General features: G+C 39.7%; 3 protein-coding genes across 4 annotated transcripts; 1 reads left to right on the top strand and 2 right to left on the bottom strand.

Annotated features, from left to right (window-relative positions):
• Positions 1-2168: 2168 nt before the first annotated feature.
• Positions 2169-13830, bottom strand: LOC103029772 (uncharacterized). Its single transcript, XM_007239025.4, has 4 exons — positions 13747-13830; positions 9243-9690; positions 8351-8749; positions 2169-7502 (listed from the first exon to the last, which is right to left on the bottom strand). Exons 2-4 carry the CDS (start codon positions 9687-9689, stop codon positions 3600-3602), a joined length of 4749 nt encoding a protein of 1582 aa, XP_007239087.3. The 5' UTR covers position 9690; positions 13747-13830; the 3' UTR covers positions 2169-3599.
• Positions 13831-15836: 2006 nt separating this feature from the next.
• On the top strand, positions 15837-30609 carry LOC103030721 (mitochondrial dynamics protein MID51). 2 transcript variants are annotated; one of them, XM_015602963.3, is made up of 6 exons: positions 15837-15950; positions 19289-19606; positions 19721-19878; positions 20632-20812; positions 22071-22330; positions 24424-30609. In XM_015602963.3, exons 3-6 carry the CDS (start codon positions 19732-19734, stop codon positions 25240-25242), a joined length of 1407 nt encoding a protein of 468 aa, XP_015458449.3. In that variant the 5' UTR covers positions 15837-15950; positions 19289-19606; positions 19721-19731; the 3' UTR covers positions 25243-30609. The 2 variants fall into 2 exon arrangements, with proteins under 2 accessions (XP_015458449.3, XP_015458450.3); XM_015602964.3 differs by having other exon boundaries at positions 15850-15950; positions 19276-19606.
• A 4538-nt stretch (positions 30610-35147) lies between these two features.
• Positions 35148-45768, bottom strand: LOC125799422 (cathepsin D-like). Its single transcript, XM_049476094.1, has 9 exons — positions 45564-45768; positions 44886-45093; positions 43587-43710; positions 42107-42225; positions 41268-41467; positions 38676-38798; positions 37249-37393; positions 35962-36060; positions 35148-35824 (listed from the first exon to the last, which is right to left on the bottom strand). Exons 1-9 carry the CDS (start codon positions 45629-45631, stop codon positions 35663-35665), a joined length of 1248 nt encoding a protein of 415 aa, XP_049332051.1. The 5' UTR covers positions 45632-45768; the 3' UTR covers positions 35148-35662.
• Positions 45769-61964: the final 16196 nt, after the last annotated feature.

Below are 61964 nucleotides of genomic sequence, written 5' to 3' on the forward strand. Positions count from 1 at the left end.
GTTCTGGTTGTTCATTGCACAAAAAAAGATTTATTATTTTAAAAAACACGAGAAATAATTAAAACCTTAGTGACGGGTCGGTCGCGAACGATCCGGTTCTAAGAGCCGGCTCTTTATCTACACCGAGAAATAGCGACATCGAAAGGGAAGTGTTTTTTTTTTAGCACTGGATAAACATCGTTTATTAGTTACAGTTAGGTGAATCTCGATCAGTTATGAAGTGTAATTACATATAAAGTGTATTTATCGGTTATCATGCTGTCAACCTTTTTTTTTTACATATATATATTTAAAGTTTCAAGATGATACATATAAACCACAATAAAAGACAGCATAAAATATACATTAAGGAATAAAAAAGTGATAAAAATATAGAATTATTAGGCCAGTGAGGGCTCATCATAGATTTTTAGAGTTTTTAGAAATGTCGTATTCTTAGGAATTCTAAAGTATTTCAAAAGTGAAGTAAAGTTGATGTTGTTCGGTGATGTTTGTTTCACTGTATATAGTTGCAAATTGACAAATAATATACACATTTTGAGAATGGACCTGTTTGTTTACTTGCAATGGGCCACAATCAATGTTTAAATAAATATTTTTTTAAATAAATTATTTTTTTTTAAATAAATATAAATATGAATAATCCATATTTCATATAACGTATGTTTTTAGACTAGTAATTCATTTTACACATAAATAAATTCATTTAGGCAACCAAAAAAATCTAAGGAGCCACTTGGGAGCCGAAAGAGCCGGCTCTTCTTAGTGAGCCTAGCCAGGAGAACTAGGCCAGAACCAGAAAGAATTCCCTTCACTATTAGGAAGCACGTATCCATGGGTAGCATAACTCGACGGAACACCGGCCAATAGCGTCCCACTGCTATAGAAACGCCCCCAAAATTAGCGCAGCCAATAGGAGTGTTTTCTGGTGGTTTTAGAAAAAAGGAATAAAAATTGTTCTTGTGTCTGTTTTTTTTAACGTTTTCCTACTTGTTAGAACTAACTTATTCAATTAATGTAATTGTTCAGTAGGTATGTAACAATGACATTTTTTTGCCCCTGAGTCTCTGTCATTTGATTTTTAGTATCTGCTAATACCTGATCTGATCCAATATTTTGGCAATGCACAAAAAATCAAAACACATTAAATTTTTTTTTTTAGTTTTTTAAATAAAAACATTTTTATTTTTAGCACATAATAAACAAGTACTAAATAGCCATATAATTTATTTCCATTTAAATATAAATCTTTTCTTAAATAAATTATCTCAAAACACAAAGTGGAGGCAATTGGGCACGAAAGCAACTCTCTCTGTCAGCGTAAACTAACAGAGCAGGCTCAGCGGATGCTAAAGAGCATAGTGCACAGAGGTCATCAAATTTCAGCAGAGTCAATCATTACAGACAGAGGCATCTTCAATACAGGATATGGCTGTATTTGTGTTGTAGTCTATAAGATGAGAAGTTTTCAAAATGTGGACTAACTGACTAGAGCTGGGAACTCGTCTGAACTGAAAACCTTACTGACACCAGAAGAACCTGTAATCACACTAGATTTGACAGTGGTTGTGGTTCTAAAAGCTGGATTCACTAAAAGGCTATACCTATTACTGAAATGTCCCAATGTTTCCAGGGTCCTATATTGTGAGAAGTGTTATGTTTTTATGATCATTCATTTGTTTATTGAAATGTTAAGAAAACAGCATTATATTTTTAGAGCTTTAAAGTTTTAGGGTGTTTTGTATTTAAGTCATCTATTTAAAGATTTAAAGCAGTGTAGGTTAGCATTGTAGCACACCAAATTTATAAAACAATATATATAGTCATGGCCAAAAGTGTTTTTTGTTTTTTTTTGCTTTTTCTGAAATCTCTCCCACAAAGGTTTATTTAAACAACACAAAAACAAAGAAAAAAAAATATTGATCCAAAATATGCGCCTCATAATCCAGTGAAACTTATGTATGAAAATAGACCTGTAAATTGACGTTTATTAATAGTGCGCCTTAAAAACCAGTGCACCTTATAGTGTGAAAAATACCATAGATAAAAGTAGAGCCACTGTACAATAACAGTAAAATGCTGGTGACACTGCTGACAGTAGATTATTTTATTTCTACAGGACAATTTGTACAGTCTATACAACATTTTCACCTTAATAATGGAGTTGTATAGACAGGCATGAACATTCCTGAACATTGCCTTGATGCTATTGCAGGCCGATGCAGCTCTGGAGCTGAAGCACAGTGATAAAGAGAGTCTGTTTTCTCAACAGCCTCCTCCCAATCTGCGGTAATTTAGAGCTCAAGCATTGTCACAAGGTTTCATTCTGTGGTAGAGTGAGTGTCCTGGTCACAGGAACATCATTAGGCTGACTTGGTTCTCTGTGTTTGCGTTATCTATCTGTTATATTAAACACAGACCTCAATAACTGATGTGGAATGATGAATCATGTGCTTTGTGCCTGTCGTTGAATGTAATGTGGTGGAATTTAGAGATTAGATTGAATTAGTTTATATTAGTATTCTAGTTTTATACAGTCTGAAAGATACAGTGCAGCAAATATGACAGTTGTCTAGCTGTAGCATCGTGTCGTTTTTCCCTCTCTGCCATTCCAGTGGTGATTAATGTAATAATAAAACATGTTACTGTGCAGTAAAAACATCTAATGTACTAAATATTACTAATACATTGTCTCCACACTGTTTAAAATGCTTCTTATGAATGTCATCCTGTGCTTGGTTGGATGAGAAGTCACTACTTTGAATGAATTTGATTAAAGACACCCCATATACCAGCTACCAACTGAGACAAGCTGCTCTCAACTGAGGAAAGAGGCATTTTTATGGTTATAATGTGTATTCTTTATTGATATTTTCTGGAAAGAAAATGTAAAATGTATAGGATATATATATATATATATATATATATATAAACAAACATGTTCTTACACCTGTGAGCCAGTTAACCTGGGCTAAACCCAGACTACAAACAATGCCACATTATTTCAGATTTAATCATGATGTGCTCACAACAACATAATGTGACAAACATAAAATGCAATACATACTGTATATTAAGATTGAATAAAAAAAAAGAATACCTGCTTCATGATTTCTCTGACAACTACAATATATGAAGTCAAATCATTTTCACTTTCACTCTAAATGTTAAGCTATAGATTTTTAAAATTAAAACTACACCAAGAGGTGTAAGAGTATTCTGGACATGTATTGAGCTAGAATTGGACTGAATTGCATTGCCAGCTAACAGACCACATTTTACGAATGTTTGTCAACGTTTTCAAAAGGTAGCAAAAAGAGTAACCTGTAACAGTATAGAAATAATGTTTCAGAAACTTTCTGAAAACATGTGACATAATAAAGTTGAAAGTACATCCAGAAAACTGGATGGAAAAAGAAGATTGAGCATTCTAAGATGGTAAACCGTGACATTTTACTAACCAAAAAATTTAAGCTGGCGTTGCATTGGAAATTCTATTTAATCAAGAATCATTCTTAGCCTGGCCTGGGAAACCAGCCCAGAATGTTTCATGTTCTTCGTAATGTTTTGTTTTGTTCAAAGAGAGAAAAGTCTTTGCTTTAAGGCATGTATTTCTTTGCCTTCATCCTGGGAATGATCTGCATGTCTCTGACATCACCATGCTGTAGCAGCCAACAGAGGAACCTTTCTGTGCCCATGCCCCATCCACTTGTAGTCAAAGGTATGACCTGTCTCATGTTCATGTACCATTTATACGATTCCTCTGGTACAGCATGGTGTCGTAGGGCCTCTTGCACCATTTCAGGGTTGGGGTGTCTTTCCCCCAGCCCCACTGTCTCCCCCAACCCAAAGAGGAGATCAGCAGCCTTTGCTTTGGTTCTGCCAGAGCCTTCAACATACGCTTGGTAGAAGGGCACACTGAGGTGATCCATTTCTGTCAACCAAACAGCACCACCATACTGTTCTATCAGGGTTCTTTCTCCTTTGCGAGTTAACTTTCTACCAAACTGTGGCTGCCCCTCCTGTACCCATTCAAGACAGTCAGGAGAGGGCAACATCGTAATAGCTTGGTCCAGGGTCACTCTTGGAAGGGGATCCTCCAGTCGCTTAATCATATCTTGTACATGGGACAGTGTTCCTGCTGTGCTCAGGATGATCTTAGAGTGATTCTTTAACATTGTGTGAGTCAGGTGGGCCACAAAGCCTTCTGCTATACTAATAGCCTCATCCATGTCACCAAGTAGCTCACACTCAATATGGTAGAACTGGTTGAGATGGGTTGCATCAGGATCCTCGCCTCGGAAACTGGGAGACACATAATATGCCCCAGGAAGTCCATCCTGGAACCGCAGGAAGTATTCGAGCACAAACTGCATGGAGTCAGCCAAGTACACGTCCTGGCCTAGCATGTTGACGAACACAGGCTCTGAGTCTGACCCCAGACCCATTGGTGAGGAAATCGTGTCAGTTGTGATGGGCGTCAGAGCATAAGCGTACTTGCATTTGTTGTTGAAATACTCCACTGTGCTGTGGAACAGAGTGTTTTGAATCTGAAAGAGGTTGCGGTACCACTGGCTCTTTATCGCTAGTGTGGAGTGGCTTTGGGGATGTTCCCAAGAGCGAGGAGCAATGGTCTTTGTGATGTTGGTGTGGATGTCATTAAGAACCTCTGCAGATGCTGGAGGACCATCTGCTGAAGTAACATATCCAGGGTAGGTTGGGCAGAACTGAGGAGAAGGCATTGACGGGGGCGCTTCCCCAGGCTTTGTGACAAGTGGGATCAACTTGGCATGTGCATAGTCAATTTCAAATCCCTCAAATATTAAAGCCACTCCTCGAGCACCCATCCCTTCTTGCAGAAGTTGAGCCACCTTCCGTGTGGCCAAGATGAGGGCTGTGTAGTCACTCTTTTTCAGACGGAAGATGTCACTTGTAAGTGGTTTTCTTGGCACGAGAACTGTTAAGCCAGGTGTGTTGGGGAATGGTGTCAAAAAGGCTACATGTTCGTTGTCCTCCCAGACTCGCCACTGCTGCTCCTCTCCTCTCACAATGCGTGAAAAAAGACCATCATGGGAAGGATCTCCATGGAAGTCATAGCAGGAAGGAGCATTGGCAGTTGGAAGGCAAGCCCGGATCTTTGCCTGGACCTGGTCTAGGTGAGCATCTTCACAACGTGGGCCACTCTTGGAACTGCAATAACCAGGGTCATGTATGTGGAAGTCCTCTTCAAGGGCAAGATGAGGCTCCCAGTTGGGTTTGAGTCCATGAATAGGCAAGATTTTGATGTGAGCAGGTTTGTCTTGCTGGGGCATGAACACCAAGGCACAACGGTACACATCAAGTTTCTCACAAAGTAAATTAGCAACTGTTTGTGCCCCAAGCAACATTGCCACAAATTCAGGCACAGTTAACTGAAAGATGCTACATGGCCCATTTAAGGCCTTTCGAGTGAGAATTGTGGTTCCTGGAGTCCAGGGTTCAGGGTGCAAATAGGCTACAAATTCGTCAGTTTCCCAGACCACATTTGCAAAGCTAATCATGGGTCTGAAGACTTCAGCTCGAGCAACTCCATTCACCATGGAACCAACAAACATCACTCCAGCGTTAGTTTCAACCACAGCTTTGCCTTTGTGGTCAATTGCGATGATTCCAGCACATTTTCCGCCTAGATCCTCATAAATCACTTCCCGACAAGCCTGTGCCAAGCTGTAGCCTTTGAGGTTGTAGAGACTAGCCACTTTATGAGCAACTGTCTCGCGTAAGAATGCATCACCATCTCCTGAGCATGTCACAGCAAGTTTTGAATCAGCATATATTCCTGCTCCAACAATTGCAGTGTCACCAACTCTACCTTTCCACTTGCCTACTAACCCCCCAGTAGATGTGGCTGCTGCAAGTTTGCCCCAGCAATCCAGAGCAACTGCTCCTACTGTTTGAGGATGATTGTTCTTTCTGCCACTAAGCTTCAGGGCCAGCTCCTTGTATCTGACATCAGTGTGAAAGTACTCTGCATCCATTGGTTTCTCCTTATCTTGGAGACTGTCTAGGAACTCCTCAGCTCCATCTCCTGTCAGTAGTGAGTGTACACTTTTTTCCATCACTTGCCGGGCAGCTTTCACTGGATTTTTTGCGCTACGCATGCAAGCCACGGATCCAGAATTTTTGCTGTGTCCATCCACAATGGTAGCCTCCATCTCATGGTGGCCATTGTGATTGTATACAGAGCCTTTACCCGCATTGAATAAGAAACAGTCTTCTAAAGCAGCCACACTTCGCTGCACTGCATCCAAACTGCTGCCTCCATGGCTTAACACTTGTGCACCCAATGTCAGCGCTGTCTGTAGGGCAAATTCAACAACCTCAACCACCTTATGGCTCAGCATCATTTCTTCCCCAGCTCCACCATGAATGACAATGGTGTAGGCTGGCTTTTCTACATGGGCAGAGCCTGTGGGTCCTTTCTGCTTGACTTTCTTTCCTTCTTTTGGAGCTACAACTTGGCTGAAATCTTCTGCTGCAGTGCCATTTACTGACCCTTCCTCTTTTTGCAGTAGGCACTCAATGGCTCCCATCTGCCCAGCTATCGCGTACCTTACTGCCAGGAGCATTACAAGCTTTAGGTTTAGTTCCAGACACTGTTTAAGTTTTCCTAAAATGCTGGCAAAGGTGCCCTTTCCGTTTAGCACCAGACGGACTTTGTCCTTCTTTCCCAGGTAAGTGACAGCAAGCTGGTCAGTAGCATATACATTGCCCACAGCACATTCCACACCTTCCATTAAATCTGAGCCAGTGAGGTAGATGGATGGGCATCCAAAAAGATCTAGGTATTTCTTGAGAGGGTTGTCTTGAGACATACCCCTGCGCAAGACAGCTAAATGAGGCCCTACACCATGACCATTCTTTGTTGCTTTGATAAGATTTTTGTGCTCTAAGAATGCCAGATGGAACTGTCGAAAGAGCTCTGTAGTGTAGCGAGGAACGTTGTCTGGCCCAATGCAGGATCCCAGCGCTGTAACAAGTTTGTGAGACTGCATTGTGATTGAGTATGTTGGATCACAGCGGCCATGTTTGTAGTGCCTCATATGAGTAGGAGTCACCATGATGTTGCGAGCAGCTGATTCCCCAAGGGCTTGCTTCAGGGAGAGCTGCAATGTGAAATTGATCCATGCATCATATAGACCTCTATGACCTCTTAGAGTTGTGAAAACATCTGGATAGGATGAAACCTCAAATGTGATGACAGGGTTACTTGCTTGTGGCTGGCTACTAAGACGAGGACTTAGGTTCTTCACACCTTCCAGTGTAAATTTCAGAGCTTTTGGGTGTGAGGAAGCAACATCTGACCCGTTTATCAGTGTCTGGGTCTTCATATGCTCTACGTTTTGAGACTCTGAAAGGCGCCACACACTTTCAACAACCAGACCAGCCACCATCCCATCCAGGGCACAGTGTTCAAACACCATGCCTGCCGTGCTGTCTTTGAACACCACCATGTTTACCACCTGTGGAGGATATGTAGTATAAGTTTTTATCATGGCATTTAAAATAGTCATTTTCAGTGTTGTATTAAATTTTTTTGTATTTTGGCAACAACAAGAAGTGATACACATATAGTGAAATATATACAGCTCAGATGCATCTAAACAAAGTAGACTATCATTGAAAAGTTCTTTAAAAATGAAGTATATAGATTTATTACACACAGAATGATCTATTTCAAATGTTTATTACTTTTAACATTGATGATTTTGGCCTACAACCAACAAAACCCAAAAGTCAGTCTCTCAGAGACAGACGCATGGTTTCCCAAAGCATCATTGACCATCTGTAAATTTTACATTTCATTTAGAAATCAAGTTCCCTGAGTCAGGATGAAGACACACAGTCCAAGCTGCTTGAGGTCTAGTGTGAAGTCTCCATAATCAGTGATGGTTTGGGGAGCCATGTGATTTGTTGGTGTTGGTCCACTATGTTATATCAAGTCCAGCATCATTAGTACAGCATTTACCAGGAAATTTGAGAGCACTTCATGCTTCCCTCTGCTTTATATAGATGTTCCAGCAGGACTTGGCACCTGCCTACCCTGCCAAAAGTACTAATTGGTACAATTGGTAATGTAAACATTTTCTGAGATACTGACTTTTTGGGTTTTCATTGGCTGTAAGCCATAATCATCAACATTTAAAGAACCTTGAAATAGATCACTCTGTGTCTAATCAATCTATATCATTTTTGAGTTTCACCTTTTGAAATGAGTTACTGAAATAAACTCACTTTTTTGGTGATATTCGCACCTGTAAGTATCTACTCATGTGAATTTCTGTTATCTTCGCCCACATTTTCCACATACCTTGTCATAATACCTCAGGCACTGTCCATCAGCTCCTCCCAAACGGACAGCATTGAGGATATCAGCCAGATCGGCTGGTGCAGGGCAGTCTTCCAGTGACAGTCCCAGAATAGCACCCTCCATCACCCCGATTGATTCTGCTGCCTCACCACCACCCTTCAGAATCTCCTCCCTGATAGAGTGCCAGGTCTGGCGATGAAGAGCAGATAGTCCACAGATGTTGGATGGGTCTTGTGCAGGCTGTGCAGCCGGCAGACTCATCACATGGGCCAACTGAGCGTAGATGTCATGAAGAGGCAATGGTGAGACAGTGCCTCCTGCACTTGGGTTCCTCAAAATTTGAATGGGAAACACACCCCCTCTGCAGGTCACAATGGCATGGAGGCTGTCAGGATACACCTACAAATAAACAGACAAGCTAAATGAATAATCAAACACAAAATATGTCATAAAATGATTTAAATTTACAGAGAAAATGGAACTTCTAACAACTACCTGCATGGCCTAATGGACTACCGAACATTTTCATCTTTCAGGGGAGGCTAAAAAATTCCACTCAATTCAACTCCACCGTCTTGTTTCAGACCAAAATATATGTGCAAATGTTTGTGTCCAATTTTCCACTATGACATGATGATAACTCAATGATGTGGGTTTAAAAGAATGTGGAGCTGATTTAGAGGCTCTAACTGAAAAGGGAAACACAGAATCTGCCAATGGATTGACCATCCCAACATTCAGACCTCAACATCATTAAATGTGTATTGATGTCTTATAGTAAAACTGAACTGGAGGTGCGGGACAATCTCTCTTCAGATTTAAAAACACCTTCACCACCATGTTTAAGTGTCATAGTGTTAATGGAAGCGGTAATAAGGGTAAACTGACTTACTTTTATCTGATCTTGGCTCTTGCCTGGTAAGCGACTGGCAGCAAAGACCTCAGACTGTTGTGTGCGCTCTGTTGGCACATCACCCTCGATTAGCCCAGGCTCACTGTACAGCTTGGCTGCAGCCCATAGCAGAGTGGAGGCCCTTTCCAGCTGTGCATACTCTCCCTTAGCCTTGGATGGAGGTAGGACTGAGGGAATAGCCGTAGAGGTGGGCAGGGGGTCATAACAGGATAGCAAGCGCTTCTTGAATTGATCGGTCACCCAGTTCTCTTGGCCAGAGGCGATGGACTTCAGCCGTTCCTGGGTCTCCTGAAGAGCCTCGGTCTGCTGGGAGAGTGCATTCCTGTAGTGGACATACTCCTCGGGGCTCAGAATGAGCTGAAGAACACGGCTCGCTTCTTTTAGAGTGACGTCCAACTCTGGAACTGGATAATTGAGTAGGGCCATCCTGAAGAAGAGAACCAGGTTAATGCTTAAGAACACTGTAAAAATTGCTCTTGTGTAGGATCCTGCAGGTAAGAAATGACATAAAGCATATGTGAAAATAGGGTAGGTTGATAAAGTGGTTGACTGGCATTGGTTTAACATCTGAGTCACTGAAATAAACCACAGAAATATATCACAAAATTAAAATGCACTTAATGCACATAACTTAAGAAATATCTTATTTGTTTGTTAAAGACTATATTCATGTTAATATTTGTACATATGATGACTTTTAATTAATATTTTTAATTACCTAAACTTTATTAATGACAGAGTGTCTGTACTATAAATGTATTTACAATAGGTATTTTGTCATTTGATATGCACAACGGCAATTCAAATTTAAATACATATTTCCTACTATTGAATGATCTTCTTTTAATCACAATATTCAGTATTTATGGTACTAATTTTGTTATGCTAATATATGACTGGGATTATAGACACCATGCCTGCAGTGCTGTCTTTGAACTACGTGTGTAAGATATGTACTATAAGTTTTTAACATGGCATTTAAATTGTTATTTTCAGTGATTTATTTACTTTTTTAAGTATATTACCAAAGTATTTGTTCTCCCAGCCAAATTATAGAGCTCAGGTGTTCCAGTCACTTCCACGGTCTAAGGTGTATAAAACCAAGTAGCTAGTCTCTCAGGTGATCACTACACTCCAGTGTGGTACTGTGATAGAATGCAGCAGCTGTGCAACAAGTCCAGTCGAGAAATTTACTCACTACTAAATAATCCACAGCCAACTCTCAGTGATATTAAAACAAAGTGGAAGCAGTTGGGAATGAAAGAAACTCGCTCAGTGTAAAATAACAGAGTGGGGTCATTCACTACAGACCTACAGACTTCATAGCTTCAGATTAGCTCAAGAACAGAGAGTTCAAGAGAGAGTATAGAGAGCTCCATGGAATGGGTTTCATGTCAAAATTTCAAGTCAATTTACTGCACTAGAGTTTTGAATTTAGAGGCCAACTAAAAACTTAAGTTTTTAAAATGAAGAAAACCACCACCAGTTGTGCCAACTAGAAATCTTTAGTTCAGATCATTCAAAAACGTAAAAATGTACTTTATGTTTTTAGTTTGCCTAATTTTACGTTCTATGAAGTGTGTATTGTAAGTTCTGCTGAGTATCCCTTGAAAATCAACAAAAAAACAAAAACTGTTTTAATGACATGTTAAAATTAATCAAACTCATATAGTGAGTGCAACACTATATTTATTCTTAATTTTAGTAAGCATCTGGGAACTAGGAATTTATGACTGTTACATATCTATCTTATTCTCAGTCACATAAGCTTGCAGCAAGGAAAATGTGACTAGCTGGACCCAGCCATCATATAGTCATATAGACTGAGCAAAACAAAACCGAGTAACTTGCTCTTCAACACTAAGACCAGACAGTTACCTATTACATAACACTTATATATATCCCAAGAGAAGGCAGCAGGCTGTGGAGAATAATTATACACTGATGGTGAGAGAGGTGGGAGGAAACGCCCAATATGCAAATATAATGAAGGTTTAATATACTGTATGGATGAAAATGTAACTAAATTATTGACCTTGACTGAATGATTACGTCCAGCTTGTTATTTTTAGGATGCACGTGTCCTTCATTGTTCATGAGGCTGTAATTCAATCAGTTCATTACAGTCTCCAAAGAGAAGGCCTTGTTTTCAGCACAAAAGGCTCCTTTTGAGTAAAGAATGCACCTTGAATTTCAGAAAATGGGATTTGACAGTAGTACAATATGGTGAAGACACTCCGTGACTGTTCTCCTCACACGAGACTAAGAGCAGGATCTCAATTACTGTTTTTTTCTCCATTTTATCAAAATGAGTATAACATGGTGTTTGTGTTGCTGGTTGTTATGGGAGCAGGTCTCATGCTGCGTGACCCATGTGGTATAATATAATTAGGTCTGATTGAGTGTAGCAGGCCTCTCCATAATTCTCCTTCCTTGGCTTCTTTTCTCCTCAGTAAAGCTGCTCATTCAGAAGTTCAAATGCCAGTTCACTCCAGGTTATGACTGCGATCAGGTGATGTTATTGTACAACACCTTCATTGTGGTCTCAGTAACACCTTAACACATTTCTCAGGAGAAGGCATCATAAGAACTGCATTCAAACTCCAAATTCCAAAAACAGTAATCTATAGCTATTGAACTCAAGAAACTAAAGAACTGAAACTCTATTAATCTCTCAAAGTGGGGAGACAACTCAACTTTACTGATTTTATCTGATTCAGGATACATCAATGTATTTAATTATTTACCACTTAAATAATATTACTATTAAAATTACCGTTATAAAGAGGTTAGGTTGTACATGCCTTATGTTTTGTTGTATGCCATATAGTGAACTATGATTAATAGAGAACATCAATTTAGAATGTTAATGTATACCACATTATCATTACTGGTTTAATATTTAAACTTAGTAGTTAAATGGTTAAACTTATGTAGAATTATGTTATATGACAGGATTTAATGTGATTAATGCAAAAGATAATGTAAAAATATCTAATGTTTGACAATATGAAGTAATGTGGGTTCACTTTTTGGCAAATGACAGCTGAATGTGTTGTAACTATCCAATAATGGTCTTTACGCTATTTTCGACCTTAATTAGTACCATTAATAAACTACTTTATAAACCATTTATAAATGATTTATGAAGTTAATCTAATTTTAAAGTGATCACTTATGTCCAACTTACATACATAATACTGAATGAAGAAGCCAACTTACAGTAACAATAGATACTTTTCATTTTAAGCACCACCTAAAATATGCTGTAAATAACACATTGCACACATACATCACATTCGTATATACAAACAGGCTGTTTAGCTGTTTAAAAAGAGGAACACATTTTCTAACCATATAAAAGAAAGGTTATAGATTATAGAAAAGAACCATTTACTCAGCCAGAGGAACATTTCAGATAGCACCATTGACATAACTGACCTTAGTCTTTTTAAAAGGAGTACTATTCACAAGTTGACTGTTTTATATTCGTTAATAACTAAAATAATTGGAATCAGTTGTTGAACATGTTGAACACATAACAGTAGTTTTGTATTTAATTTTTTTTGCACACAATAAGAAATTATTAATTATAACTAATAAAAGGTAGACATCTATTTATATATTTTTATTTTTTTTTCTATTTCTGCTCTTGAGATCTGAAAATAAGTTTAAATAATTTTGTATATTATGGCTGTCACACCCTTTCCCTTACACTGTGTCAAAATGTTTCAATGAATGGACCAATAGAAATTCTTCAAAGTCACCTAAAAGAAACTTTTTACATAGATTTCCACTGAAAGTTAAAGTTTTTTGACAAACAGAGATAATAATTATTGATTATTCATCTATTTATCTATTCATCTAATCTATTTAGAGTCATCTGCAAATTTTAATTATTGTGGACTAAAAATATATTTTCCATTGTAACTTTAGTCTCATTAGACAGTAATTTACAAACAAGTTCAATATCGGCGCTGTCCAATGAAAAACTCTTATCTCCATTTTTGTCGATTTTTAGTTTACTACGTAATTTGAACAGACAACCTCTCTCTTACCCTGTGCCAAAATTTCTTGGTGAACGTATCAATAGAAACTCTTCAAAATGACCTGAAATAAACTCTTTTTTCAAGGTTTTTTCTCTCTCCTCTAAAGTTGCTTTTTTGGAGATAAGTGTTTTTCATTGGACAGAGACGATATGTACTCTCATGTACTATCATGGCTGTCACATAATCACACATAAAGTCATCATGAAACATCTCAAACATGGAAATCAATCAATTCTCACCAAAAACAGACACGTTTCATTAAGAGTGAAACCATCCAAAAACGTATACCTCTGACCTGTATATTTACAAACTACAAATTAACTCTAGAACTATTACAACAGATTAACAACTATAACCCACATTGTAATCATCATGTTCAGCAGTAAGGTATAAAAATGTCCAGATATCAGTAAAAAAGGTGAATTTAGACTCACCTCAGAGCAGGAGCGACTCGCTGAAACGTACCGTGTGCTGAAAGAAACTCAGTGAACAGTAAATTTTGTCACAGCAAACAAACAAGAAGAGGGCGGTAATAAGGACCCAGTGATTCCAATTAAGGAATTCAATTTCCTGATAAAGGCTGACTGTGTCACTGGCCAGACCATCACACTGGCATTCTTCTCTGCTAACAGAAAGCACCGTAGAGAATATATCTGCAGTTGAGTAAAGTTGTAGTGACTAAAATTCACAATTCTGTATATATGCTTTTCTTTATCAATAATATCAATTGATATATATCCATTGGGTTCTATTCTAAACTATTATTATTATTAGATTATTATTATTTCATAATAAATTAAGGAGATTAAAGATCTAGTAGTTTTTCATGAAAACGCTCGCTAAGCAACTAATCTGTTGATAATCTGTTGATCTGTTGATCTGTTGACTTTCTTTTTCCTAACATTCAGCAATTATTTGGTGTCCAAATGGTTATGGTTAAAATGGTGTCCAAATAGTTATGAACTGTATATCCAGTAGAGTTGTAAGAACATACCAATATATCCAAGTATCAAGGTATTTTGTATAGCAATATTATATCAATAATCAAAAACACAGTAATGGTTTTTATTTATTTGTTTTCGTATAAAGATTGGTGTAATTTTGTGTAAATAGTTACTTCTTTCTAGTATGACAGTTTTTCTAAAATTTGCTTGCTTAGAGTATTATATATACAGTAAATATATTCTGATATATTGAATCATAATAACTATATTGTACTACTGTATCATCAAGTTCTTGCCAATACACAGCCCTAATATTCAGGTTATACAATTTTATACTTCATGTGGTTCAGTGGCCATAAATGAGCCATCACTGTACTATTGCAGCCTTTAATTATACATTATATGTATTCTTTTCACAGTAGAGTAGAAGATATTACAGCAGTAAGCTAGGAAACGAAATCTCATTATTTGCAGCGTTGGTGACCTTCTGGTTTTAGCCTAACAGTTTAATGTGATATAGGCTCTCTGCTGTTAGTGGTACACTCTGTAATCAGGTTTCCGGTAAAGTTCACTTGAATATCATTATTCCACTCAAACATGTCAGCTGTTCGAAGCTGAAATAACCCCATGTGACTGACTGCAGGCCTGCTGCTCTACTATTTTACGGTCATCATGTGATCCAGTGCCTGGGAACTCACTACAGTTTGCAATTACACACAGAGCCTGTGTTCTTGCATCTTTAATTGTAGCAATTAGTTACTTATAACAATAGTAGAGCTCTCTGGTGATATTTAGACCTGTGTGTAGGGTATTTAAATTCCCTGCCTGGGTAGGCCGCACAAGTAGGCTAGGCTAGGTGACTAACTTTGCTACAGGCTGCTCAGTGTAGTATTTGTTTTCATTTAAGTTTAATTATAATTAAGTGTCTTTTAATTAGATTTATGCCATGCCTCACAAGAGACTCTAAAATATTGCCATAATCTATCCCTTCAGTATGGCGCTAAACACATATAATCATACCTTTTTTGTCACCTGTCCATGTTTAGGAATTATATTGAGAGACAAGAAAATTTAATTCATAATCACTATTATTATTATTATTATTATTATTATTATTATTATTATTATTATTATTATTATTATTATTATTATTATTATTATTGGTATAATCATTTTAAAGTGGTGTCTTAAGTTTTTAGGAAAACTGAAAAAGAAATTTACCATACACATATATATATATATATGGTAGTTGTATGCATTAAACCGATTGTCGTTCCACCTTAAAAAGTACCGTGTTCACATTGAGGAGTCCGTATGCGCCAGACTGTTGCAGCGACATTATTTAAGGTGGAACGAAAAAAAATTGAAAGAGGGAAAGTCAGTTTTTTTTTTTGGTTAAAAAAAATCTTGATACAATTTAGAATATACATATTATACATTAATATTAGTCGTGTGTGTATTTATTAGCCGTTCATGGTGATTAATATAATAGAATAGGTTATGGGGGCTGTTGTTGGGGGGACTTTACGGGCTGATGTGTAGCGGATGTAGTTAAATGTCTCGGGTTCCGAGGGGAAGGCGGTCGCTGGGCGCTGTGTGAGTGTGTGAGTGTGTGAGTGAGTGAGTGTAACTGAGTGTGAGCGGCCCCGCGGCTAAAGCGGAGAAACTCTCAGCTATAAAACAGATTATCAGCCGTAAGTGTTCACTATGAGGTTGTTAAAGCGTGTGTTTTTCCCGCATGTCCGCTGTGAGTGCGGGTTACTGCGGGTCCGGGTTTCTGCAGGCAGTAAAGGTCATCTGAACGCGCTGCTAACTGATTAGCCGGGCGGCTATCTACAGCGGTTTACTACAGCAGCGCGTGCTCAGAAACTCAGCTTAACGTTTAAATAGCTCCATATAACGTCTGTTTAAATGTTGAACGGAGAGCTGCTCCTCTCGCACAGGTTTAATGTGTTAGTTTGTAGGCTTTAGTATAAACGTGCTGTGATGTTAGTAAGCGTTTCAATGTTCGTTGCATTACATCATTTAGCTAACGTTAAACATTTGAACTAACGTTACTGTTATTCAACATTGCCTCGTAGGCATTGGTTAGTTACTAAAATTATGACATTGAATCAACGTTCATTATGCTATCTCGGTGCTTTAAATGGTTGGGCTGAGCTTTTCTACACTCAATTAATGCTGCAAAATGTGCTTTGCACTAATAATAATAAGTATTATTGTTGTTTAAACGTTTCTCTTTCTACACTGCAAAAACACAGTACATAATATGAGCATAGAATACAAACAATATATGCACTGTGCCACACCTTAAATCAGTGGGTTTTCATTATTAAAATTGTTTTACATTGTAGATTAATAAGGACGTCAACGATCCTGACCATATGAAAAACGTGTGGAATTATTTAGTGAACAAAAAAGATGTTAAACAAACCAGAATATGTTTTATAATTTAGATTCTTTAAAGTAGCATCTCTTGCTAAGATGACAGCTTTGCAGACATTAGCCTTTCTTTCAGTCAGCTTTATGAGTGAGAGTAGGGGTGGACGATATGGCTCTGAAATAATATCACGATATTTCAGGGTATTTTTGTGATAACGATATAATTGGCGATATAGGAAAACAGAAAAATAATTAATTAATTTCAGGAATATAGTATAAGAGTATAACAGCATAATCATAATGTGGCAAAATAAATAATATAGCATAAAATAATATAATGCAGCAAATAATATTGCAGAATATTTAGTGCATGCATATAAACTGCAAACAATAATGCAATAAATACAACTAAAGCTTCACAGTAAATAAAAGACTACTTTTAAGACAGAACAGCCCTATTATCACGATATGGATTTTTAAAATCATGATATTTCTGTGTCACGATATATTGTATACGATATAATATTGCCCACCCCTAAGTGAGAGTCTCCTGGAGTAGCTTTCAGTTAACTTGTCAAGAGATAATTACTTGAATTTCTTGCTCTTAATGTGTTTGAGAGCTTCAGTTGTAAAGTTGTGAAGAGATAGAGTTGGTATGATATAACTCTATTTGGGTAATGCTCTTATCCATATTATGGCAAGAACTATTCAACTACCTTAAGAAAAAAAAAGAAAAAGAAATGAAGGTCAGCCAGTATTCCTAAGTGCAGTTGCAAAGACCAAAACATAATAATGAATCTGGCTCTCATCAAGGCCTCCTCAGGATATGAAGACCAAGAGTTACTCAGCATCTCAGCACCTAAGTTCATCAACCGCAAGTTAGCACCCCAGAAAAGAGCACCTAAATGCTTTAGAGTATTTTAGTTTAACCATTTTTTAAGATAATACATGGTTCATTATGTGTTCCTTCATAGTCATTTATATATGACTTCATTATTAATTTAAAATGTAGGGGGGAAAATAATACATTGAATAAGAGGGTGAGTCCAAACTGGTACTGTACAGTAATAATATCAGTGAAGTTTAATGAAAGCTGCATATATAAAACCATAATGTTAAATCAATGTAAAATCCAAGTGTGCCAGTAAATCAATTCTGACATCAGAGATTATCATTTCAGTAAACTAAATAACAATAATGGTTGGTTCAATGTGCGTTTGCTCTTTGGGTTAATGCATTATTTGAGTAAGCTAGCTAGCTATATATTATCCCTACTGAAAGCTAAAGATCAGCTTTTTCTAGTAACTGGTGTCAGAAGGTCTGAACTGGTGTTTGATAGTCAAGGTCATCCAAGTTAAAAAGTACAGCTGGTTAGCCAGTGGGTTGAGCTTTGTTCTGGACTAGCAATGTGTCTTTATTTGAGTCTTTATTTATTTGCTTATTTGAGTTTGATAACTACTTTATCTGATATTTTAGCACAACCACCTTGGCCATGCTGGTCAATCAGCTTAGCCAGACTGTATATGCTGGACAACCTGGATGATTCCTGTGGTTAGGCTGGTCATAGTGATCTTTTTGGACAAATAGCTTAGACTTTCTGGTTGACTTACTTGGTTGTCTACACACTGGTAAGCCCCCTAAATCGTCAGCTAAAACTAATACATACCCAAAACCTAAACGACTCAAATGCTAAACTGATGAACCAGCTTGTTTCTTTTTAGCAAAGTTCATAGAGCAGGAAATCAAAACCCATGCAGTCCTTTGTTGAACACATGTAGTATGTGGTATTCCAGGTATTTATGGTGTAGTAAATGATCTGTATTTTATGACCACTGGACTGTTTAACAGCACAATGTTTACATGCTACCTCACTCCACTTCCACGTTTTTGTGTCATGAGCTCTTTTAATAGGGGTGGGAATATAATATAATATCATATTTTTTTAATTTGTATTTATGTGTTTATTTTATTGTATTAATATTGTTTATTCAGTGTTTATTTTTCTCAACCTTACATGCAGCTTTTAGACTAAACACAGGCAAAGGATCCTTGTAATATGAAATATGAAAATCACTGCTACAAAAAAGTTTTTTTTTTTCTTATAGAAACAAATGTCTGTCTTCTGAGATTGCCTCTGCAGCTTTTATACGTAAAGAGTATTTCATTTTTAACATTACATTAAAACGAATGAGATGCCCACCCCTACACTTTAATATGTACACTAATTTTTACTGTGCATATTGCAAGTTAATATCTATATGAATAGGTAATCCTTTTGTTATTTGACATTTTTTCTTTAGCTTTATTATTTCCTGTGATTGAAGCATTTAACTAGTAGTTGTACCATTTATTTTATTTATTTTATATTTCTCCTGTCTCCCTCCCAATTTATCTGGCCAATTTTCCCACCAATTCAGCTGTTATCCAGTTGTATGCCTTAACAGAAGGAGGGTGAAAACTGGCTTCACACATGTCGTCGGAAGTGTGTGCTTATCACCATCTCGCTGGACCACACAGAGCCCCGTTGTGCTGTTTATGACTATGTAGCTGACAAATAAACTTTTGAGTTACTACCTTTTGAAATTACACAGCAGCTACACTACATTCCCATGTTCTACCTGGTCTTCTGATCCACAGTGTATTTCTGCAGGTGTGTGTGTGAGACGCTCGTCTCTGCCCGTTGTGAACTCTCCCTGATGGGCGGCTGGTCTCGCACTGCCGTGCTGGAGCTGTACAGAGCGCTGCTCCGAGCAGGGCGCCACCTTCAGTACACCGACCGCAACTACTACCGACGCGCTGTGACCCGGGAGTTCAGGCGCTGCCAGGCCCTTAGCGCGCCGGGAGAGAAGGAGGACGCCCTGAAGAGAGGCCAGTTCTTCCTCACCAGCCGCCTGGGGGGGCTGGTCTAGTGTTCACCACCTGAAGTTAAACACCATCACTGCCATACAGCCGGCCTGAACAGCAGCAGGTAGGCTCTGATGGTTTACACTAAACCAGACGTGCCAAATTTTTGCCAGAATAAAAATAGGGCAAGCTTTAAAAGTTTTTGTATGTTAATCATTTGGATAATTTAAAATTGTAGGTAAGGACAGAATGGCAGGAGTAAATGGAGATAGAAAAGGAAAAAAAGATGACAACGGTATCGGCACTGCCATCGACTTTGTGCTGTCCAATGCCAAGCTGGTGCTGGGAGTGGGAGGAGCTGCCATGCTGGGCATCGCCACACTGGCAGTTAAAAGGGTGAGTTCAAACTAGCTACAGTGGCTTGCAAAAGTATTTATACCCCTTGAACCTATTCACATTTTGTCAAATAACAACCTTAAACATGTGTAAGGTTGTATTTTTTTTTGTTGAGACTTTAAGTGATAGACCAACACAAAGTAGAACATAATTTTTAAGTGGAACAAAAATTATACATAGTTTTAAAAATTTTAATCAAATGAAAATCTGAATCTGCTACTTTTTTCATTTTTGGATGATGGATTGAACATTCCTTTTTGGGATACGTGTAAGATTATTTTGATTTTAGAGATAATGATCTTAATAATTTTAATTCTTTTTTTCTCCTTTTTAAGACATCTGACTCAAAATAAGCATAAAAGTTCACTTGTCAAGTTTCTTGTGTCCAGATTGAAACTATAAAAAACGTTGATTTTTGCTTGATTTAAACTAATATTTCACTCATTTTGAGACTTGATATTCCTTTTGTTTTAGCAAATCTTACTAAGAAAAAAATGTTTACCCCATTGCCAGATATTTGCCAAACGATTTTTTTGCAGTGTATAGCTGCATTTTATTAGTAAAGTGTTGATACTTTTGATATTGTTAAATACATATTAATTAGTTTAAGGCATCTGCGCTTGTAATTTACAACTACAGTATTAAATAATAAAAATATGGACTTGAGTTTGTGGCTAAGGATTACTGTTCCATGTGTTTACTCTTCTGTCTGAATTCTCTTAATCTAGTTACCTATTTTGTCATTTCTCACAGATGTACGATCGTGCCCTCAGTGCTCCTTCCAGCCCAACTAAAGCAAACCAGTCTGGCAAAAGGAGCTGGGAGGAGCCAAGCTGGCTGGGGTCATCTCCACGCACTCTGAGCCGCGACATGAAACAGAACGTCAGTCGCTCCCTCCAAACCCTTCCCACCTCCTCTAATTCCTTCAAGCCAGGTATTTTCTATCTCAGTGAGACCTTTTAAACAAGCCCAGAGCTGTTATTTGTTGTACAAATCATCAGATCTTTCTGCCTTAGGGGGTTTCATTCATGTGGCTAAGCAATCTGTGTCTTTTGCAGTCTGTTTTGAGATATCTGCTCTGAAAATCACATCCAATCAATAATGTGACTTAACCACACACATCATTAACATCAAATTACGGCTGAACTAACAAAACTATGGATTCTACTCTCAGATAGTACACTCTGCTGTGTCCCGTTCACAGAAATGTACGTGCCCTAATGCATATATAGCTCTTTGTTAAATGTATTTGTATTCATTTTTTTGTTTGGGTTTGTGAATGCATGCCTTCATCAAGATAAAAACTAAAGTACGTCAGAGTACAGTTTTTAAAAATATCCTACAACAAAAGGTCTTATTCAAAAAGATCAGTTTTGTGTGTTTACGGAGCTCTGAAAATATCAGAGATGGATCAGGTTAAGGCAAGAAAATTGGAATTTTGCCACTTCAGCCTGGTTATGTTCAACTGATTTTTTTGCATAAATGCTGTAAGTGTTAATTCAATAATTCACACTTTCTGGTGTTTATTTTTACAAAAGTGACTTTTCTAATGTTAGGACTTTTATTAAGGCTGGGCCACAATTCACGCTGTGAGTGTTTAAAAATAGATAATGATGCATCATCGAGTTGCTGAATGTGGATTCTTCTAATAACTGTCTATATTTACTTTGCTGCTAGGTTTAAACACAGTGGAGCTGCTATTCTTCATTTATAGTGGGTATTTAAAACCCATGTGTTTGTTGAATAGCTGTCTGTAGCTTCCTCAGATTAGTGAGTTTTTTTTTTTGTTAAGTGTTATAATGGTGTTTTTGTGTGTTGTTAAAGAATTTTTTAAAACTATATTTTATATTAGTGTTTAGGTGTGTAGTAAATAGCTTGAGCAAGACCACCCTCTCTTCATTCTGTAGTTCTGTGTGTCCTGTGTGTGCTGTGTATACTATGGGACATTTATATAGATAGAGATTTAGCCTAGTCTTGTACTATACAGCATTGAAATGAAAATATAGTGTATGTATTATACCCCTCCAGCCCACACTCTACTTTAAACACATTTGGCCTAAGACTTGTGTGAATTTACTTATTAGGATGAGTGTTTTCAGAGTAGTTTAGTTTTGGAAATGAGAAGCACCAAGAAGGTTCTTAAGTTGTGACCTTTATGTAATTTTAACGTCATGCTGTGTTTTTTGTCGTAGATTATCTGCGCCGGGCTGTGGGTCGTGATGGCAGCACTAGTAAAGCTGACCTGCAGAGGGCGCGCCTGCGCCTGTCTCTACAGGAGCACCTCTGGGCCTTTTTTCACGAGCGGGTGACCATCCCCGCCGAGGAGCAGGCAGTGGCCAAACGCGCCGCCCTGGACATCTGCGCCGAGCTACGGGTTTTCCTTCATGCCAAACTGCCTGACATGCCCCTGAGGGAGATGTACCTCAGCGGCAGCTTGTATGATGACCTACAGGTGAGGAAAGAGAAGAGTTGTCAGTAGTAGTTTCTTTATAAGTATTATAATAATAATGAAATGCTATAGAAAGAAATATGCAGAAAAAGAAAAATGTGGTCTGCATTGGACAGTGTAATGTTTGTTAGTTATTATTTTTTGAAAATCATCAATGCCAACTTTTTTATTTCTTCCCCTCAAGATTTTAACTTGAGGGAAAATGAATTTGTACAAACAGATTTTCTATTTTGCATCTTTTACCAATAGGACTACAAATAGAGTTGGGCTGTATACACTTTTTTTATATTGTGTCAAAACATTACCATAGTGTACATATTACCAGCGGCCTTGGTTTAACATGGCTTTGTTTACAGACCAAGTGAACACTGCACACACAATTAAGTTAACATTTAGATGAGAATGTTATTAATAAAATAGTTATGTTTTATTATAGCTGGTTAGCTATCTTGTGTAAGTAACTATAAGGTACCGTATTTTTCACACTATAAGGCGCAACGTATTATAAGGCTCACTATCTATGAATGTCTATTTTCATACATACGGCGAACTGGATTATAAGGCACATTTTAAGAGACACTATAAGGAACTTCAAATTCAGGAGGTCTCGCTGCTAGAGAATGGTGGGGGTTAGCTAACTAAGTTAAGCTAAGTAAAGCTAAGCTAAGTAAACAAAATTGTACTAAAAAAAATATTTTCTTTTAAAGTCTAACGAGCGCTGGTGTAAATCTACACAGTGAGTAAAGCGCTTCTGTTTATTTACAGTAAGCTTAGATTACAGAATTTCTCCAGTACTAAGAGCTGGAGCATTAGCATTTGCGTCTAACTGCTCCAGCAGTGCTAGCTTGGGTTAGGAGCAGGCTACAGTCTGATAATACTTACCTCTGAATGGGGAAATGGCAAACACAGTTAGCAGGTAATGCTAATGCTACTCCAGCAGTGCTAGCCCGAGTTCATGAGCAGGCTACAGTCCGATAATACTCACCTCTGAACGGGGAAATAGCGACTAATGCTAATGCTACTCCAGCCCCGGTGCTGGAGAACTAAACTATAGAACTAAACCATAACGTTGTACTTCAGCAGAGTGGCTTTACTGCTTCTTACAGCCTGACTGGTAAAATTCATACATAAGACGCACTGAATTTAAAAGGCACACTGACGTTTTTTGTAAAAATTTTAGGTGCGACTTGTAGTGTGAAAAATACGGTAGACAACACTTGCCGGATTTCACTTTTTACCGAGTCCTGTGGTGTTGGGTTCTAACGTTCACTTGCTAAGCTAACCTCTATTACAGATATACAGAATTTAACAGAACTCAGTACAGCTGTTTTTAACTAACAAACCTAAGTACTGGTTATAAAAACTGATTAAGGGAAGTCTTTGTTAGTTAGCGTTAGATGACGTTCAGTAACAGACTAATTGCTAACACTACATCATAGACGAGTAGATATCTAACAAGCTAACAGGCTAAACACTTACAGCACAGCACAGACCATGTTCTTGTTAAATGAGGCTCAAATCCCACACCTATAGAAGATAAAACCACACCTGCACACACAGTTTAATGAACGTTCTCCAGAGACGATAGGGCCAACTAGTGCAGTCATGTGTTTTGTTTCCTTTCCCACCAACTTCTTTCCAAAGAGCAAAGAACAATTCAGACAGTGGCCGTCTTAAATGCACATGAAAGAATGAGCTGTTTTGGCCTGTAGTAACAAGACACAAATTTGGCAAGATATGAAATACCGTCCTCATTTGAAAATACTGTTAAAACATTTTAATACTGCTGTATGCTGTTTTACCATCATACCAATGAAACCTCACTACACAATCAGAATTTTGTTAAATGCAGAACGTCTGAATATCTAGAAAAGATTGATTTTGCATTTTTTCCTGTTGTCCTGTTTGTGAAAGGCACAAATGACAATGTTCTTAACTATATGGAAAAAAGGTCTATAATAAGATTTACACTCTGTTTGTTATTTTAGCACCAAGTCATCAGTAAATTGAACTGATAAACATTACACAGACCTGCATTATATTGTGTATTATTTATAGTAGATTAGCCTCTGTTTAATCAGTTTGCTCTGTTGTAGGTGGTAACAGCAGATCATGCTCAGCTCATGGTTCCTATGATCCTGGAGAAGAACCTGTGGTCGCCTATCCCCGGTGAAGACACGATCATGAACCTTCCTGGTTTCTGGCTCGTCCGCCGAGAAAACCTGGAGTATTTCCCCCGGGGCAGCAGCTACTGGGATCGCTGTATGGTGGGTGGGTACCTTTCTCCCAGAAGTGTTCTGGAGGTGTTTGAGAAGCTGGTTGCAGGTTCCATTAATTGGCCTGCGATTGGAAGCGTTTTAGATTACGTTATTCGACCTGTGGTACCTTCGGAAACTCTTACGCTGGAGGTGCAGTACGAGACGGACCGGCGGCTATATGTGGACTTTCTTCCATTGCTGGTTATGGAGGACGGAGTTTCGCTGATAGCCAAACCGCACCGGTTGGCTGCTGAGAGATACGAGAACCTGTGGCGTCAGAGTTTTCGGGTGACGGAAACGTCCAAGCTTCGCGCTCTGGATCAGGAGGATGGCGGTTGCCGCTGTGTGTGTCTGAGAGTAGTTAAAGCTGTCTGCAAGCTAAACCCTGCGCTGGCACGGCTGAACGCCAGTCAGCTCACTAATGCCATCCTTCTCCTCAGTGAACGAGAGGGCGACTGGACTCAGGAGGCGCTGGCCGATCGCTTCACACAGCTGCTGCGTACACTAGTGGGACACCTGGAGGCTGGAAGGCTGCCGTCTGCCCTTAACCAAAAAGTGAACCTGTTCTGTGAGCTCACCCCACAGGAAGTAGATGAACTCGGATACACACTTTACTGTGCTCTTTCAGACCCAGAGAGCCTTTTGAGAACTGCCTAGCACACACACACGCACGCACACACACATTTACACACGCATACATGCTACTTTAGCTTTTCTTTGCTAAAGTACGATGCTGCTTGCCTCCTCAGTGTTGAACATTAGTGTTTGTCATGTTTGTGTATACTTTATAATTTTTCACAAAACACAAATAAACATAGCCCAAAAAAGTAATGAAATGTGTTTGGTAGATTATTTCTTTCTTGTAACCATATATTTTGGCAATTAATCTTCTACTGTTGGAAAGCCTGTACATTTTTCTTTTAAATTGAACCAGATTTGAAAGGAAGATGCATTTGTGGGATGTGCATCAGAGCTGAGTATGGGGGTTGCACCCATTAAAAAAACTTGCCAAATCCTACTAGCTAATGCCAAACAGTTTATTCTACCATTGACTCGTTTGGTGTTTGAAGATCTTCTTTGGGTTTCGTTTTAATGGAAAGCCCACTTCTTGGCCTGTCTCTGACATCCACCATTATGTGTAACTTGTCCTTCAATTTGGGGATGGTACCAGGGCTCACTCCAAATAATGCTTCAAATAATAACTTGATTTTGTGGAACCCCAGTTTGAAGTTCCCCTATCGCACATGCTCTATTCAGATCAGTCAAACATGGCATGATGCCGATTCTTGGTGCAAAAACACCTACTGACCACTGTAACCAGGGACCATGTTCACAGGTGCATCACCTGGGGGAACCAAAAGCTAAAAACAAGTGTCTGTAGCAACAGCAGAATAAGCTGTTCAGTATTGGCAGAAAAGATTTGGCTTTTTTTTTTCATAGGTGCAACCCACATATTCAGTTCTGCTGCTCATCCCACAAATTCATGTTCCATACAATTGTGTCTCCATTTAAAAGGGAAATTAACAGGCTTTCCAACAATGTGAGATTTAATGTAAAGAAGCATTGTTACAACAAAGAAATCCTCTACCAAACTTACTTGTTGTGCTATGTTTGGTTTCAAATTTCCAGTTTGAGTCTGGAAAACCTGACTGCAGCACAGTTATAACCTGTGATAACCTGTACAGGTTAGGTTAGGTCTGTTAGAAGGGCCCATACAAGAACAAATCAATACGTTTTTATCTTATTTAAAAGTAGGAGTTTGTTCTGGTACGAAACACTGTTAAAGCTTAATTATCCCCCAGTGAGAATGTGTAGACCCAACCCCCTTTCACCACTTGGCCCTATCATGGGAGATGGTGCAGAAATTATTTATTATTGTCCATTAGTTAATTTCTCTGTGAAGGAGAGCTAAATTAGCCTTGATCCTTTCCAGCTTGAATGCTGCAGCCCCTGCCGTCTGTTGCACCATTTAAGGTGGAACGAGAAAGTTAGCTAGCTACTGAGACAAACTACTAGCAATCTTTTTTATGCTTGGTATGAAGAATTTGGCCATAAAACATTGAAACTACACATTAAACCATGGTATTATAGTGCTAAATGTCACTTTTAACTAGGAAAATATTTACATTTGTGGGTTTCTTACCAGTGATTTTCATACCCCTTCGTTTGAAGTGTACCTCTGGAAAAATCTCAGTTTGAAGGGCTAACAAGCCCTAATCCCTTTCCCCTACCCCTTTAGTATAACGAGAATCGGGACCCCTACCCCTTGGCGTGCATGCGCAAAACAGAGGGGTATGGTTAAGGGGTAGGAACAAGAGGTGAAGTGGAATTGGGCCTTAATCGGCAGAAAGACAGCCTGCATGTAATTGATCTATTACTTCAGCCAACTGCAGTGTAGCCACGCCCACTGTCACTGAAATTTTAAGGAGTGTTTTAAGCATGGGCTGCTTTTTGTAAATTTCTAATTACAAACCAGTGTAACCAATCAGAAAATGGTTGTCTATAAAAACATTATTAATTGAATTTTAGAAAGTGGAAAGCTTCACAATACAATAATAAAACAAATAACTGTACATTTAAATATGTAGGATATTGTATGTGTATCGAGGGTGTTGGTTCTTTTAACCCTTTAAAGGATCACTCCTACCTAATTTCTGTCCACAGCATCTGTGGCAAATGCTCAGTTACTACAGACAGATTTGCTGCACTTTACTTGTAATTTGTGAACCCTATTATGGACAGTAGAGTCCAATATATTTTAAGCGTCAACAGTGTGAAGTGTGTTCTGAGTCAGCAGGTTTCCTGTTCCTGTACTGAGCGTAACCGTGCCCAGAAATGATTGGCTGTGTTGATGCACCATACGTTAGAACTGTGAAAGATGATGACCATTAGAGTATTAGACCAGACTACACCGATTGGAGAATATAACTCTATAAGCCTCAAGGCTCAGTCAGGTCCCTTTCCAGCCCTGCCTCCACTCTTTCATTTCCCTTCATTACTCACACACTCTGCTCCCATGCCTGTCAGAGCCGTTAGCTTTCAGCAGATCTTCAGTGAAGTTCATCGTATCAAACTGTGGGTAGAGCTTCCCTTTCAAATAGCTGTGGTTTCAGTGTTTAGAGGATGTGGTCTTTGTGTCTGAAGTATTTATTCTTATTGTCTGAGAGACTTTAGTCCACGGAAGATCTCAGGAGAAGCTTTGAGCCTTTCTGTTGATTAATTTTTTCATAGCTTTATTTATTTTCAGCTGTGAGCAGATGTAGCAGGAAGAAGCAGCTGCTTCAGATGCGTTAGCTGTTGCTCGTGGGGAGGAAAGAATAGCAAATGGCCTTAGTTTCTAGAAGAACTGAGAATGGAACCCAGAACGCTGCCTGATTGAGTGTTGTAGCACAACAGTCATCATTATGCAAAATTTCACTTGAAATATTCTGCCCATCACAGAAACAACTGCCATTTATGATGGTCTTGGATTGGAGAGAATGGGTTTTGGAATATTTAGCCAGTATAGGTTGATCTGTTTGTTGCCAAAAATGTCTTTAATGAATACAAAAAAAAAACAATCACACTCTTTTTTTTGAGGAAACATCTCATTGTCACTGTGTGTATATGAAGATATTACAGAGCTGTGTGTGTATAGTTTTTGTATATGTGTGTAATAGTGTGCTGTCAGTTCAGATGAAGCTATTTATGAAATGATTAAAGAATCTAAACTTGGAGAAGCTTATGAGAATGTTTTTATGAAAGTGTTTTTGAGATAATGAGCGCACACGGATGTCCTTACTCTGGCATCAAACCCATAGAGTATCTCGGAGTAATGGTAACTTTTTCCTTACTTAAGATCGGTGAGCATGGCTCGAATATTTGACCTAGAGATGACAAATGTAAATGTCCAGAATTTTTGTACCTGTCTAAAGACTTTACCTAGTGGATGTACCTGAAATCAAACTAATATTTTGTGGTACTTGGATAATGTTTATCGGCTTTACATTTGGTTTTCAGTCACACAGTTTTATTGAATGGTTAACCTATTGTCATGTTGCTGTTAAACCTGTTATTTACACAGTGGAAACATCCAGAACTTCATTCCCTGTAAATCCTCTGCACTAAAATGGCTAATATGGGATCTATGTGTCCTTTAGAAAAACATTGTGATCATTGTGATGATAATGATCATTTTGCTGGAAAAATCCAGGGTGAAACTAAACCTTTAAACTAAATTGATCCAGCATGTATTACCAGTGGCCTAAAACCTTAAATCTCCCTTTTTGACATTGTAAATCAGCTGGCTTTTTTACATTGTATGCCAATTTCATGATGCATGAGCCAGTCAAATGATCCAATATGACTTCCATTTAAAGTAAAAAAAAGGGAGTGTTTTGGAGATACAGGGTTTTTGCATGACAGTAATGATATACAGGTAGAGCTGGGCAGTTAGTCAAAATCAAAACTGTCATCCAGATTGTAATATTTTTAAGATCAAATAATGTTTTTCTAGATTTTGAATGTCAAAGTCAAAATTTTAAATTTGTGTTGCGGGTCGCTCGCTTGTTGTAATAACAGAAAAATCTAATAAAGATTTTGAAATTAAGGCTATGTTCACACAGCAGGTGAAAGTTGCACAAATCTCAAATCACAATTTTCTCATGTCTGTTTTAGGGTTTTATCATTCATTTATCATTCATCTCCATTTTCCCTTTGCACAGCCTTTCTTTAATGTAAAAACAGTATGAATTCTGCTTTGGCTGTTCAGACAGTGTTAAATTGCTTGATATGTAATAAATTTCTATAGCATATATTTAAGTGGCCCAGATCAGAATTGAAAATGTCAAACTCCTACACAAACAACACATACACTATATTGCCGAAAACATTTGCTCACCCATCTACATCATTAAACTCAGGTTCCAATCACTTCCAAGGCCAAAGGTGCATAAAAGCAGACACCAAGGTATGCAGACTGCTTCTACAAACATTAGTGAAAGAATAGGTCGCTCTCAGGAGCTCAGTGAACTCCAGCACTGTGGTACTGTGATAGGATGCAGCACCTGTACAACAAGTCCAGTCGTGACATTTCCTCACTACTAAATATTCCACAGCCAACTGTCAGTGATATTATAACACAGTGGAAAAGACTGGGAACAACAACTAACCCGGTCAGTGAAAAATAACTGAGCGGGGTCAGCGGATGCTGTGGAACCAACTTTCTGCAGTCACTACAGATCTCCAAACTTTATGTACCTTCAGATTAGCTCAAGAACAGTACAGCATAGATCACTAAACGCAATGCAGACGAGCGGATATTTTTGGCAACATTGTTGATCATGTAAAATATCAGATTGGACCACATTTACTTGCTGTGTGAACATAGCTTAAGAAGTATCCTAAACACAGATCTGCCAAAATCGAAATTATAATTGAGCAGCAGCTTGTTTTTGAGGAAATGTTGGTTGTTTCTAATCTTTCAATCCTTATAAGTATACCTCATAGGTACTGGCTCACAGTTTATCTGACCACTAAATCAGGCCTGTTCTAATTGGGTTAATGTTTCTCTTTTTGTATTTTCACCCTCTCCAAGAAAGTTTCCTTTTTAATGTTGAAAAGCAGAGTATGAAAGGAAGGTTGGTTGCAAGGTGCCTGCCTGTTTTCCCTTTAGGTTTTGTGATGAGGAACAGCTCAATAAAGAAATCCTGCAGCTTTAAATCAGAGCTGTTTTATGTAGTGTATGAAACCAAACAATCCTGCAGTGTGCCCCTGAACACTGCCTTAGTTTTCCACATGTTTAGCATGGATGGAATGGTACATGTGGTTAAAAATCAACATAATATCCTAAGAAAAAAATATGTAAAAAGAGAAAAATGTAAAAGTTTTTAGTATTTTTATATGTACATGTACAGATGTAACCAAAACAAGGCAATATTTCTCTGTACTGTTATTGTATCAAACCGTCTGTGACTGAAGTGTGTGGAAATTCCACCAATTTCTTCCATTTTCTGCTTCATTAAATGAATAAGATATGTGAATTAAGAGTTTGATTGTTTGGTGTGGGTCAGAATTGTGAAAAGTGGTGGTGATCTCTTACAGAAAGTTAACAAACAAAATGCTTATGAATAGCCTGCGTAATGCCTTAGTTTTACAGTAGTTTTGAGTAGGGCTGTGTACTGGCAAAAATATTTGGCAAAACGATTCTTCTTATGGTACATAATACATATGGTATGTATTGTGCTACTGCAATCGTAGTGTTAATCACAATATTCTATTTCAAACTCATAAGAGCCCAGACCCATTTCTGATTATTGATACTAATTTCACAATTTAATCAGATGAATTCAGTCAGCAGCTCACATATATATTGGTTTCTTATTGTGGGAACATGGCTGTAAATATTTTAAGTTTACAATTCTGATGTAACACATTGTAACACATATGATGACAACAACATTTCCCTATCTATTATTGACATGTTGTTTTAAAAATCAGTTCTATGTTCTAGAAATTGGTTCTAACTAGTTCTGTGAAACATAAAACTTTAATTTAAGCATTTTGATTGGTTAAATGGTTTGAATGATTATTTCATTTACACACTATTTTACTTGACTTACTATCTTTATCTTTGACAGTGTTGTGTAAACTAAGATTTTTCAAATTGATGTTTAATTTCATGATGTCTCTTAATATAAAACTCCTTAATTACGGCAACTTTTAGACTCTTTGGCCCGTTTTTCTGCGCTAGAAATGCGCAGCCTCTCCGCTTTTAGACTCTTTGGCCCGTTTTTCTGCGCTAGAAATGCGCACTCTCTCCGCTTTAGACTCTTTGGCCCTGTTTTTCTGCGCTAGAAATGCACACCCTCTCCGACTCTTTGGCCCGTTTCTGACACCTAGCGTTCAAACTTTAAATCTCACATTATAAAACCTGCTTAACAGCGGGCCAACTTTCATTCTATTTCTAAAATACCTTGCGGGCCGCTACAAAAAAGGAAACGGGCCGCAAATGGTCCGCGGGCCGTAGTTTGGACACCCCTGCTTTAGAGTTAAAGTAAAGGACAGAATTCTGTAAGGGACAAAACACAGTTTTTATAGGGTCCATGACACACATACATCACCATAGGCGTCTTTTGGGATAAAATCTGTGTGTTTTTTATAGAGAGGAGTATGATTTGGCAGGCTTTAAACACAACACAATATGAAACACTGACTGCCGCTATTCCTAACATATGAGCTAATTAAAACTCAATACTGTTTTTTTTTTTATCAATACAGTAAGGCAATTCAAAATATTGTGATGTGATGGAATATTGATATTATCTTACACCCGTAGTTTTGAAAAGCTTTTGGGTCTTGAAATGTTCTACAAAATGAATTCAGGATGGAGGGATACATGAAAATAGTCAACAAATAAAACTTATTTTAAAAATATTTTGTAGTGTTGTGCTGATACTGGCACTTAAACACAGTATCAGTATCGCCAATAGAAGGCCCTGATACAATGCAGCCATTACAGACATGCAGGCATGCCACTAGACGATTCTTGACAGCAGCCAGCAGCATGTCCAGGGTCTGGGGTTATTATACTTTCCTACTACATCTGGTGGGTTTGTATAGTAAATAAAATGGCAATATTTGTGTTTAGTCATGGTTAATGATGCCTGCTTCCATTCATCACCACTGAAAAGAGAATCAGATTCTGTAAGTTTCTCTATAATGAAGCATTTTATCAGTGGAGCACACTGAACCCGACTTTGAGTTTACGTCTCAGTGACTAATCACACAGAAATTGGTGGAATTTCCCTGAAGGAGAAAATAATACAATTGAGTCCTCTGCAGACAGGGCCATTTCTGAGTGTTTGGTCTCTTACTTATCTCAGTATTCAGTATGCAGAATTGGAAAAAAAAACATTTATTTTATCGAAAAATGTTAAAATAAAAGCTGAAAAAAAAAAAAAGTAAATTCCCCAGAGGGCTTAGGCCCTAAGTGACAACCCCCCTTTAAGACATTGCCCTGTCTGCAGGAGTATCACTGTTTTTTTTTTTCTTTTATAACTTGGTCCATCCTGAGCACCGCTGTCCACGCAAGCTGTGCTTCCATTGATCACAAACACGATCAATCAAAGACTACCTCCACCCTGCACACCTCCAGCTTTGCATGCAGTGTCTCCATTTATTTTCTTTATTCATTTATTTTTTTGTTTGTTTTGTTTGTTTGTTTGGTTTGGTTCTTGATATGAATGGTACACAATGCACTTTGTATAATCCAGTCTGTGTGGTGGAGATGTTTTCCAGTGAGCCACTGTGGATGAAAATAAAAAAAAATAAAAAGCTCCAGTGTCGACCCCTGTGTGATTTATAATTGATTGTGTATGTGTATGGCAAGCCTGCATATAAATTAGTATATCATGATTACTCAATTAAAAACTCAAAAAATCAAAAACATTTCAAAATAGAGCTGGGGAATATGATGATACATTATTGTATTGTGATACATTTGAATTTTTATAAATACAATTGGAAACACTAGGGTATAATTCTTATCACATGTGCACTTCAACTGTGAGAGACAGAATCTTAAAAAAAATTACATTGTATAATTTTAATTAATTAATGTCTCTCTAATTTCATAAAGTATTTTATCGCCTACTAACCAGCAAGAAATCTCTCACAGACCTGTGTTTCTTTAAGAAGCTACTCCTAAAACGGCACTTATTATCTGTATCATCTGCACCCATTTTAACTCGTTAACTGTATGAGACACCTGTCCACACAATCAATCCATCACACTCCAACCTCTGCACCATGGCCAAGACCGAAGAGCTGTCTAGGAACACCAGGGAGAAAACTGTAGACCTGCACGTGGCTGTTGGCACAATTATTTAAAAAAAAATAGAAGAAACAAAAGATGACTGTTCATCTTCATTGATCTGGGGCTGTAGGTACACTTTAATGGTGAGAGACGGAATAAAAAAAATGTAATGATTGTAATAGGTGATTAACTCAGGAATACGTTTAATAGTGAAAGTAAGAGCATTTCCACATGCTCATTGCAAAGTGAACTCAAGTAATTGGGACTAAAGGCTAGCTACATATCACCACATATCAGTGAGGCTGACCAGCAAAAACGACTTTAGTTTGTCAGGGAGCATAAAGATTGGACACTTAAACAATGGTAGAAGGTCATGTGAGTCTGATGAGTCCAGATTTACCCTGAATGAGGTCAGCTGACTACCTGAATATACTGAATATAGACCAGGTTATTCCATCAATGGATTTTTTTTCTTCACTGATGACACGAACATATTTCAAGATGACAGTGACAGGACTCATGGGGCTGGAATTGTGAAAGAGTGATTCAGGGAGCATGAGATCATCATTTTCACACATGGATTGGCCACCTGAACCCCATTGAGAATCTTTGGGATGTGATGGAGAAGACTTTGCTCAGTACTCCAAATCTTCCATCATCAATACTCAAGATCTTGGAGAAAAAATAATTCAACAGAAATAAAAACTTGCTTGCGGAAACGATACCACAGTGAATGTGTTCTGTAATCAAAGCTACAGGCGGCCGACCAAATAATAAAAGGCCAAATTTTTTGACCAGTGTGTGCTAAGTAATTTTTTCCTTAGATATATTGAAACTTTTTTTTTTTATCATATTGCTCAGCCCTATCTTAAAATTAGATGAATTAGCTAAGTATTTCATTCACAATGAATAGTTATATGAATGCCTTTAACACTGCAGTGGAATTTCATGGCCATGATATACTCTTAAAAAGTAGGTTCAGTAATGATTTAAAAAGCATCCTGTAGAATCTGAAAGCTTTTCACTGTTTCAGTTCATCCCATTTTTATTGTTTAGAATTAAAACAAAAATGTATTAAATTAACTTCATCACTTTAATAAGCTATAGTTGTTGCTGTATTATTGTGGGTTATTGTGTTTGTATTTAACACTAAAGTCCCCCAACAGGATATTGGGAAGCCTAAGTTTAGCATTACTGTTAATCATTTATCTCTGCAGCCTTCTGAAGTAAAGTTCACAAATCATCTCAGGTTTACTGAGGTCTGAATTACTCAGCTATGGAATTTCCCACTGATGGACACAATCATGTGGTAAGGTTTCGATTTATAGCACTTAAGCAAATATTGAATTAAATATTAAATGCTATATTAATCTTACACAGAAATGAGTTGCAAATGAACTCCAATTCCCAACTTTATTCTTGTTCTGCTGTGTTTTTGACTGTGCTGAGCTACAGCCTGAAGAGAGCCATGTGTCTCTGAGAAACCTCCCCTCACTTACAGTCAAATTGAATTAGCGTCACTCATTAAGATCATGCTGGATGTCATGTGATAGACTTTGTGTCTCAGAGTAGACTGAAGTAATTGGGAGGAAATGAAAAACGTGATTGGATGGAGCATGTGAGGGGGTTCAAAAGGCCATCGCTTTACCATCCCACCATTGGATACATATTTTTACCATATCGCCCGGTCCTACCAGGCTGTACAAAGGCTCTAGTACACATGTATTCACTCATTTGGATTTATTGAAGCTTTTTAATTCACAAACTCTTTCAAAACCTCATGTCTTTATTTAAATCCCACACATAGAAGCTTTTACAGTGCAAATCTTTGTAAAGGTAAAACAGGTTTAAATGGTAATACAAAAGCTGCAGGAAAACTACAGGAGTCAATTATTTTGCATAGTTTATCAAACAAACAGCAAATCAGTGCAATAATAAGAGGAACCAACAGAGCACGCTAATTTAAAGGTTTCCAACATCAAACCGCTTCATTTTAGACCTGAGAGCAGAGTCTTTCAGTTAATCAATCAACTTAAGCCCAAAGATAAGGATTTTCTATCTGAAAAACCTTAAGTTATTTCACTAAACTGAGAAATTCTGCTTTTTGAAACTAAATCTAATTTATAATAACAATTAAAATAATCAATAAAGAATAGCTTAATATAAAACTGCTTATTTTAAGAAAAAGCTTTAGTAAAGATGAAGATCACAGATCCTCTTTTTCTCCATTTTGGTTCTTTGGTTCTTCAGTGTAACAATTCTCAAATCTCAGAACTCTTCTGTTTACTTGGTGGGAGCGAATCCCACTCGGTCGTTGTCTCTGTCGAAGACGGTGTAGTATCGACCAATGAAAACGTCCCCTAGGATCCAGAGGGGGCCAGCAGGGGGCGGCACGTCCATCCCCATGAAGCCAGACAGGCAGATACTCACACCCATCTGGGTCTCCTGAAAGAGAGAGAGTGTGTAATAGTGTGTGTAATTTTGTGTTTTTCCCCCTACAACCCTTGTCAATGTTCACAGAACTAAGAAACTGGACGAGGTTTAGAGAAATGCCCAGAGGAGAGCCACTAACGGTGCGTTACCTGCACAACGTAGTCTTTGCCTGTCAGGTTGAACATCTTTCCCCCCAGACTGATGGAGACCGTGGGGAGGGAGGGAATTTTCTTGCAGTCAATGAAGTACTAGAGAAAGGAAGCAGAGGTAAACATTATTACTCCTGTGACTATAACATCCAGTAACTGCTTATGATCATCACTTATTATTTAAATAGCATAAGCTTGCTGGTGGTGTTTTATACTGTAAGACTGGTAAAGACAATCCATATTTACACTCAGTCTCTCTGTATTATTTGATTAGGCCAAAAATACTGTACAATATACCACTTGGTTCTGCTAAAGAGGATAATTCTTAGTATTTAGAAGAAAGGATAATGAAAAGTCAGATATAGGAGATCAGGGATTTGCTGTATCGACGGATGGCCAAACCGATCTAAATGATTTATGTAGAACACATACAGAACTAATCTGGATAGCTTGTGTTAACATTAATGAAACATCCCACATAAAACTTTTCACTTTATAGTATCCATCCATTCACTCCTCCTTCTGCTTCCTGTATGAATTCACTCAGTAGCTGGAGCCTGCTGTGGACCTTATATATCTGCTCAGCTTTCACATTCAAGGAATGAATTCTACAGTTAGATCTAAATGGTTTAATGCAGCTTCTGTGATGTTTTTAGAAAGTGTTTTGGGATATGAACCACGCCTCAATTTCCCGAGCTCCTCCCCCTGGTCCTATATATACACCTCGCACCTGCCTTCACCCAATCACCACCCTCATCTTCATCACTCACCTAGCTGCGAGGTGGAGACCTGGGTTGAGAACATGCAACATAATCACAGTTCCTCTCCTCGCATCGTGTAGGCGGGGTTCATTATAGCAAATTACCATGTGATGTTTACAGAATATTGTTTGTGTTTAGTTTGTGTGAGTCAGAAGAGGCCTGTGCTAAATGAAATATCATGTTCATTTGATTTGTATTTGGAAGAGTGAATGATGAAGCACTAAACAGTAGTTGGTATTATTTAAAATAAAAAATTTAAATGCCAGCTGATAGTCCTGGTGTTTGTGGGTCTCGGACAAGTGCACAGACAAGCAGTATGTGGTTTTGTTCTTAGGGGAATAAGTAGAACAAAAGCTAAACCAGTGGTGAAATATTGCTATATATCTCATAATTATATATATTTGGAAAAGACACGGTTTTCTTTATCCCTAAACTCGGGAAAAAAAGTTACATTCTATTGAGTACAGAACTGTTTTATATTATATATGAAAATAAATAAAGTATAAAATGTGTTTGGGTTTCTTACCTCCCCCATCAGCAGAGGGATGGCTCCGATGGCTTTGTTCAGAGCTCTGATCTCCTGAACCGGCCCCACGATCATGGAGGTTCCGGTGTCAGCGATCGCCTGACAGCCGCCCTTGCAGATGGTGAGGGTGCTCCCGACCTGAACCCTGCAGACCAATCAGAACACTCAGTGTGGCAGTGTGGATCATCAACACTGTCTGTAAGCTCCATAGATGACACAACAATTTCATAACTTGTATTTTTAACATTTTGTACTATTTCTAGATACTAGTTTTAGTTCCACGAAATGAAAAACATTTAATTAAATCATTTGAGTTGTTAGTCTGGTTGGAGCAGACCAGTAAAATCACAAAATACATGTTAAAATCAGCTACATTTATCTCCAGCATTAACCCAGCTTTCATATATTCTGTAAATAATGTGATATAAACGAACACACATTCACACTGTTCTGTAGTGATGCTCTCAGAATGTTCAGTATGTGTCATTTAGGGACTTTATAAATAATTAAAGTGAAGGACAGAAACTGTTAGAAACTTTACACAGCTTTTTAGAGGGGTAGAAGAGATTTATACATAATTATAAAGTCCTGGAAGATCACAGCACTGCAGCAATCTGCTGCATTAATGATTTTTAATTATTTACTAAAAGCTTAATAATTAGTTCCTGAAATGATGCACAAATCTGTGCCCAACATTGTGCAGGAACATATTCATTTAGAACTTTTCTACATTCAAACCATATTATTATAATCTAGTTGTTGTTGGGAAAAATTACAAAATAAATACGAAATGAACTTTCATTCACCACCACTGTTAAGAGCTGTAGCACTATTATCACCCTGTATATCAGGGGTGTCCAAACTACGGCACGCGGGCCATTTGCGGCCCGTTTCCTTTTTTGGAGCGGCCTGCGAGGTATTTTTGAAACAGAATGAAAGTTGGCCCGCTGTTAAGCAGATTTTTATAATGTGAGATTCAAAGTTTGAACGCTAGGTGTCAGAAACGAGTCTAAAAGCGGAGTGGGAGTGCATTTCTAGCGCAGAAAAACAGGACAAAAGAGTCTAAAAGTGGAGAGAGTCCGTATTTCTAGCGCAGAAAAACGGGGCAAAGAGTCTAAAAGTTGCCGTCATCAAGGAGTTTAATATTAAGAGACATCATGAAATTAAACCTCAATTTGAAAAATCTTGGTTTACACAACACTATCAAAGATAAAGATAGTAAGTCAAGTGAGTAAATGAAATAATCAGGAAAAAAGTATTATTTAAAGTGGTATTTCATTATTTGTTTTATTAGAGTGTGGCCCGTGACTTCAAATATATTTCTCCTTCTGGCCCCCAACAAAAAGAGTTTGGACACCCCTGCTGTAAATGAAATCACCAGATTTAAATGCAAAGATGTATGTAAGTTTGTATGTAAGTTTACGTACTCATCCATGAGGAACTGCCAGTAGGCTTTACGGGTAACGCTAACATAGTGAAGATCTCCATCAAAGTACTGCGCATCAAAACCCCCCAGCATCAGCTCACCCCCGATCTCCGCTGCAGTGTCCCTAAAGAGGAAAAAATAAAAACACACACACAGAATATAAAATTAGTGTTCTTGAGCTAATCTGATTTACTGAACATCTGAGAGCAACCTATTCTTCCACTAATGTTTGTAGAAGCAGTCTAAGCATGCCTAGGTGCTTGAAAGTGAGTCAAAATTAGTTAAAAAAATTGGATAGTTGATTGAATACTTTTGTCAATATAGTGTACATGGGCCACTATGAGCAGGAGGTCGCAGGTTCGAACCCCCGCTCATGCAGCTTTACCCTCAAGCTGCCGGCGCTCAGAGGGAGCAAAATTGACCCTGCTCTCTCCGGGTGGGTAGATGGCACTCTCTCCCCACATCACTCCTAGGGTGATGTCCACAGCACAGGGCGTCTGTGAGCTGATGTATCGGAACTAAGTCGCTGCGCTTTCCTCTGAGCACGCTGGCTGGCTTTACATGTATCGGAGGAGGCATGTGCTAGTCTTCGCCCTCCTGGTGTGTTGAGGCATTACTAGTGATAGGGGGAGTCCTAATGAGTGGGTTGGGTAATTGGCCGTGTAAATTGGGGAGAAAAATGGGTTTTACATAGATTAAGTCGGATGTAGAGTGTACTGCAATCACAGTCTTTAGCAACAGGAAAAACTGGTAGTTTGTGGTATTTGGTGAAGATCATGCAACCCTTGCCCAAAATAGCGCGTCACTGTAACGTCCAACACAGCATGATGAAGAGCAGAGATTAAATAAGTGATGTACAGAATTAGTGCTGCAGCTAAAACTCATGTTTTTGCACATTTTCCACCATTTACTCACTAATCTGATCAACTAGCAGCAGAGAGAGAAAGACCTTCCCCTACTACACAGTAAGAAGCTGTACTGTCAGTCACAGTCTCTCACACACACACACACACACAGTGTCACATGCCTGCAGCGAAACAACAACATTCTTTCTACTCAAGTCTTTCCACACTTCTCACTTTAAAAAACAGCAATGGTGAATTTCCCAAACAGAAAAGAGGATGTTCAGATAGAGGAACAGCCTGAGCTTTGAGGAACAATTGAAACTCAAACCATTCTCACACTTCTTTTAGAAATGGGTTCATGTAAGTGTTAGTGTGAGTGCAGAGGTCTAACAAAAAACTAAAATTAAACATTAACACACTCATCTTTAACTAAACTGATCTGTAAACGGTCTGTTTTAGTACATAAGGTTTAAATGATAGAAAACATGAGTAGAGCAGTAATGTTGAGTACATAATATGAATATGAATATTAACATTAAGTAGTTGAATAAAACAAGGCAATAAAGTCTAAATCTACCTTGTGAAGGAATACATTTAAGCTCATTCTAATTCCTAGGAAACAACAATAACAACATTAAGCTGTAAAATTTATACTTCAGCTGGATTAAGTGGAATAATCATCAATATTTTTACAGGGTATCTGCAGGTAAGGGGAAACCAACATTTATCCCCTTTAGAGGCTTTTCATTAAGCTTGTGATTCCTGTACTGATATTTTAAGTAAACATACATTAACAGTTTTGTGAGTTATCCGAGCCTCATGCCATCTGCCTTTAAGAGATATACTTAAGACATTTTAAGACACATTAATATATTTTTTTCCTCAAATAAATGAATGTAAGAATTTTCAAGAATGTTTTTAGCATGAAGATGGGCACCAAAACTCGAAAGAAACTGGGAAAAGGTCCAAAAATAGATGATCCTTTTATTAAATGTTGCGCTGGCTGGTCTCACATGCAGACAGACTGGAAATGACCGTCTATGGTAAAACAGTCTGCGATAAACTAAATTATTCTCATTTTAAGACCATTAAATCGACTGATATATTGATAATAGAATAGCATAACAAAGTGATAACACCTTTTAAAAGACAACTAAAATTTTAATTAATCATAGATTAATAGATCACCTGCTGCAGTCCACACAGTGTGTATGGAGCTGCAGTTACTAAAGCATTGGTCATTGTTTACTGTTATGTATGTGAACAAACAAACACAATAGATGATACTCTGTAAAGCATTTAGGATGCTCTTGTCTGGGCTACCTGGGCATCATTTCTAACAGTACAGCATAACAAAAAGTGCTGCGGTGACACTTACACAGGTGACACTCAACTTAGTCTGTGTCTCCAAAAATGCTTAAACACAACTGATTATATTTTTACTCACTAAATATTAGTACTTTCCTCGTTTAAACAACATTTTTTGCCTTTAAATGCCTTTTAAATCTCATGTTGAGTTGTTTCTATTGTTTTTAGAGATAGACGACAAACAATGGCAGAAACAATAGTTGACTAATCAAAAAAATAATCATCAGATTAGTCGACTACCGAAATAATCATTAGTTGCAGCCCTACTAAATAATTCCATTGATTTTTCTTCATAGTTTGGATGATTTTACTGTTAATCTACAATGCAGAACATTTTAAAATAATAAAAAAATAAATAAAAACACTGAGTATGAACTGACCTGTTAAAGTAGAAGGAGAAGATGTTACGGGGGAGAAGCTTGGAGGCCATGGCTGTGTCGAACACGGGTCTGACTCCATCCACAGAGATGGTGGGATAAGCCATGCCCAGCACCCCATCAAACCGCGCCACCGCAAACACGATGCCCGGCTGCTTCACCGCCTCGGCAAACTGCTGCCCGGTCACGTTTAAACCTGCCAGCTAAACACACACACAGACACAAAGACACACACAAAAACAACAAACACAAACACTTGAATAAGAACCCAGAATCCAGACCTGAACAGCATCAAGTACCGGTACCAAACGAAAGCTGATATTATTATCATAAAGACACAGTGACAGTGAAAAGATCCTGAATCTGAACAATATTAGAAAATATTCTGAAACTAAGCTTATTATTTGATGATGTTTTAATGCTAAATGTTCTTTGCAAATGTGATTTTATAAATAAATTACATACACTATATGGACAAAAGTATTGGGACACCTGTTCAGTTGTTTTTCAGCTGCCTGCGTTTCTATGGAGTCTATTGTTCAGGTAAAGCTTCCTACCCAAATTTGGAGCTTTGCTGCGAGATCTGGTTACATTCAGTGACAGAATACATTCGTGAGGTCAAGATGCTGGATGATTACCATCTCATCTTATCACCCCCCAACTGCACACCTCATCCCAAACATAAGTCCTATGAATTTGCACACCTGTGTCAACAATGAGTTCATGAGATCATTGAAAGAGGGGTCCACAAACATTTGGACATTCAGTGAATGTCTGTTTGATCCTAAGATTTTAGAAGAATAACGTAGGGATGGACTGTTCTCTAAGTGACCGTGACTCACATTAACCGTGTCCTGACTGATGAAGCCGGACAGACTGCCCCTCCCGTACCGGATAGAGAATGAAGTGCCATTCTTCACATATGTGCTGGACTTCTTAGAGTTATAGCGATGATGCAACCCTGAGACAGAAAGAGAGAGAGAAAGAGAGAGAGAGAGAGAGAGAGAGAGAGACACACAAACTATGAGAAGTCTGGTTCAGATCGCAATCCATTTTCTTTAACAACCTTACTCATCCCTTTCAAGAGTTTGTTTCTTCTGCATCCGTTCAATTCTTATTAAATGGTTTCTAGTTATCTAATATTTAAAGTAAATGCAGTCTGAAGTAGCTACTGCTGTGACCCCTGTTCATAAAGTACCTAGCTATGGAAACCCAACAGTTCAGCAGGCTATTAAACATTGTTTACAGCTGTTTAGGAGCATATATGGGGACTCCACATAGCTATAGCAAGGTTAGCTAGCTAGCATAAACATATTCACAGCCTTTTAAAGAAGAAGAGCTGAACAGAAAGTGGTGGATGGAGGTTAGAATAGGAATAGAGTTTCTAAAAACTGCAATCTTTCTGTGTTTTGCTCAAAACCCTGTTGATCAAGCCACTTTCTCCTCTTTTACTTATTACTGTGACACCCTCTAACTAAACGGGTATACTGTAAGACTAATTAACACTGTGGTAACAATCTGGATCAATGGTCTGCTTCTACGCCAGAAACTCCAACAAAAAGTAAACAAACATGGCCCCTCTCCTTTTCATTGCACAGAATAAGGTGGATAGCAGGCAGGATTTAGGTAAATGATTAGGGTGTAACTATAACGGGTCTATTGAGACTGTGATGTAACAGTTTGTAGTTGTGGAACTGGCCCATTTTACAGCTCTGTTTTGGTTCTGCTGGATGTTCTTTTAAAAAGAGTAACAATAGTGTTCAAAGTTGCATCTACTGTACTTTCTTTATTGCACTATACTCCGAAAACAAGAAGTATAGAAGTGTGTGGTTTGGGACACAGCTGACCTTAAGAAAGGAACAAACACTTAAACACTGGTCTGTTGCTACAGCCTGTAAATTGTTTAATTACTGAAATAATTTAAGAATTATTTCAGTGCACTTACAAATAATATTCAAATACTAGATTAAATAGGTGTAAAATTAAATTAATAAATTAAAATATAATCATTGGATTAATAAAGAAAAACAATTATTGTTAGGACCAGCCCTTTACATACACATCACCAGTAATTACCCTGTAAAATATTTCAGTGCTGCGACACAAATCACACCTACACTGGAAGCTAATGGGCGGCTGCTTTAGAGCCTTCTATTCTATTTTTGCATCGATTCAAAATACCTTTTGAACAAACAGGTTCTTATTATTTATGTACAAGAAAATGTGCTGAAATTATGGTCTGTGCTCATCAGCCACACAATACAAAGCAGATGCAAATGCCAACAGCAAAATGCATACAGAGAACAATTTGGGATTACTCACAGCAGGCCAGGTCAAAGAAGGAGCAGTGAACGGAGGGCACCCACAGGTTGGAGGAGCCCGTATCGAACAGCACGGTGAACTCCTGAGGGGGGGTGCCGATGCTGATCACACCGAAGTACTGCGACTGACAAAGCAGAACACAAACACAGGATGAGCCACATGCCAGCTGCACAGAGGTGTGGACACAGGCTGATATACATGTGAAACATCATTGAAAGTGTTCAGAAACGACAAGAACCAACGCGGTCTTTAATAGACATGTAACTAGGGGGGTAAGAAAATATTGATATTGTATTGTTAGTGCTTCATTACTCTATATCAGGGATGGGCAACTTCCATGATGGAGAGGGCCACATTTTTTTCAGCATGACCATTGGAGGGCCACATGACCTCGCACTTCAAATAATTGAATATGAAAAACGCTACAAATTATTTTCAATAAGAACAAATTTTATATGAATTAATATCTGTATGTTTACAGCACCAACATTTATCAACAACTATTTTCTGCATATTAATGCATTTTAATACGGCAAAAGACAAACCGTTTGCTTAAAAAAAGTGCAAAAAGGAAGTCCTTCATATCAAAGAACAAAAAGTTTGCTTAAAAAAACTGATTGCAAATACAGTAGTTCCTCTGTGTAAAATAAGTTCATTATAACAAGTCCTTCATAAGCAACAAGGACAAAATATTTGCTTATAAAAGTGCAAAAGGCATTTGAACTCATTTATAACAAAGAACAAAAAAGATTTAAAAACTGATTGCAAATAGCTCATTCAATAATAGCAGAAAACTAGACCACAGAGGCCCAACATTTATTGAAGCTAATGATGAATGTTTGGCAGCGCCCTCTAGCGGTCAAAAGTAGAATTACGTTTTTTTTTTTTTTTTTTTTTTTAATTATGAAATTATGAAATTATTTTTGATCTATTCGCGGGCCGCACTGAGTGATGACGAGGGCCGTGTGCGGCCCCCGGGCCGCCAGTTGCCCATCCCTGCTCTATATGATGCCGCCATAATCAAATAAATAGGGTAAACCTGCAGTGAAGAATATCTGCGGTTACATTTTGTAAAACTGAAACCAATAAACCCATAATTCCTGGTATTTGCTTAATTATAAGTTTGTTATCCTCTTTAGTAACACAGATGCAGTGAAGAATTGCCTTGTGATATATTTAGTATCACGGAATCACAGTATTGTGATATCATCGGTAACATATCATGATATAACGCGCCCATCATTTTAAGGTTGCTGTTTGCGTGGATATGTGTGGAAAGCTGCTGCTACTGCTGCTTACATCCATGAAGTTGGTGAGTTTCTCTGCAGGGGGAGGTGGAGGGGTGGTGGTTGCTGGGGTATGGGTGGTGGTTGCTGCGGTGGAGGTGGTGGGCTCCTCCTGCCAGGCTGTCTCTGCAGCGGCTCTGCTCCTGGCCTTCAGCTCCTCGATAGTCAGGCCGTTGTCAGCCAGCAGGCGGCGCACCGAGCGCGTTTTGTGCAGGGGAATTCTACACAACAAACAGAGGGTTTTATCAGCCTCGACACAAATTAACCACGTTTTAAAACCATTTATCAGGTTTAGAGGTGGATATTTTATCTGAATAAGCTGAATACAGAGTCATGTTCGTTCACAGCAACAGCCAGAGTGCTTAGTTTGCTTCTGTTTGGTAGTTTTTGTAGTTTGTAATTCGAATTTTACGTTCCACCTTAAATGTGCACCAACTGCTCGGGAGCGCCTGCAGCTGCCAAACTGTAATTTGATGGTAACTGCGGTCGCATTTAAGGTGGAACGGGCAATTCGAAAAACAAGCTGTTTTACTTCCTTTTAGTAATAGGCGAAGTGTTAAAAGATATGTACGTGTAGCATTTAATTAGCTTCCGTCAACATATTTCACTAAAAATAGCAAAGAAACATTAAAATCCCATTACTGTTCGGTTAACATTAATCATTTAGTCATTTAAGCTAGTTAAAACCTACCTGATGACTGCATCGCTGTAGACAACTAACAGCAGCACCAAACCCAAAAACCGACCAAATCCAGCCATGCTTTCTTCTTTTTCTGCTCAAAACTGATGATATTTCACTTCTAGCTACTAATATACCCTTCTGTGTGCGCTGTGGCGCACAAGTGAATGTTAAACCAGCGCCGGTTTATGGAGAGATGCTCACTTCCTATTTCCCTGTTATATCAGAAAGTGCTGCAGTCCGCTAGAGGGAGCCCGCGAGGGAGCACGCAGTGAATGGGGGTCAATGGAGCTACATGGCTAAAACCCTGAAATTAAAAACAGGCTACATGTTCATGATATTCGTTTAATTTTAAAGGAATAAAAAAAAGCATATTTGCATTTTCCATAATTCTACAGCAAACAGGTTTTATGCTCTAAATACACTGCATTACTGCTACTGTGACTGAGCTGATGCTGCAGATAAAAGCTCAATCCCATTTCTCTTTTGTACCCTTCCCCTAAGAACAGAGTAACAAGGTAAAGGGGTGAAATCCACCTCAAAATAATTGGAACAATCCTTGAAGCCCCAGATACAAATACAGCTCTGTAAAAAAATTAAGAGACCACTTCAAAATAATCAGTTTCTCTAATTTAACTATCTATATGTTTGAGTAAAATAAACATTGTGGTTGTATTCTATAAACTACAACACACTGTGGCTTGTACACGTCTGCAGGTCTCCATTGAACATTAGACAACCTGAAAAAATGATCTTACTCCAGTCCTCTATGGTCCAATCCTTATGGTCTTTTGCAGACTTCAGTCTGGCTCTTCTTTGGTTCTCATCGAAGAAGGTCCTTTGTCCTGCCTTTAAAATATTGTTTTAAACTGTCCTTTCCATGCACTTCACCCCAACTGCCATTTGCCATTCTTTTTATAGGTCACTTGATGTCATCGTGCGGCTGCAGACTGACATTCAAATAAGTTATTGGTCAATCTCCAGACTTGATCCCCATTGAAACACCTCTGAATCCAGTCATGTAAGATGTAAGTTGGTCACAACCCATCAAACAAAGCTGAACTGCTTCTAAATTAATATGAACTTGTTTTCTTTGAATTTTTATAGGTTTGAAAACATTGTGCCTTTTGACCATTTCTCATTTTCTGCAAATAAATGCTCTAAATGACAATATTCGTATTTGTAACTTGGGAGAAATGTTGTAAGTGGTTTATAGAATAAAACCACAATGTTTATTTAACTTAAATATATTTATAAATAGTAACATGAGAGAAACCGATCATTTTGAAGTGGTCTCTAAAAGCTAAAGTTTGCTGCTGGTTACCTAGTTCTCATTTCTTCAGAAAGGGTGCAGGAGGTGCTGCATTGGATAATTATTGTCCATTCCTTATTTTTTGTGATGGGGAGCCCAAATTGCTTTTATTGTATTTTATTTTATATATTTTTTCTTAAATGATTTAAGATGGAATGGGAAAAAACATGATAAAGCCATAAAACATGGAAATTACACAGTACACTATGGTAATATAGTGGGTACCATCATTTTTAACAAGGAAAATACTCAAATTCATAGGTTTCTATGGACGCTTGTCCTGCCATCTTGTCAGTGATTCTTATTTCCCTCTGTTTTAAGTGAACCTCTGAAAAAATAATGTTTAAAGAGCCACATACCTCTAACACTTCTGTCTATCTCTTCAACTAAAGAAGAATCGGGACCCCTACCCCTAGGTGTGCACACGCAATAGAGGGGTAGGGCAAAGTGGTAAGGCCAAAGAGTATAGATAAATACAGAGCACATTTAAAAGACTTATAACTGGACCATGTCTTCTGTACCGAAGCATGTGATATTGTTCTATGTTAAGATTTTTAATGTTATTTTTATTTTTTAGTTTAAAAACTATAATTCACGCATAAACTCTAAATTTGGTCATTTGCTCCATACGAATCTATTTATTTTGGACTCACTCGCGGGCGCCCTCTGCTGTCTGATGATCCCCGCACACATTTTTCAGTGGATTTTCTCTCTGTAAAAGTTCTCTGGTGTCACGAGAAGACAGATGGGGGCGTTCAAATCCACACACTACCTCACACTGTAGGCTACTGAGTGTTTAGGATGCTTGTTAGTAGGGTAGTGTGCGTTTCTGAATGCAGCCACAGTTACCGTCATTATCGTAAGAACTGGAACCTCGGGCGGAGCTGCAAACCTAGAAATAAGGGCTCCGTCTTTTGCTCCGCCTCTCGTCCTGTCTGATTGGTGGATTCGTGTGTCTGTCATCACCTACCTTTCTGTTATTGGTTGATTCGCTTTTAAGTTTTGTGTGACAGAACCAATTAGAAACACAGATCATCACTAAGGACCCATCCCTCAACATGTCAATCTTCATTAGAAAAAGCCGCGTGTAAACATTTTCTGTAGTATATTTGGAAAAAGCAGAGGATAAACAGCAGATTATAAAGGGAACTAGAAAAGGCAAAGTTCGTGAACGAACTTTAAGTTGGCTTGGAAAAGTACGCTAATAACGTTGAAAAGTTAAAATGATTGCTAAGTGGTTGCTAGGTAGTTGTGATCATTACTAAAGTGGTTGCTAAGCGTTTGCTAGGCAGTTGCTAACGTTTTCCAGGTGGTTGCTTAGGTGTTGCTAAGCAGTTGCTAGGCAGTTGCTAACGTATTCCACACGGTTGCTAAGCAGTTGCTAACGTTTTCCAAGTGGTGGCTAAAGTATAGCTAACTGGTTGCTAGGCAGTTGCTATCATTTCTAAAGTGGTTGCTAAGCAGTTGCTAGGCAGTTGCTAACATATTCCACATGGTTGCTAAGTGGTTGCTAGGCAGTTGCTAACATTTTCCAGGTGGCTGATAAGATGTTGTTAAGTGGTTGCTAGGCAGTTGCTATAATTTCTAAAGTGGTTGCTAGGCAGTTGCTATAATTTCTAAAGTGGTTGCTAGGCAGTTGCTAACGTTTTCCTAGTGGTTGCTAAGGTGTTGCTAAGTGGTTGCTAGGCAGTTGCTATCATTACTAAAGTGGTTGCTAAGTGGTTGCTAGGCAGTTGCTAACGTTTCCCTAGTGGTTGCTAAGGTGTTGCTAAGTGGTTGCTAGGCAGTTGCTATCATTACTAAAGTGGTTGCTAAGTGGTTGCTAGGCAGTTGCTAACGTTTTCCTAGTGGTTGCTAAGGTGTTGCGAAGTGGTTGCTAGGCAGTTGCTATCATTTCTAAAGTGGTTGCTAAGTGGTTGCTAGGCAGTTGCTAACGTTTTCCAAGTGGTTGCTAAGGTGTAGCTAACTGGTTGCTAGGCAGTTGCTATAATTTCTAAAGTGGTTGCTAGGCAGTTGCTAACGTTTTCCTAGTGGTTGCTAAGGTGTTGCTAAGTGGTTGCTAGGCAGTTGCTATCATTACTAAAGTGGTTGCTAAGTGGTTGCTAGGCAGTTGCTAACGTTTTCCTAGTGGTTGCTAAGGTGTTGCTAAGTGGTTGCTAGGCAGTTGCTATCGGTTCTAAAGTGGTTGCTAAGCAGTTGCTAGGCAGTTGCTAACATATTCCACATGGTTGCTAAGTGGTTGCTAGGCAGTTGCTATAATTTCTAAAGTGGTTGCTAGGCAGTTTCTAACGTTTCCCTAGTGGTTGCTAAGGTGTTGCTAAGTGGTTGCTAGGCAGTTGCTATCATTACTAAAGTGGTTGCTAAGTGGTTGCTAGGCAGTTGCTAACGTTTTCCTAGTGGTTGCTAAGGTGTTGCGAAGTGGTTGCTAGGCAGTTGCTATCATTTCTAAAGTGGTTGCTAAGTGGTTGCTAGGCAGTTGCTAACGTTTTCCAAGTGGTTGCTAAGGTGTAGCTAACTGGTTGCTAGGCAGTTGCTATAATTTCTAAAGTGGTTGCTAGGCAGTTGCTAACGTTTTCCTAGTGGTTGCTAAGGTGTTGCTAAGTGGTTGCTAGGCAGTTGCTATCATTACTAAAGTGGTTGCTAAGTGGTTGCTAGGCAGTTGCTAACGTTTTCCTAGTGGTTGCTAAGGTGTTGCTAAGTGGTTGCTAGGCAGTTGCTATCGGTTCTAAAGTGGTTGCTAAGCAGTTGCTAGGCAGTTGCTAACATATTCCACATGGTTGCTAAGTGGTTGCTAGGCAGTTGCTATAATTTCTAAAGTGGTTGCTAGGCAGTTTCTAACGTTTCCCTAGTGGTTGCTAAGGTGTTGCTAAGTGGTTGATAGGCAGTTGCTATCATTACTAATGTGGTTGCTAAGCAGTTGCTAACGTTTTCCTAGTGGTTGCTAAGGTGTTGCTAAGTGGTTGCTAGGCAGTTGCTATCATTACTAAAGTGGTTGCTAAGTGGTTGCAAGGCAGTTACTAACGTTTTCCTAGTGGTTGCTAAGGTGTTGCTAAGTGGTTGCTAGGCAGTTGCTAACGTTTTCCTAGTGGTTGCTAAGGTGTTGCTAAGTGGTTGCTAGGCAGTTGCTATCATTTCTAAAGTGGTTGCTAAGTGGTTGCTAGGCAGTTGCTAACGTTTTCCAAGTGGTTGCTAAGGTGTAGCTAACTGGTTGCTAGGCAGTTGCTATCATTTTTAAAGTATTTGCTAGGCAGTTGCCAACACATTCCACATAGTTGCTAAGTGGTTGCTAGACAGTTTGCTATCATTTCTAAAGTGGTTGCTAAGCGGTTGCTAGGCAGTTGCTAACCTTTTCCAGGTGGTTGCTAAGGTGTAGCTAACTGGTTGCTAGGCAGTTGCTAACGTATTCCACATGGTTGCTAAGTAGTTGCCAAGTGGTTGCTAGGCAGTTGCTAACGTTTTCCAGGTGGTTGCTAAGGTGTTGCTAACTGGTTGCTAGGCAGTTGCCATCATTTCTAAAGTGGTTGCTAAATGGTTGCTAGGCAGTTGCTAACATTTTCCAGGTGGTTGCTAAGGTGTAGCTAACTGGTTGCTAGGCAGCTGCTATTATTTTTAAAGTAGTTGCTAGGCAGTTGCTAACGTATTCCACATGGTTGCTAAGTGGTTGCTAGACAGTTGCTATCATTTCTAAAGTGGTTGCTAAGTGGTTGCTAGGCAGTTGCTAACGTTTTCCGGGTGGTTGCTAAGGCAGTTGCTAAGGCAGCAGCTAACTGGTTGCTAGGCAGTTGCTATCAATTTAAAGTAGTTGCTAGGCAGTTGCCAACATATTCCAAATGGTTGCTAAGTGGTTGCTAGACAGTTGCTGTCATTTCTAAAGTGGTTGCTAAGCAGTTGCTAGGCAGTTGCTAACGTTTTCCAGGTGGTTGCTAACTGGTTGCTAGGCAGTTGCTAATTTATTCCACATGGTTGCTACGTGGTTGCTAGGCAGTTTCTAATATTTTCCAGGTGGTTGCTAAGGTGTTGCAAGGCAGTTGCCATCATTTATAAAGTGGTTGCTAAGTGGTTGCTAGGCAGTTGCTAAAGTTTTCCAGGTGGTTGCTAAGGTGGTTGCTAAGCAGTTAATAGGTGGTTGCAAAGCCCTGACTGGGGTGCCGGGGTGTCCAAACTTTTGAGTGATAGCTGCTCCATACAGCAGCTCCTCCATACACTCACAGTACTGGAGGAGCAGGGGAGAGAAGGGGTTCCGTGCGCAGAGCTGCTCGTGTGTGAGATGGAACTCTGGTCCCCCCATTCATTTCTATGGGGCAACTTCGTACGACATTTGTACGAAATCCGTACGACATATCGTTTCGTAAAGCATATTTTCGGAAAGAACTCACTAAGTTCTATAGACCATCCGAATTTCGTCTTCGTATCTCAAAAATTGTGACGCTCACAGCCATTCAAAATTCTTCTAGTTCATTGTCTATGGAAAAAAGGGCGTACGTTTACGAAGTTTTTACGAAAATCGTACGATGTATCGCTCCAAAAAGCACAAGCACACCCCGCGGCTATAAGTTCTACCATTGTGTGAAGTTTCGTGGTTCTAGCTCGAAAGCTCTAGGAGGAGTAGTTGTTTATAAAACGTGGCGAGAATAATAATAATAATAATAATAACTAGATTGCAGTTCCTACAGAAACTGCGAGTGTGATTGCAGTGCTGGCTGGTATCTGCTGTGGTGTTGCTAAGGTGTTGCTAAGTGGTTGCTAAGGTGTGGCTATGGTATCCGGGGTGGTTGCTAAGGTGTTGCTAAGTGGTTGCTAGGTGGTTGCTAAGGTGTTGCTAGGCAGTTGCTAAGGTGTTGCTATGGTATCTGGGGTGGTTGCTAAGGTGTTGCTAGGTGGTTGCTAAGGTGTTGCTAGGCGGTTGCTAAGGTGTTGCTATGGTATCCGGGGTGGTTGCTAAGGTGTTGCTAGGTGGTTGCTAAGTTGTTGCTAGGCGGTTGCTAAGGTGTTGCTATGGTATCCGGGGTGGTTGCTAAGGTGTTGCTAGGTGGTTGCTAGGGTGTTGCTAGGCGGTTGCTAAGGTGTTGCTATGGTATCCGGGGTGGTTGCTAAGGTGTTGCTAGGTGGTTGCTAGGTGGTTGCTAGGGTGTTGCTAGGCGGTTGCTAAGGTGTTGCTATGGTATCCGGGGTGGTTGCTAAGGTGTTGCTAGGTGGTTGCTAGGTGGTTGCTAGGGTGTTGCTAGGCGGTTGCTAAGGTGTTGCTATGGTATCCAGGGTGGTTGCTAAGGTGTTGCTAGGTGGTTGCTAGGGTGTTGCTAGGCGGTTGCTAAGGTGTTGCTATGGTATCCAGGGTGGTTGCTAAGGTGTTGCTAGGTGGTTGCTAGGTGGTTGCTAGGGTGTTGCTAGGCGGTTGCTAAGGTGTTGCTATGGTATCCGGGGTGGTTGCTAAGGTGTTGCTAGGTGGTTGCTAGGTGGTTGCTAGGGTGTTGCTAGGCGGTTGCTAAGGTGTTGCTATGGTATCCGGGGTGGTTGCTAAGGTGTTGCTAGGTGGTTGCTAGGTGGTTGCTAGGGTGTTGCTAGGCGGTTGCTAAGGTGTTGCTATGGTATCCGGGGTGGTTGCTAAGGTGTTGCTAGGTGGTTGCTAGGGTGTTGCTAGGCGGTTGCTAAGGTGTTGCTATGGTATCCGGGGTGGTTGCTAAGGTGTTGCTAGGTGGTTGCTAGGTGGTTGCTAGGGTGTTGCTAGGCGGTTGCTAAGGTGTTGCTATGGTATCCGGGGTGGTTGCTAAGGTGTTGCTAAGTGGTTGCTAGGTGGTTGCTAGGGTGTTGCTAGGCGGTTGCTAAGGTGTTGCTATGGTATCTGGGGTGGTTGCTAAGGTGTTGCTAGATGGTTGCTAGGTGGTTGCTATGGTGTTGCTAGGCGGTTGCTAAGGTGTTGCTATGGTATCCAGGGTGGTTGCTATGGTGTTTCTAGGTGGTTGCTAGGTGATGTATATGCATAAATTTGATTAAATGGTGTTTGCACGTTGCTACGCAACGTGCAAATACATCAATCAGCTATGCACGCTAGGTTGCTCTGGCCGTTCGGGGGTGTCCAAACTTTTGACCCGTGGCTCCATTACACACAGTACTGGGGGGCCGGGGTGTCCAAACTTTTGACCCGTGGCTCCATTACACACAGTACTGGGGGGCCGGGGTGTCCAAACTTTTGACCTAATGCTGTTTTATCCCATAGCTGCTCCATACACTCACAGTACTGGAGTTCTAGCTACCTGTCCTTCGATCTAGCTGCCGTCCTCCGATTGGCCCCATTCATTCCAATGGGGCCACTTCGTACGACATTCGTACGAAATCCGTACGTCGTAACTTTTCGTAACGCATATTTTCGGAAAGAGCTCAATAAGTTCTACAGGTCCTCAATTGGTTTCATCTTAGTATTTCAAAAATTGCGACGTCCACGGGCGTGCAAAGTTCTGCCCATTCATTTTCTATGGGCAAAAAAACGCGTACTTACGAAGTTTTTACGAAAAACGTAAGTCCGATCGGAAAGCTGTATACAAGCCCACCATTCCCGATATGGACGCACGTTTTCTCTTTTGAACGAAGTCGATATTTCGAAAACTGCGGCACTAGTTAACCGGACAAAAAACAGGTGGAATAATAATAATAACTAGATTGCAGTTCCTACAGAAACTGCGAGTGTGATTGCAGTGCTGGCTGGTATCTGCTATGGTGTTGCTAAGGTGTTGCTATGGTATCCGGGGTGGTTGCTAAGGTGTTGCTAGGTGGTTGCTAGGGTGTTGCTAGGCGGTTGCTAAGGTGTTGCTATGGTATCCGGGGTGGTTGCTAAGGTGTTGCTAGGTGGTTGCTAGGTGGTTGCTAAGGTGTTGCTAGGCGGTTGCTAAGGTGTTGCTATGGTATCCGGGGTGGTTGCTAAGGTGTTGCTAGGTGGTTGCTAGGTGGTTGCTAGGGTGTTGCTAGGCGGTTGCTAAGGTGTTGCTAGGTGGTTGCTAGGTGGTTGCTAGGGTGTTGCTAGGCGGTTGCTAAGGTGTTGCTATGGTATCCGGGGTAGTTGCTAAGCTGTTGCTAGGTGGTTGCTAGGTGGTTGCTAGGGTGTTGCTAGGCGGTTGCTAAGGTGTTGCTATGGTATCCGGGGTGGTTGCTAAGGTGTTGCTAGGTGGTTGCTAGGTGGTTGCTAAGGTGTTGCTACCCGGTTGCTAAGGTGTTGCTATGGTATCCGGGGTGGTTGCTAAGGTGTTGCTAGGTGGTTGCTAGGGTGTTGCTAGGCGGTTGCTAAGGTGTTGCTATGGTATCTGGGGTGGTTGCTAAGGTGTTGCTAGGTGGTTGCTAGGTGGTTGCTAGGGTGTTGCTAGGCGGTTGCTAAGGTGTTGCTATGGTATCCGGGGTGGTTGCTAAGGTGTTGCTAGGTGGTTGCTAGGTGGTTGCTAGGGTGTTGCTAGGCGGTTGCTAAGGTGTTGCTATGGTATCCGTGGTGGTTGCTAAGGTGTTGCTAAGTGGTTGCTAGGTGGTTGCTAAGGTGTTGCTAGGCGGTTGCTAAGGTGTTGCTATGGTATCCGGGGTGGTTGCTAAGGTGTTGCTAGGTGGTTGCTAGGTGGTTGCTAGAGTGTTGCTAGGCGGTTGCTAAGGTGTTGCTATGGTATCCAGGGTGGTTGCTAAGGTGTTGCTAGGTGGTTGCTAGGTGGTTGCTAGGGTGTTGCTAGGCGGTTGCTAAGGTGTTGCTACGGTATCCGGGGTGGTTGCTAAGGTGTTGCTAGGTGGTTGCTAGGTGGTTGCTAGGGTGTTGCTAGGCGGTTGCTAAGGTGTTGCTATGGTATCCAGGGTGGTTGCTAAGGTGTTGCTAGGTGGTTGCTAGGTTGTTGCTAGAGTGTTGCTAGGCGGTTGCTAAGGTGTTGCTATGGTATCCGGGGTGGTTGCTAAGGTGTTGCTAGGTGGTTGCTAGGTGGTTGCTAAGGTGTTGCTAGGCGGTTGCTAAGGTGTTGCTATGGTATCCGGGGTGGTTGCTAAGGTGTTGCTAGGTGGTTGCTAGGTGGTTGCTAGGTGGTTGCTAGGCGGTTGCTAAGGTGTTGCTATGGTATCCGGGGTGGTTGCTAAGGTGTTGCTAAGTGGTTGCTATGCGGTTGCTAAGGTGTTGCTAGGCGGTTGCTAAGGTGTTGCTATGGTATCCGGGGAGGTTGCTAAGGTGTTGCTAGGTGGTTGCTAGGTGGTTGCTAAGGTGTTGCTAGGCGGTTGCTAAGGTGTTGCTATGGTATCTGTGGTGGTTGCTATGGTGTTTCTAGGTGGTTGCTAGGTGATTTATATGCATAAATTAGATTAAATGGTGTTTGCACGTTGCTACGCAACGTGCAAATACATCAATCAGCTATGCACGCTAGGTTGCTCTGGCCGTTCGGGGGTGTCCAAACTTTTGACCCGTGGCTCCATTACACACAGTACTGGGGCTCTGGGGTGTCCAAACTTTTGACCCGTGGCTCCATTACACACAGTACTGGGGGGCTGGGGTGTCCAAACTTTTGACCCGTGGCTCCATTACACACAGTACTGGGGGGCCGGGGTGTCCAAACTTTTGACCTAACGCTGATTTATCCCATAGCTGCTCCATTACACACAGTACTGGAGTTCTAGCTACCTGTCCTTCGATCTAGCTGCCGTCCTCCGATTGGCCCCATTCATTCCAATGGGGCCACTTCGTACGACATTCGTACGAAATCCGTACGTCGTAACTTTTCGTAACGCATATTTTCGGAAAGAGCTCAATAAGTTCTACAGGTCCTCAATTGGTTTCATCTTAGTATTTCAAAAATTGCGACGTCCACGGGCGTGCAAAGTTCTGCCCATTCATTTTCAATGGGCAAAAAAACGCGTACTTACGAAGTTTTTACGAAAAACGTAAGTCCGATCGGAAAGCTGTATACAAGCCCACCATTCCCGATATGGACGCACGTTTTCTCTTTTGAACGAAGTCGATATTTCGAAAACTGCGGCACTAGTTAACCGGACAAAAAACAGGTGGAATAATAATAATAACTAGATTGCAGTTCCTACAGAAACTGCGAGTGTGATTGCAGAGCTGACCGGGGTACCCAAACTTTTGACCAGTTGCTCCATTACACACAGTACTGGGGCCCTGGGGTGTCCAAACTTTTGACCCGTGGCTCCATTACACAGTACTGGGGCTCTGGGGTGTCCAAACTTTTGACCCGTGACTCCATTACACACAGTACTGGGGCTCTGGGGTGTCCAAACTTTTGACCCGTGACTCCATTACACACAGTACTGGGGCTCTGGGGTGTCCAAACTTTTGACCCGTGGCTCCATTACACACAGTACTGGGGCTCTGGGGTGTCCAAACTTTTGACCCGTGGCTCCATTACACACAGTACTGGGGCTCTGGGGTGTCCAAACTTTTGACCCGTGGCTCCATTACACACAGTACTGGGGGGCTGGGGTGTCCAAACTTTTGACCCGTGGCTCCATTACACACAGTACTGGGGCTCTGGGGTGTCCAAACTTTTGACCCGTGGCTCCATTACACACAGTACTGGGGCTCTGGGGTGTCCAAACTTTTGACCCGTGGCTCCATTACACACAGTACTGGGGGGCCGGGGTGTCCAAACTTTTGACCTAATGCTGTTTTATCCCATAGCTGCTCCATTACACACAGTACTGGAGTTCTAGCTACCTGTCCTTCGATCTAGCTGCCGTCCTCCGATTGGCCCCATTCATTCCAATGGGGCCACTTCGTACGACATTCGTACGAAATCCGTATGTCGTAACGTTTCGTAACGCATATTTTCGGAAAGAGCTCAATAAGTTCTACAGGTCCTCAATTGGTTTCATCTTCGTATTTCAAAAATTGCGACGTCCACGGGCGTGCAAAGTTCTGCCCATTCATTGTCAATGGCCAAAAAAACGCGTACTTACGAAGTTTTTACGAAAAACGTAAGTCCGATCGGAAAGCTGTATACAAGCCCACCATTCCCGATATGGACGCACGTTTTCTCTTTTGAACGAAGTCGATATTTCGAAAACTGCGGCACTAGTTAACCGGACAAAAAACAGGTGGAATAATAATAATAATAAGAAGAAGAAGAAGAAGAAGAAGAATAAGACTTAAGAAGAACAATACTGTGATTGCATTACTGCAATCACACTAACTAGATTGCAGTTCCTACAGAAACTGCGAGTGTGATTGCAGTGCTGGCTGGTATCTGCTGTGGTGTTGCTAAGGTGTTGCTAAGTGGTTGCTAAGGTGTGGCTATGGTATCCGGGGTGGTTGCTAAGGTGTTGCTAAGTGGTTGCTAGGTGGTTGCTAAGGTGTTGCTAGGCGGTTGCTAAGGTGTTGCTATGGTATCTGGGGTGGTTGCTAAGGTGTTGCTAGGTGGTTGCTAAGGTGTTGCTAGGCGGTTGCTAAGGTGTTGCTATGGTATCCGGGGTGGTTGCTAAGGTGTTGCTAGCTGGTTGCTAGGTGGTTGCTAAGGTGTTGCTAGGCGGTTGCTAAGGTGTTGCTATGGTATCTGGGGTGGTTGCTAAGGTGTTGCTAGGTGGTTGCTAAGGTGTTGCTAATCGGTTGCTAAGGTGTTGCTATGGTATCCGGGGTGGTTGCTAAGGTGTTGCTAGCTGGTTGCTAGGTGGTTGCTAAGGTGTTGCTAGGCGGTTGCTAAGGTGTTGCTATGGTATCCGGGGTGGTTGCTAAGGTGTTGCTAGGTGGTTGCTAGGTGGTTGCTAAGTTGTTGCTAGGCGGTTGCTAAGGTGTTGCTATGGTATCCGGGGTGGTTGCTAAGGTGTTGCTAGGTGGTTGCTAGGGTGTTGCTAGGCGGTTGCTAAGGTGTTGCTATGGTATCCGGGGTGGTTGCTAAGGTGTTGCTAGGTGGTTGCTAGGGTGTTGCTAGGCGGTTGCTAAGGTGTTGCTATGGTATCCGGGGTGGTTGCTAAGGTGTTGCTAGGTGGTTGCTAGGTGGTTGCTAGGGTGTTGCTAGGCGGTTGCTAAGGTGTTGCTATGGTATCCAGGGTGGTTGCTAAGGTGTTGCTAGGTGGTTGCTAGGGTGTTGCTAGGCGGTTGCTAAGGTGTTGCTATGGTATCCGGGGTGGTTGCTAAGGTGTTGCTAGGTGGTTGCTAGGTGGTTGCTAGGGTGTTGCTAGGCGGTTGCTAAGGTGTTGCTATGGTATCCGGGGTGGTTGCTCAGGTGTTGCTAGGTGGTTGCTAGGTGGTTGCTAGGGTGTTGCTAGGCGGTTGCTAAGGTGTTGCTATGGTATCCGGGGTGGTTGCTAAGGTGTTGCTAGGTGGTTGCTAGGGTGTTGCTAGGCGGTTGCTAAGGTGTTGCTATGGTATCCGGGGTGGTTGCTAAGGTGTTGCTAGGTGGTTGCTAGGTGGTTGCTAGGGTGTTGCTAGGCGGTTGCTAAGGTGTTGCTATGGTATCTGGGGTGGTTGCTAAGGTGTTGCTAGATGGTTGCTAGGTGGTTGCTATGGCGTTGCTAGGCGGTTGCTAAGGTGTTGCTATGGTATCCAGGGTGGTTGCTATGGTGTTTCTAGGTGGTTGCTAGGTGATGTATATGCATAAATTAGATTAAATGGTGTTTGCACGTTGCTACGCAACGTGCAAATACATCAATCAGCTATGCACGCTAGGTTGCTCTGGCCGTTCGGGGGTGTCCAAACTTTTGACCCGTGGCTCCATTACACACCGTACTGGGGGGCCGGGGTGTCCAAACTTTTGACCCGTGGCTCCATTACACACAGTACTGGGGGGCCGGGGTGTCCAAACTTTTGACCTAATGCTGTTTTATCCCATAGCTGCTCCATACACTCACAGTACTGGAGTTCTAGCTACCTGTCCTTCGATCTAGCTGCCGTCCTCCGATTGGCCCCATTCATTCCAATGGGGCCACTTCGTACGACATTCGTACGAAATCCGTACGTCGTAACTTTTCGTAACGCATATTTTCGGAAAGAGCTCAATAAGTTCTACAGGTCCTCAATTGGTTTCATCTTAGTATTTCAAAAATTGCGACGTCCACGGACGTGCAAAGTTCTGCCCATTCATTTTCTATGGGCAAAAAAACGCGTACTCACGAAGTTTTTACGAAAAACGTAAGTCCGATCGGAAAGCTGTATACAAGCCCACCATTCCCGATATGGACGCACGTTTTCTCTTTTGAACGAAGTCGATATTTCGAAAACTGCGGCACTAGTTAACCGGACAAAAAACAGGTGGAATAATAATAATAATAATAATAATAATAATAATAAGAATAAGACTTAAGAAGAACAATACTGTGATTGCATTACTGCAATCACACTAATAATAATAATAATAAGAAGAAGAAGAAGAATAAGACTTAAGAAGAACAATACTGTGATTGCATTACTGCAATCACACTAATAATAAAAAAAATAAGAAGATTACGAAGAACAATAAGTTGGCTTTTCCAAGCCAACTTAATAATTTGAAGGTAGTCTGACCTGCTGTACAGCAGCTCTGCTGGTGATCTCTTCATTTTTATCTCCTCTGTCTGTCAGACCATTCTGATATTTGTTTTATGTATTTTTCTGTCTTTTCTCCTCGTTCTTCTTTTACTTCTTTTTCTTTTTTTCAGATTTCTCCACGTGTGGCATTCTTCTCTACATTATTTTCTTCTATTGGACAAGATCAGGAAAATTTACGACCAATTTTCAAATCACTTCCAATATTAAATATTATATCTGGATCAGCTCTTCTCTTTCTTTAATAAAACATTGAGCCAGGGGTTAAATGTTTTTAAACTTTATTAAACCTTTTTTATTCTTTATTAAAATTATATAGATTCAAATTTTCATAAAAAAACATCATTAGATCTTCAGCTCAGTTTTTATCATCATAACGTCAACTCTCTCATAACTCAGTCCACACTGCCCTTTTCTGTGATTTCTCTGTGTTCTTCTCAGGTTCAGCTGTCTTCAATCTGCACATTAGTGTCTTTTTGAATGTCCACCTCAGTGTCTTCTTCAAAGTCGTCCTCCTTGTCTTTCGTAAAGTCCTTTTCAATTTCCATCTCCTTGTTTGTGCCAATGTCCTACTCTTCATTTCTTTCAATGTCCACCTCTGTGTCTTTAAAGTCTTTCTCCTTGTCATTCTGAATGTCTTCACCGTTGTCTTATTACTGTTTTTTTATTTATGTTGTTCTCATAATTCATGTAATTTTTTTCTTTGAAGATGTTCAACATCCTTCATGGCTGCTACAGTCATGATGATCTTCTGTTCACATCATTGAAGTCCATCAGTTGTCCAGCTTTGCCATTTTCATTACTGATATACAGTATTTCCCCTGACCATTTCCTTCACTTACCGAGGAACTGGTCATTGTCTTTTCCAGTCCTGTCCAGATGAAGGGAAATAGCTGGAGAAGGCATGAGCATCATCTTCTTCCTCCATAAAGTTGGGTAGGTCATCTCCTGTTTTGATTGGGAGAGCCATGTCCTTATGTTGTGTTAATGTATGTGTTGTTATCCTTACCTATAGGAAAGACTGGACAGTGGCACATTCAACATAATCTAAGAACTCAGACATCAGTCCCGTCAAAGTGTTCTAAAAGCAGAATTCAGGAATTTGAACTGATTTAGAAACAGTGAATATTGTAAAAACAAGCTGTAAAAAAGAGGGATATCTAGAATGAGATAAAACCATGGCTGGCATTTTCTGAAATAGGATCATGCTTTAAAGAGTTTGACAATCGAAACATATTTGGTTCTGTAAAAAACATTTAAATTATTTTCTTTTTTTTTCAATTAGCCATTTGCTTCTAAATGAGTTTTTAATAAAGGTCTGTATATTTCGGACTATAACGCGCACTTAAATTTCTTTAATTGTCCCAAAAATCTACAGTGTTCCTTATAATCCGGTGCGCCTTATGTATGAATTAGTCAGGTTGTAAAGAGCAGTAAAGACACTCCGCAGAAGTGCAGCATTATTAAGGACTATAAAGGAATTTTCTTCAGCTCCGGCTAAAGCAGTATTAGCATTAACTACTAACTAAAGATCCTCTTTAACCCGTAGATAATCCTCTTTAACCTGTAGATAATCCTCTTTAACCTGTAGTTAAATCATCTTTAACCTGTAGTTAAATCCTCTTTAACCTGTAGTTAAATCCTCTTTAACCTGTAGTTAAATCCCCTTTAACCTGTAGTTAAATCCTCTTTAACCTGTAGTTAAATCCTCTTTAACCTGTAGTTAAATCCCCTTTAACCTGTAGTTAAATCCTCTTTAACCTGTAGTTAAATCCCTTTTAACCTGTAGTTAAATCCTCTTTAACCTGTAGTTAAATCCTCTTTAACCTGTAGTTAAATCCCCTTTAACCTGTAGTTAAATCCTCTTTAACCTGTAGTTAAATCCTCTTTAACCTGTAGTTAAATCCCCTTTAACCTGTAGTTAAATCCTCTTTAACCTGTAGTTAAATCCCCTTTAACCTGTAGTTAAATCCCCTTTAACCTGTAGTTAAATCCTCTTTAACCTGTAGTTAAATCCTCTTTAACCTGTAGTTAAATCCTCTTTAACCTGAAGTTAAATCCCCTTTAACCTGTAGTTAAATCCTCTTTAACCTGTAGTTAAATCCTCTTTAACCTGTAGTTAAATCCCCTTTAACCTGTAGTTAAATCCTCTTTAACCTGTAGTTAAGTCCCCTTTAACCTGAAGTTAAATCCTCTTTAACCTGTGGTTAAATTCTCTTTATCCTGTAGTTAGATCTTCTTTAACCTGTAGTTAAATCCCCTTTAACGTTTAGCTAAAGAGCCTTTAACCTGTAGTTAAATTCTCTTTAACCTGTAGTTAAATCCCCTTTAACCTGTAGTTAAATCCTCTTTAACCTGTAGTTAAATCCTCTTTAACCTGTAGTTAAATCCTCTTTAACCTGTAGTTAAATCCTCTTTAACCTGTGGTTAAATTCTCTTTATCCTGTAGTTAAATCCTCTTTATCCTGTAGTTAAATCCTCTTTAACCTGTAGTTAAATCCTCTTTAACCTGTAGTTAAATCCTCTTTAACCTGTAGTTAAATCCTCTTTAACCTGTGGTTAAATCCTCTTTAACCTGTAGTTAGATCTTCTTTAACCTGTGGTTAAATCCTCTTTAACC

This window comes from Astyanax mexicanus, chromosome 3 (assembly GCF_023375975.1).
Source record: "Astyanax mexicanus isolate ESR-SI-001 chromosome 3, AstMex3_surface, whole genome shotgun sequence".
Taxonomy (NCBI): Eukaryota; Metazoa; Chordata; class Actinopteri; order Characiformes; family Acestrorhamphidae; genus Astyanax; species Astyanax mexicanus.

Coding starts and splice junctions, on each gene's coding strand:
- LOC125799422 (XM_049476094.1), bottom strand. CDS start 45,631: ATGGCTGGATTTGGTCGGTTTTTGGGTTTGGTGCTGCTGTTAGTTGTC. Junction 36,061..37,248: donor TCCCTCTGCTGATGGGGGAG/GTAAGAAACCCA, acceptor TCCTTTCTCTAG/TACTTCATTGACTGCAAGAA. Junction 35,825..35,961: donor GCAAAGACTACGTTGTGCAG/GTAACGCACCGT, acceptor TCTCTCTTTCAG/GAGACCCAGATGGGTGTGAG.
- LOC103029772 (XM_007239025.4), bottom strand. CDS start 9,689: ATGGCCCTACTCAATTATCCAGTTCCAGAGTTGGACGTCACTCTAAAA. Junction 8,750..9,242: donor AGAGCCAAGATCAGATAAAA/GTAAGTCAGTTT, acceptor GTTTATTTGTAG/GTGTATCCTGACAGCCTCCA. Junction 7,503..8,350: donor GCCTGAGGTATTATGACAAG/GTATGTGGAAAA, acceptor TATCCTCCACAG/GTGGTAAACATGGTGGTGTT.
- LOC103030721 (XM_015602963.3), top strand. CDS start 19,732: ATGGCAGGAGTAAATGGAGATAGAAAAGGAAAAAAAGATGACAACGGT. Junction 19,879..20,631: donor CCACACTGGCAGTTAAAAGG/GTGAGTTCAAAC, acceptor CATTTCTCACAG/ATGTACGATCGTGCCCTCAG. Junction 20,813..22,070: donor CTCTAATTCCTTCAAGCCAG/GTATTTTCTATC, acceptor TTTTTGTCGTAG/ATTATCTGCGCCGGGCTGTG.